This window comes from Solanum dulcamara, chromosome 9 (assembly GCF_947179165.1).
Source record: "Solanum dulcamara chromosome 9, daSolDulc1.2, whole genome shotgun sequence".
Taxonomy (NCBI): domain Eukaryota; kingdom Viridiplantae; phylum Streptophyta; class Magnoliopsida; order Solanales; family Solanaceae; genus Solanum; species Solanum dulcamara.
The window spans coordinates 36,852,849-36,924,937 of record NC_077245.1 but is presented as its reverse complement, the minus strand read 5'-3'; the positions used below and the strand labels follow the sequence as shown (position 1 = coordinate 36,924,937).

The following is a 72,089-nucleotide window of genomic DNA, read 5'->3' as shown; positions in this document are numbered from 1 at the left end:
CAAGTCCCAAAAGTGGACCATTGAAACAAAGCCATCTCAAAAAGTAAAATAGCAGCAAAATGTATATACATATGGAGATGGGTAAATCCAGGATGCAATGTTATCACCCTCCAAGCACGACCACAACTAGCTCAAATTACCACCGTTAGCTACTACTCGGACCTACTTCATAAAAACAGATGCAGAGTGTAGTATGAGTACCAAAACAACAGGTACCCTATAGGAATCATTGGCAGACTGAGCAAGATAAGCAAAACTAAATTGAAATGCAAGTAAGTAATCACATCCACAGACAGGACTAGAAGTAGATGTGGGTATATACATAAGCATACTAGCAAATAAAGAGAAAGAATCTAACTAAGTCCACTGGGCTCCCATAAACCCTACTAGTACATTCGTGCACAAATAAAGAGTAACCACCTGCACAGACTCCTATAAGCCCGACAGATGCAAGAATAACTGAAAGAAAATGAACATAACCAAAAGCATTTCAATAGTATCACCATTTCCCAGACTTGAACCAAACCATTTCAAAACACTAACACCCCAACCTACAATTGAGAGTAGACGAAGACTTAATTGAGGATTCATCAAGATATCAGGAATTTAACCACGTGCAAGCTGGACCACAGACACAACCTGGTAACTGCAGGTTATGAGTCGATATAAGTAGGATAGACCACGAACATTAATCGGGTAACAGTAGCCAAAGGTCGAGCACTAGTATGCTAGACTACAGAGTTTAACTAGGTATCAATATCTAGGAAGCCTGGACATAAGTAAAGCTGGACCATGGACTTTAACCGGATATTTGTAGATAAGGAGCCAACACAAGTAAGCTAAACCACGTACTTTGACCAATTATCTGTAGCTAAGGGATCAGACCGAATTAGAATCAACAATCAACCGTGCATCACATGGAGTACCATAAACTGAGTATCATCAATGAACTACTCCAGCTCGAACCAAATATAACCCGAAAGGTCGAGAAAACTTCCAAAAATTAAGAACTGTACGATACAGGACCTATAGGAAAATAGGGCATTATGGAGGTAAAGTCAAAAGGTGAGTTATTTCCTAGATAAGGCTTAGACTATCAGACTCAAGTCTGCTATATCAGTCTATAGGGAGCTAATTATCTGAAACGACATCAGAGAAGGTATAAGGCCCAATGGCACCAAAACCGCGCAAGTCTAAGGCAACACTAGTCTAGGCCTAGACTAAGGCCAAATATGCTTCCAAACATATAACCACAGGCATAGTATTCATCACAGGATAGGAACGACCAACAACCACAGGAGTCATGCTTACATAGTCCAACAATTACCCGAAATAAAGCCTAAGATATAGATTCTAAGAATTTAGCATGCTCGACACCCAATCCCACCGAACTCATAAAAATCAATAAACAATTGCCTTAACATGCTTAGTCTCACGAGGAAAAAAACATATCCTACCTGAAAGCCGACCACACTTGCTCTAACTCACAAAACTGAAGCTTTTCCCTTTCGAACAGACTTCATATACTGCCAAGCTATCAACAATGGAATCACAAAGTTAATAGAGTCATTATGATACTAAAATTATCGAATACATAGAGGAAACCATATTGGGGTATAAATGGAAAATATGGCACCCACATCTTGAATTCTAGAATTGACTCTAAAAATTGGTTCTAAACATCTCTCCAAGCTCATAAATTAATTTGATAAACACCAAGGGGTTGAGAAACTATGCAAAGAGAGCATGCAACAAAAATTCATAAAATTCTAACTAAAATATGAAAAATGCAGCAACTTTGATCAGCTACTTCTCAAAAAAGACACCCACAACCCAAACCAAACATACCACGATGATCCTTACGAAAACCCCCACAATCTAGCCTCAAAGATCACTAAAAATGGAGCTAAATTGGCCAAGTTACAATTCTCCCAAGTTAAAATAATGTTCACTCTGAAAATAACTAAATTAGTTGTTAAATTCAAATTCTTACCTCACTGAAGATTTCCCTCGAGTTTCCAAGCTCACCATTGGATTCCTCACAAAATTGTCTTGAGTTTGGATGCTTAAATTGCCTAATTTGATGACGGAACAAGAGAGAAATAAATTTTTAAAATAAACAAATATGGCTGAGTTTGAGTTTCTGGTGGTTTCTCTTCACGCTCGTGGGGACACAATTAGCGATCACGAAGACTAATTGGGTCAAACCCCAGTCAAATGTTCATTGCAATGGCAATGGTTCCTTCACGAATGCGATGAACAAAGCCACCTGCACCAAATATCAACTAAAAGCTGAGTTTTCACCAAGTTCAAATACTCCAACGGGGTGCTCGAAATTTATTTGAAATCTCGTGCGTGTAAATGAGATATGCTAACCTACCAAATTTGATATTCTTAACTCAATGGTTTAGTAAAAATTTCTAAACAGGGTCATTAAGACTTAAAGTGGGTCCCCCACCTAAGGCAATTTTGAGTCAAATTCTAAAACGGTCCTCGAGATTAGATCGGAAGCCTCGGAAAGTGAATGAAGGATCATTCTAGACCAAAATCAACATTCTAAAACTAAATATGCTATCAGAATTTTCATCCAAGTACATTTTTTAAGAATATTGACCAAACTCAACTATAAGCTAATTTTTAAAGGCAAAGGAGCCAAAATGGTCTTAAACTTGTATTGATTGCGTCGGTACTCGTACTGATATGCTACTAGCCTAATTTGGTCATTCCAAAGATGATGGAATCACAAGAATTCCTTTCTGAGGTTTTTTTCTAAAGTTATGACCGAAGTCAACTTCTAAAGTTATAAAAACTCCAAAATAGGAAAACAGGCCTTACAACCCAAATGAACGAATAGGCGACTCAACAGTCAGTGTCAGCAAATCGTAAATAACTTGGGGTCGCTACAGTAATGCTCTAAATAATGGAATGAATACTTAAATTCAAAAATGACCTGGGTCGTTATAGCTGAGAAATAGGCATATTCTCATTCGGCTAGATCAGCAGGCAGACTTCACAAACATAATGTCAAAAAATATTTATTTTATCATGGCAAAGGACAGATATTCATATATGATGAGGCCATTGACATATGATGTTAAGTTTAAGGTTGAGGAGGAGACAATACATGCGATGTTCTGGATATTATTCCCTGCTCTAAAACCAACTAATTTTGTGAAGGAGTCCTTGTTTTCATTAGCAACTGCTGTGGGAAAGCCATTACATTTTGATATGGGTACTATCAATAAGACTAAACCTAGTTGTGCAGGGGTAAAAGTACAAGTAGATCTTTTATTTGAATTTCCTAAGCATGTAGAGATGGACATCATGAACGAGCAGACGAATGTGTCAAAGGTGGAGAGGGTGAAGATCCAATATGAAATGCTTCATAAATACTACAAAAATGCAAGGTAGAAGGGCAATATGATGAAGTATGTAGAGTATTACATCCTAAATTAAGGAAATCAATAGAAAATAATGAGATAGAGGCAGATCGGGTATAAAAAGGAGATAACAATAATAATGAACAGGGAAAGACAACAACACCAAGAAGGAGGAGAATAGTATGAAGTTATTGGAATTCAGTCAAGAAAGTTCATAGTGAAAATAAGAGTGATCATAGTGTTGGTGACCATAGCAAAGTAGGGAATGGTATTAAAACACAAAAGGTATTCAATTCTTTAGCTAAAAGAGAGAAAGTACAATTGGAAAATTAGGGGAACAAAATAGCTAGCAATGAAAAAACAGAACAGGGAGAAGGCAATGTATAGGAAAAACACAATAATGGAAACCAATTCTCATCTAAAAAAGACTGGATCACAAATGCTTTTGTTAATCAGTTAGAAAAGGAAAGAAGGGGTAGTAACAGTCTTGAGATCAATGCAGAACCAGAGAAAATAAGTAAAGCATCAGTACAAGGTTATGGGGAATTAGAGGAGGAGCAGGAAATTAACTAAAAAAATAGGTTGGGTGATACAGAGGATATCAAGGGAGAAGAGGTATTGCAACCGATCATAGCTCTTGAGGAAAAGTGTCTACAGAATAAACAACAACAAGGTGGTGATAGAGAACTGGTGGAGATATTACATAGAGAGAATGAAGATAGAATACTTATAAAGGCTCTAGAAGATGCTGAGTATCATGTTCCTCTACAAATTGTAAAGATATCCTTCGAAGGAAATGTTGTTGATGCTCCAAGTTCATATCCTAGTATAACAATAACAAACACACACAACAACATATCAATAGTGGGGAAGCTAAGTGGTAAATCAGCTCCAATGGAGAAGTTATATATAATAGTATCCCATCAAAGTACTTAAGAGATACTTAAGAAGAGAAAAGATACCATTCAAGATAATTTTATAGAAGACAAAGATAAAGATAATAATGAGGTCAATGAAATAGATATACGCAAATGGGCTTGACTATCTCCTCTAGTTTTATCTAAATCCAAAAAAGGTAAAGCTAAAAAGGAGGTTGATGTTCAACCTACAAGAATTTAGGCTAAAAGAGTGGTGCAGTCAGCAATTAAACAATGATGAAAGCACTTTTTTGGAACATAAAATCTGTGAGAACTCAAAATGCTTCTACTAAGTTCAAATGTTACACAAACATCATAAGTTTTTCCTTATAGCTTTGATGGAACCATTTTAAGACACAAGGCAAATTTAGAAGTTCAAGAGGAGACTAAGAACGCAATATGTAAACTATAATTATAATGGCCAAATTTGGGTATTTATTAAAGAGCATATTCAAGTTGGTGTGATTTCAGCTACTGATCAACAAATTACATTGCAACTCACTTTAGAGGATGAAAGGCAAATGATAGCAACTGTGGTGTATGCTAAGTGTTTTGCTGATGAGAGATTAGAACTTTGGAATAATTTATATTCCAACAGTGGTAATTTTTTAGAACCTTGGATGGTGGGGGGAGATTTCAATGTTATTCTTGGGAAAGATGAAAAGATAGGAAGTCTACCAGTCTATGTTTAGGAGTATGAGGATTTTGCTTTTTGTTGTAACACATGTAATCTATTTGATATTAACTTCTTTGGTTGTCCATTTACTTGGTGGATTGAAACGGTTGACTCAGAATGTATTTTTAAAAGGTTAGATAGGGTAATGATTAATCAAGAGCTTTAGGATATTCTTGGCAGCATAGAGTTATAGCATCTAGCAAGTACTGAGTCAGATCATGCACTATTGTTATTAACTTGTGGAGGACAAGCTAATCAAAACTTTATAAAGCCTTTTAGGTTCTTGAAATTTTGGTCAGACAGGGATGATTTTAAAGATGTGGTGAAAGACTGCTGGAAGGGAGAGTATTCTGATGATGTGTTTGTGCAATAGAAAACTAAAATTGAAAAAGATAAAATAAGGACTGACCAAATGGAGCAGGGATACTTTTGGTGATATATTCAAGCAGCTCCACATCATAAAGGCGATTCTAAATCTGAAGGAAGGAGTGTTTGAACAGGATTCTTCAACAACCAATAGAACTATTCTGCAATAGGCATATGCTAAGTACAAACTCTATTTTCACTATAAGGAGGAGTTTTAGAGGCAAAAGCTAAGTATCTAGTAATTCTCAGAGGGAGATAGAAATACTAATTGTTTTGATGGGTTGGTAAGAGCTAGGAGGAGGAGACTAAAGTTGAACAGGATTATGAAGGAAGATGGTTAGTGGACTGAAGGTGAATATGAGATAGTAGTTGAAGTTCTAAACTTATACTAGAAATAATTCTCAAAAGATATCTCAAACATGATACTAGTTTTCTACAAATTATCCAGAACGTGGTGACTAAAGAATACAATGAGGGGTTGACTGCTAGAATTGATGTGAATGAGATCAAAAAGTTGGTATTTGAACTTAATGGGGATAGTTCTTTTTGCCCTAATGGATTCACAAGACATTTATGTTAGACTTATTGGGATATTGTGGGAGTTGATATTGTGGGGATTGTTCAAGCCTTCTTTTTTGGAAACTGTCTCCCAAAATCTATTACTCACACTAACTTGGTGTTATTGCCTAAAAAGAAGTGGTTCATACCTTTTTAGATATAGAGCCTATTAGTCTGAGCAATTTTATCAACAAAGTTATTTCAAGAACACTACATGACAGACTGAAATGCTTATTACCAAGAATTATTTCCTAGAACCAGTTTGTCTTTGTAAGGGGTAGAAGCATCTCTAAAAATGTATTGTTGACTCAAGATATCATTACAAATATTAGAAAGAGGGTAAAGCCAGCTAATGTGATCATCAAGTTGGACATAACTAAAGCCTCTTGTTATACCCTGTACTTTCATACCTTGGGACATTGTATTAAGTCTTGTAGAAAGTGCCATGTGATATATATTATCTACCATGCTATCAAATAACTCTAAGGAAGGGAGGACGTGATGCCCTATAAGAGTGAAGATTGGAAATAGAGTTAAAAGAATCTGGAAGGAGTTGGAGGCTAAGTACTGAGTCGTAGGACTCAATGTACTTACGTAAGCTACCGACTTGTGCATCTTACATAACAAAGCTACTAGAGTATATTTCAAGCTTACGTAGCAAGGATTACATAGGCTCTTAAAGTGAGATGATATTACGAACCCATAGAAGAGGCGAAAGGAAGTGTAGCACCTACTCAGAAGCAAGTAGGTGATGTACCTACTTGGAAGCAATTAGGTGATGCACCTACTTGGACCAAGTATTTGACACACCTACTTGAGGTGGGTCCCATATTGCCATGTGGTAGCCCCTAATAGGTTGCATGGATGAAGTGGCCCATTGAGATTTTGACATGTGTCACCCTTATGGGCTAACACGTGTCACTTCTAAGAAAGGATATATATGTTCCCTTTGATGACTAAGTCATCTTATATTTATTTTACACTTAGAAAAAATAGAGAGAGTTGAGAGAAAAACTAGAGAAGCCAAGAGAGGGAGCTACGGGTTAGCCAAGACAAAAAGGTAAGACCTGATTTTATTCTGTGAATTAATTATTTAAGGTATCCTATGATGATATGACGGTGTTTAAAAACATAAAATTTAGCGTTAGGTCAAAGAGGAGGGTTTTGTTCTTGTTAACAGACCCATTTTTGAAGGGTACTGCTGTTAGTAATATGAGTATAACTCCTTGTGCAAGGCTTCATTTCAAGTGATTCAAGATGTTTTGGAAAGCTATTTCATAGGGATATTATTCATTTAGCCTCTAAAACCCACTTTTGATTGTATCCATTCAAAAAAGGGTGATGAAGTATGGGGGAGGTGCTGCCCAGATTTTGTTTTAGAAATCCTACACGGATTGCTGTTGGTATTTTGGGCATATCCTTTTGTACAAAATTGCAGTAGGGGTGATTTGAAATTTTATGATACCTTAATACACATATATATAACTTTCCTTGAGGCCACAAATCTTGTTTCCCTCAATTACCCCTTTGAAATTAAGCGACAATATAAGACAGTAGGCTATCCAGAATTCACGTTTTGATAGTTTTGGCGAGTTTGATGAGTTTAATATAATGTAATGTCTTTCCTTTTAATTTGGAGTTTATTATGCTGTTATGAAGTATATTATACGTCGTCTAGGTGTCTGGAAATATGAAAATTCCATAAATATGCTTGACGTTAGGAACAATTTAAATTGGAGTCGTTATAGTTAAATTGAAGTCTGGTAAGGTGTTGCGCTTGTGGTGCTGCAGATATAGGTGGTGTGGTGATGTTTTTCAGGGCCTAAAAGTGTTCTAAAATACATGTAGGTGCTTCTGGTTGCAGCCACACAACCCTTCGATTCGTACGGTTAAAGATTTTACAAAATAGAGACTAGAAACCCTATTTTGGATATCATAATTTTGAGCGAGTCGTTTGGAGTTTGTATTGTGTACTGTTGATGTGAATTTCTTATATATATGCTGCAGGGTGTTGTTGTTTGTTGGCTGTAGTGATTAGGGACATAATTGTAAATTCAGATAGGGCATGTTATAAAGGAGATGCTGCCCGAATTCCATTAACTTCTTAAAATAACTAATAGGCTAGTCGAGACTAGTCGAGGAAGGAGAATAAGGAATTGGTTCCTATGGATAGTTGGTGACAAAATTAAAAGCTGGAAAGTCAAAGATTATTAATACTAGTATTACCTTCATGTTAAATAGGTTCAGAGGACGACGAGACAAGCCGGGTTCAAAGCAATCGATAAGAGATATGTAAAGCTTATCTTTTCTTTCTTTTGGGCATGTCTTAGATTTAAGTGACAAATGATATGTGTATGAAGCTTGGGGTAACTCTATTCATGAGCTCTGAACATGATTCATGATTTATAATTCGTGTTCACTTCTGAATGTTAAGACTCTTAAAGTAGTTAAGCTCCTATTCCTCAAGTCTTCTATATGCTGAAAAGTAGTGTATGTAAAGCTTAACTCTTCTTTTCTTGTAGCATGTCTTAGCCATAAGTGGTTGGTATGTTTAATGTGGAGGTAGTTCCATTCTTAGAACCCAGTGCATGACTCGTTAATATTAGTCACTTCTTGATGTTAGAACTCCCGCGATGGTTGAGTTATGGTCTTCTAAGCCTTTTACGTGATAAAAAGTAATACACGTAAAGCCTATCTCTTCCTTTTCTTGAAATAGCTTAATGTAAGTGAAACAATGTATGATATGAGTTAGAGACAATTCCACTTACAGTTTCGGGATGTGACTCATGACTTGGACTCACTCTTGAATGATAAGGTTCTTAAAGTAGTTGAACTACCACCCTCGAGCCTTCTATAGGCTGAATAGTGATGGAATGTGTAAGCTCCTATACCTAGGGGCTCTTGAACATACTTTATAGTGATACCTAAGGTATGTTTGACATGTTACAAAGTCTTACATGCACGTATATACATTGTTATGTAATATGTGGATCGGGCGATCGGTCCTCGGCATTATTATATGATATGCATGCATATGGATTGGGCCATCGTTCTTCGGCACTAATATATGAGATACGGATTGGGCCATCGTACCTCAGCATTATCATACAATATATATGGATCGGGCCATCATACCTCGGCATTATTATATGATATACGAATTGGGCCACCGTTCCTCGACACTAATATATGAGATACGGATTGGGCCGTCGTACCTCGACATTATCATATAATATATATGGATCAGGCCGTCGTACCTCGACATTATCATATGATATATGAATCGGGTCATCGTTCCTCGATACTAATATATAAGCTACGGATTGGGTCATCGTACCTCAACATTATCATACGATATATATGGATTGGGCCATCGTACCTCGACATTATCATATGATATACAGATTAGGCCATCATTCCTCAGCATTATTACATGATATGTGGATTGGGACGTCGTTTCTCGGCATGTGCTTGCTATATATATGGATCGGGTTGTATGTTCTACAGTGCTAATAATATGCATATGCCTATCATGATAGATGATGTATTTGTAACACCGAATTTCCGAGTAGGCCAGCTACAGTATGTGGTAAAGGTATACATGACTTTATTTTGTGAGGTACAAGTACAATACCCTATTAAATGCTATACTTGATTTCCTGCATGCCTATGTTAGTTGTTATCTCAATTACGTTATGCTTATATACTCAGTACATATATCGTACTGACCCCCTTTCTTCGAGGGGCCGCATTTCATGCCTGAAGGTATAGACACAGGTTTTGGGAGTCTGCCAGCTTAGGATTCCACTCAGCCAGTTTGGAAGAAGCTTCATTGATTCGGAGACGAGTTGTAGTACCAAATCTCCTATGTATATATTTGTTTATTCAGGGGTACGGCAGGGGCCCTGTCCCGCCATATGTTACTATTAATGTTCTTAAAGGACTATAGACATATGTGTGGGTTATATGTATAAGTTCTGTTCTATTATGTTTACATGATGTATTGTAAATATTAAGATACTATGGAAGTCTTGTTGGCTTGCACGCCCTTTCATAATAAGATACAAATGAAAGAGGCTACAGGCATGAAAATGCTATGACTCATTGGGGTTCTTATGTATAGTTCTTATATTAATCATTACATCTGCTAGATACATATACGGGGGCTCAGGTCGGACCCTAGTCGCGGCCCACAGGGTTGGGTCATGACACCTATGATAGAGTTAATTGGAGTTTCCCGATGAAGGTGATGGAAAAGATGGGTTTGACTCTCAAGTGGGGAATATAATTTGGAGGCTTGTTGCCAACAACTGGTACTCTATTCTTATTAATGGGAAGACATATGGATTTTTTTATTCTACACAAGGGGCAAAACAGGGGGATCCTTTATCCCTAGCCTATTTATTATAGTTGTTGAAGTTCTCACTAGAGCCTGAACTAATTATTTTATCATCCTAACTTTTAGAGTTTTTGGATGCCTAAGTGGAGCAAAAAGCTAAATCATCTGGCCTATGCAGATGACACTACCATTTTTTATGCTGCTGAGAAAAAGTCTATTACTCTAATCATGAATACTCTCTTGGAATATGAAAAACAATCAGGACAAAAGATCAAAAAGGAAAAGAGTTATTTCTATATGATGAAAACTGCTAGAGAAGCTTTGGTAAAGGAAATAGAGGAAGCTACTGGTTTTGAAAGAGGAAACTTCCCTATAATATACCTAGGGTGTCCTATCTGTTATACCCCGTGCTTTTGTATATCAAGACATTTGTATTTTAAGCTTCTCTAAAGTTTCCATGTGATCCATGTTATCAATGACATTACCAAATGATCCGAAGGAGGGGAGGATGTAATGCCCCATATTTTGCATAAACTAGTTCTATGTGAGTAGTGATGGTTGGAAATAGATTTGGAAGGATTTGAAAAGAGTTGGAGGACAAATAATGAGTCGTGGTAATTGACCTACTTTCTTAAGATACCGGTTTGGATATATTATATAATTAAGCTACTTGAGTACATGTCGAGCTTAAGTAGCAAGGATCACACATGTGCTTAAGTTAAGACTAGATTACAAACCTGCTAAAAAGAATAAAAAGGTGATGCACCTGCTTAGAATGTATGGGATGCATTTTTTTGAAAAGGAAAAGTAGGTAATGCAACTACTTACAAACTTGTGGCATGAATTAAGTGGGAATTAGTGATTAATTAAGTTAATTAAACCACTAAGGGGGGCCCACCAAGACATGTGGCACCAGCTGATTGGCGCATGGATTATAGAGGGACACATGTCCACAATGGACACATGTCAACCCCATGGACAACCCATGGACACATGTCCACCACATGGGAAGCATATATATATCTATATTAATGACTAAGAGCTCATTATTAGCTCATTCTTCTTCTTCCTAACATAGAGAAAAATAGAGAAAGAGAGGATGAGAGCTTCTTCCATGGCTGCAGTAAATAAGCTCATAAATTGTGGTCCCTAAATTAGTTCTCTAAGGTAATTTCAACCCATTAGGAGGTGATTAGCAATGTGGGATTCATCATTAGGGTAGCAAGGAGGTTCAACGTGAACCTACAAATTTCAGCAAGTTCAAAAAGCCCACTTGTTAAAGTAAGGTTTGATCCCTTTTAAACATATTTTAGTAAGGATTTAAATATGTTGTGGAAGTGTAAATGTGGGCTGGAAATATGAAATTATACACGTTACTGTTGAAGGGTGTTGAAGCCGTGTAAGGGATATTTTGAAGTAAAAAAGGGTAAATCAATTTAAACTAACATTGTGGTTGTTGTTGTTGTTATATGAGGATAAAGGAATTAAATGAAATTGAAAGTGAGAAAACCCCATAATTAAGTGTTGGGTGTGTAAATGGAAAGAATTCAAATTGTTCTAATCGGATTAAGGTTTGATTAGTGTTGTCGTTACTATGGTATTATTTTTTAAGGTAATTTATTTATGTCAGAGGGATGGAAATATAATTATAGATAAGTATAGGTGCTGTTGTTCACAGCAATGTTATGCTCCTTTCCGTGTGTTGTAATTTTGCAAAATAAAGATCAAAAATTATATTTTGGTATCATAGTTTTGGTGGCCGGTTCAGAACTTGTATTAAACTGATGTTGAAGTAGTTTTATTGTATGTGGATGGAGGTCGATTTTGCTGTCATGTTGTTGTTAATATGGATCATAAATTCGAAAAAAAGCAAGCTTAAAAGGTGTCGTATAAGAAGTGTATGTTGATCTGTTTGGTGTAAAATCTTAGATGTTAATGATTTGAATTGAAGAAGGGTGAGGAGAGGTTATTGGGTTGTTATCATTGTTGTTGGTGTTGTTGTGCTAATCGGAGATTAATTAAAAGTCGGGTTAGATGAGTTTATAGAGAAAATGCTGTCCGATTTCTGTTAAGTTCTTAACTAATCAAAATACTAATCGAGAAGTGTAAACGAAGCAAGCTTGGTTACGATTGATCTATAATAGGTATGTAAAGTTATCCCTCCTTTCTTTTGGCATGTCTTAGATATAAGTGATATATGATATGAGCTTTAGGGGTAATTTCATTCATAAGCTCCGAGTATGATTCATGACTCTTATTCACTTCTTGACCGTAAAACTCTTAAAGTAGTTGAGCTATTTCCCTCGAGCCTTCTATATGTTGAATACTAAATAGATGTATAAGATCCTATTCCTAAAAACTCTACGATGACAAATGTCTCTGATTCAATAAGCTATTTAGCATTATCTCTATATATGTCTATGATTCCTGAGGCTCCATTTTATATGGTTCATAGTGACATTCAAAGGGTATTTAATATGATTATCGCCATTAATACTCAAGTTCGAGTTTATTCTACTTATTCTATAGAGTCTCAAATGATGATTTAATTTGCATATGGTTACTTACTACTCTGCTCATGCATACTGTTATTACTTCTTTCACCGAATCTTGGGCCGGTATGTTATCATGAGCAATTTACTACATTATCCACCAAGTCCCTTACTAGAGGGCCGAGTACGCTGTATGGTGACATGATAATACAATGATATGGTTATGGCACTGAGTCCCATAATGGACCAGGTACGGTATATATGTACACGACTTCATTCACCGATTCCCTTACTAGAAGGCCAAGTACGGTATATATATATGATGATATGATAATATAATGACACGATTATGGCACCGAGTCCCATAATGGCTGGGTACGGTATATGATAATGATATGCATGATTTGTTTCATAAAACACAGGTACAGTCAGTTCTTGATTATCATACTTGTCTCCTAGACTCTCTACTTCAGTTATGATCTTTCCTATTATATTTCATATTTTACATACTCGGTACATATCTTGTACTGACCCCCTTCCTCTGAGACGGGGCTGCATTTCATATCTGCAGGTACAGGTACTAGCTTCGGTGATCCGCCAACCAAGGATTCCTACTCAGCTATTTTGGGGTGCTCCTTTGTGTCAGAGCCTAAACTTGTAGTATAAACCCTTTTTGATGTATACATACATTTATTCAGGGGTACGGCGGGGCCCTGTGTCGCCATATGATATTGTCGGTATTCTTAGAAGTCTGTAGACATATATATGGGTTGTATATAAATGATGTTCAGTGCTGCTAGTATGACTTATGTTTTGGGACTTTTTCTTTCGTAGTGGCAGCCTTGTCGGATCGCGTATATGTATATAATGCGATGACCCCTCACGTTATGATAGCCTCGTCGGCCTATGTATTGTGTTACCTATTGATAAGTTGTGACTCCTCAAGAGATAGGTTGTGTTAATATATGAATATGTGACAGTTTTAAGATAACATTCTATTTCCTTAAGTTTTAAATTATGCGTGGTAATTATAGCTAATAGGGGTGTACGTGAGTGTCCAGTGTGGACATCATTCACGGCCTACGGTATTGGATCATGATACTATCATTCATGAGAAGATGAAGAAGTCCTATTTTAATGAGCTGCTCAAGAAGATCTCGAATAAGCTGAATATCTGGATGGGTAGTTTGTTGTCTTTTGGTGGAAAGACAATCCTGATTAATCTATTGTCACTGTTAGTTCCTCCTAAAGGTATTATCAAATACATCCATAAAATGTTTGCTAAATTTATATGGAACTTTAAACAAGATAGTGGGCTAAGAACTAGATAGCTTAGGATGATATTTGCCTACCTAAAGAGGAAGGGGGTCTTGATTTCAGATTCCTATTTTATATATCTAAAGCTGCATGCAAAGTTGTGGTAGAAGTTTAGAACCACAAACTCATTGTGAACCCATTTCATATGGAACAAGTATTGTAAGAGGGTAAGACCACAACTAGTAGAATGGAATGGGGGATGTCAAACCTGGAAGATGATGTTAAAGGCCAGAGAATGGTTTGATCAGGAAATGTGGTGGGAACCTAGATATTGGCATGCAAGCCTATGGTATGATAATTGGTCATAATTGGGAGCTTTAAAGTACATTTTGCCTGTTAACTATGTTATTCCAGGAAACTTTGAAGAGGTTAATCAACTAAAAGTGGAAGGCAGGTGGAATAATGATCTCATAACTGAATTATTGGGCATAGATGTTTGTGAACATACGAATCAGGTCATAGGTTATATTTAAAAATCAGAGGATAGGGATAAGCATAGGTGGATGCTTAACTGTATTAGAAAGTTATCAATTAAAAGTGCATGAGAAGTTATAAAAAGCAGAAAAGACCCCATCAAGGATATAATGTATTTATGGGACCAAGGCTTATCTATCAAAATTTCTTTTCTAATATGGAGAATTTAGTTTTAAAAGATCCCTATAGCAAAAGTGCTTATTAGGAGCAGAATTACAAATGAGATGGAGTGTTGTTGTTGCTATATAACTCTCAAGAAACCTTCAATCATCTATTTGTGGAATGTCCTGATGCTAATTATTTTTGAAAATATTTGTATGAGCTATTAGTTTGCAGGTCCTTTTCATTCAGTTGAGGCAAATAATTTATAGGTGGTGGAATGAAAAGTGTGTAGCTAAGTTGAAACCTCTATATAGGGTCATGTCTTCTCTCATTATTTGGCAATTGTGGAAAAGGAGGAATGTGATCAAGCATGGTGGAAGAATGTCCAGGAATGCTATATTTCTGGAGATCAATAGAAACATATACTATATGGCAAAAATAGGTATCCTTGGATTTCAGAGATGCCTAACAAATGGCTTGGTATAGCACAACTGCTAGAAAGATATACTCCCTTAATTTATAGCACTGTGGTAAGGTGAAGATGTTCTGAGGGGGCAAGGTTCAAATGTAACTCTGATGGACCTAGTTACTTAAGCTCTAGGATTAGTTTTATGGCCTTTTATATTAGAGATATCCTCGGAAGTCTAGTCTTTGCCAGCATCAACATGTTGGATGGTTGCACTGCATTGGAAGATAAAGTATAGGGTTTTGAAAGTTGCTTGAGGCACTGCTTCAACCACAATCTTCTACCACTGACTATGGAAACATACTCTTTAACCATCAAGAAGATTCTAGATGAAATTGGGGAAATACCATGGGCTATCTCTATGGATATTAGGGAGATAAAGGAGGCTATACTCAATAAGGATGTTCTGCTGGATCACATTTATAAAGAAGGGATTAAACTGGTAGACTGTTTAGCTAACCTAGTTGTTCATTTTATAGGTACACGCATTATGAAATTTAATAATGAAGATGAACTACCATCATAGGAAAGAGTTTTACTACAATTAGACAAACAGGAAGTCCCAAATATCATAATTAAAAAGGGGGAAACAAATCAATTAGATAGAGTAAAGGGCGTAAATTTTAGGTATAAACAAGGAACGAGCAAGTAAGTCAACAAGAGATCATCGAAGCTTCATGATCAAGGAGAAAACAATACATTTGAGCTAGTTATGGGAGCAGATGCTAATCGAACTCATGGTTTGAGGTAGTGGTATCAATTTTTTGGAGCTCAATCTGTACAAGCTATGGGAAAGATCAGTATAAGCTACAAGAACATCAAGCTATGAATGATATAGTTTGAGAATGGCCATACCTACAGGAGTTTTTTTGGAGCCAATTTGGAAGCTGAAGAAGTCTTCAATGGAGCTAAATTCATGGCACCAGTGAAACTTGCTAGATACCAAAGTGAAATCACCCAAGCTTCCTAGTTCTATCTTCATCATCATCCTCTAGGACAAGGAGAGATTAGAATTTGCTTTCATTTGGAGCTGATAACATTGGGGAACCCTAGTCCTTTTCCATTCTTAGCTTATGGATGTCTGAACTCCATTTTATTTGTTTCCATTTTGGTTCTTTGTGTGCTTTGTTTTGTTTTTTGGGCTATTTGGTGTTGGGTCAAATGCATTTATTGACTTATTTTGTTTTATAATAATTGGACTTGGGTAAAAATTGAATTTTAAAAAAAAGTTATATAGAGAGACAAAAGGAGTAACCTTCACTAGTGTGTTGTTCTGAAAGCAAACTCTCACTAGTCTCTTATTCTTGTGTGGCTTCATATCAAGAAAGAAGTCATGGAGAAGAATGTTCAAGTTCATCATCTGATTCTGAACTGATAATACAATTGTTGAAGATTGTAATAATGTTTTAGGATGAAATTAATGTTAAGTTAAAATAGTCCAAGGGATAATAGAAACCTCGTGAAGTATAAGTGTGTAGTTAAAAATTCCGCAATAGGCTAATGGGTCATTTGACTATTTTTTTCAAAACATTTACAAAAGCATTTAATAGTTGTTAACTCAATAACTCAATATCGATAAATCAATAAAAAAAATTATTTAATTTATCGATTACACTGATTTTTGCACGCCCCCTATTTTCAACCCTGTTCAATTTAGTTAAGAGAATTATTTGATTATATATATAAGAAAATATCAAAAAACTAATGAATTTCTTTTATGAAAAATTGTTTCATATCATTTAACATATAAGGGTGATTTGAAAAAATATATTTTCTTAACTTGTTAAAATTAAATTAGGACTTATTACAAAACAAATTTAAATAGATAAGTTACACATATAAAAAAGAAATTCACAATTTTAATAAAAACAAAATTAATATGTAATACGCCTGCAACTGCTTTTCTGAAATTAAGCACTCATTAATCTTTTATTTTAATTTTAGTTGTGTGGCTTCATATCAAGAAGTCATGAAGAAGAATGTTCAATTTAATTTTCAATCATTTATATTTTATTTAAGAAAATTATTTAATTAAATAAAGTACGTACGTTACATGTATATGACTTATTACAAATCAAATTTAAATAGTACACATACAAAAAAAGAATATATAAATTTAATAAAAATAAAATCATTATATGATATGCGTATATAAAATTATAGAGAGAGACAGAGGGAGTGAGTATCTCTTGTTAATATTGAATTTTTGAATGAAATTTTGTTTATATCATTTAACATATAAGGGTACTTTGAAGGGAAAAAAGAAGAAGCATTTTCTTGGGTTTTACAAATTAAATTACGACTTATTACAAATTAGTTTTAAGAATTATGGGTATTTGTTGAATATTTTTAAAAATAATAATAATATACTTTTAAAAAGTGTATCCTTGTAATTTTAACGTTTTAATATTTTTATGTTTTATTTGATTTACTTCACTTTTTTGATATTCATCCGAAATTAACTTATTTTAAATGCAAGACATCAGATATCAAAAGAAAAGGTAACTTAAATAAAAAGAATAAATAAAATCAATCAAAAAGAGAAAAAAATGAGTGAAGGTAAAAAATAAAAAAAATATACGTTGTGTTTGAGAAAATTCTAAATATAAGGTAATGAAAATTTAAAAAGTTAAGCGTATTTGAGAAATTTGTAACTACAAGGCAAAAAAAAACTATGTCTATTGACATATTTTAAATACAAGACAAAGAAAATAAGAAGATTTACAATAAAATTTAAAAAATATTTATACATGTGGTCGTGCGTGTATAGCACCACAACTAACTTATGGGAGACACCCCACAACTCTCTGACAACATAGTTGTGGGTGAATATCGTTAAAGTGTGGAGACACCATCACTTTATGGGAGGTCTTATAACACCGAACTTATTGGCAGTGCATATATATCCCCTTAAGTAGTAAAATATATAGAGCGTGTGCTGCTCCTAAAATAAACACTTTCTCTTATTCTTGTTCTTGTTCTTGTGGGTTCATAGTCATGGAGAAGGAGAAGAAGAATCTTCATAATGTAGATCCAATGAAGTAGTAACACTGCTAAGTAGAGATCAATGGAACATTAGAATCAGAGGAATAGAAAAAGAAGAAGAAAGAGTACTAGCTAAGCTAAATTACAACTAAGAGATATATGACCAACAAGATAATCCCATTTCTTTTTCATCAGTATAATATATAGGACCGCAACCCTAGCTGACTCAAATAGAGTATGCCATCAAAAACAGCGTCCTCACCTATTACCTCTGACAAAGCTATGTCAGCTCATACAAAGATGACTAATGTGTAATAAAATAAAATATAATACTACTGTAACTTCAGGAACTAAAGTATTAACTTACCAATTTCATAACTAACTTGATAGTCACAGTTGAGTACCACTATCACAGCTCACATTATAATTTACTTCAGCCACCACTTTCATTCTGCATCATTCCTCCATCCTAGGACTTCTTTGTCCCCAAGGGAGAACTCTGGAAACCTAATATTCATAGCTACAAAATCTTCCCATGTAGCTAGCTCTTTGAACAACTCCTTCCATTAGATCAGAACCTGAGCCACTACCTTATTTCCCTTCTTAATCATTCTTTTTCCTTCAATGCTTTGGGGCTCCACACAAAAAGGGACTTTTTATGTCAATGATAGATAAATGATAGATAATGTTTGGTAGTTGATGACATAACTTCAACTGAGACACATGTATAGCGAGATGGATAGCCACATGAGCTTGTAGAGATAGCTTGTATTCTACTAACCTAATCTTTTCCAAGATCTGATATGGTCCATAAAATTTTGCTGATAGCTTGTTAAATGGTTGTTGAGAAACTTTCACCTGCCTATAGGGCAGAACCTTCAAATACACCCAATACCTTACCTTGAATTTTCTATCACTTCTATGCTTATTAGCCAAAAATTGCATCCTTTTCTAAGTCCTGTGTAGATAGAAATCGAAAAGTTGAGCCTTAAACTCTCTGGGAATCATACTCCTATCCACTTCTTCTTCAATAGCTTCCCCTAGTAGATATGGCAGATAGATAGGTGGAGCTTTACCATATAGTGCTTCATAAGGGGTGGTTTGTATAGCTGACTGGTAGGTGTAATTATTCCACCAGTCTGCCAGTAGAAAGTATAGATCCCCTGTCATGTTGACTATATGAGCAATAACACCTTAAGTAAGTCTCTAATATCCTGTTAAGGACTTCAGTTTGACCATCCGTTTTTGGATGGTAAGCTGAAGATGTGCTTAATGTTACTTCTTGTAATGAAAATAGTTCTTGCCAAAACCTGCTAAAAATATGGGATCGTTATTACTCACAATATTTTCTAGCATGCCATGGAGTTTGAACACTTGGTCCATGAATGTCTGAGCCATAGAAACAGTAGTGTAAGGGTGGTTGAGTGTCATAAAATGACCATACTTGATCAACCTGTCTACCACCACAAGGATCGTGGTTTTCCCATAGACTTTGGAAGCCCATCAATGAAGTTGATGTTTATGGAAGACCATGAGTGTTGACACCTAATTTTGGCCTGCCACAACGCAAATTAGTTATCGAGTTTCTTCAATTTTCAAACAATTTGAAATAATTAGTTTTTTAAAAAAAAACAAATTTTTTGCAAGTTATCTTTATGTAATTTGTCATTTTTATAATTTTTTGAATGATATATATATTTATATTTAATTATTTATATAATTATTAGGTTTTATAAATATTCAAAAATGATCTCAAAAAGATTTAATTATTTCGTAAATTAGTAGTTGATATTTTCAAATTAATTAGATTATAGTTAGGTCAATTAATTATTTTGTTAGAATTAAGAAGCTTTTTAATCGATTAGTGTTAATTCATCTTATTTAAAATTTAGCCATATTTCCTAATCAATGTCAAATTTGATTAATTGCTCAACCTATTTGGCTAAATTTACAATTCTTGGCCATCTTTTCGATGCAAATCTAGTCATTTTGTGATTCTATCCTAATTATTTTTTAGTTAAAATTGGCCCTTTCTGCTAAGCCTCATTATCACCCCAATTCAATACCATATAATGCCCCTTCAATCCAACTCATTTCCTACTAACATATACACTATCCAGTCCTTTCCTTTCGAGCAACAGACACCAATTTCCAATCCAATTCCCTTTCTCTCACAATACAATATATACCAGTACATACACACACATATCACAGACACGCACGATCCTTTTTCCTTTTTTCTCTTTCCCTCAGACTCACGCGCAACAAGCTCCAAACTAGAAGCTCTAATCATCCCCATTTTCCTGTGATGATCCCCAAAAATCTGGCAAATTTTGTGTTCATCCATCTCCCTCAAGTCAATTTGGGAGCAGGTAACTCCACCCCTTTGTCTACTTTTTCCTCCTATTTTTTTTTCCAAATAAGATCTTAAAGAAGATTTCTCTCCTCTCAAACGTCTTTTTTTGAAATTCAAATAATTTTTTTGGACTATAAATATCACACTTGATTTCATAGGGAGAGGGGAAAACTGGGAGAAAGCTTGGAGAATATTGGAGTCTTTCATTCACTAATTTCTCTATTTATTTTTCCTCTGTTTTCTCTGATTTTTGATAATCATTCTGCTGTTATAATATCCTTTTAATCACTAGCACTCGAAATCAGTGTGAGAATTGATCTGCTCAAGTCATTGTTTCAAGTTCGCTGCCCAGATAAAGGTAATTTCTTTTATTTTATTTAGATGATTTAGTGAGTATTGGGATAGAATAATTTCTTTGTTGCCTCGTATGGTTATATTCCTGTAATTTTCTTTTTCTTCATCTGTTATGGTTTCCTATTTCAAATAATTAATTCTTGCTTTGTATAGTTTCTGTTTTAAGCGATTAATTTCTGTTAAAGCTGCTCAGTTTTTTTTAATGTATTGCTGCTATAATGAGCACTTTTGCCTTAATTTACTGGAACTTATGTGTTTCTTTGTTCAAATTTTCATTACATGGGTAGCTTAAATTCATTATATGTGAGGTTCCATTCTCATTTAACTGTAGAAGTCTTATGTGTTAATTGCTTTCTGCTAAGTCATTATGCCTTAAGTGTGTAGGGAAGTTATCGTGTGTAGTTAGATATTTGTTACTGCTTTATGATCTTCCATTATCCTACGAGATGTTATGATAGTGTAAGCTCTTATCTTTTTTTAATTTATTTTTCTGCTCTTATGTTGTTAGCTTAGATGGTTTAGTAAAATCTTCAACAAGAATTTTAGCCTCACAATGATAAGAACTGATCTTGAAGCTCTATTATTTTTAATTCCACTAGAGTTAGTATGGACTAGTTATGTATCTTGATGATATAACATATGTTGATACATGGTTAATTCCACTACATGTTTTCTTCTGTTAAAATTGAAGCTAAGGTATGGCAATATTAGGTAGTATTGAAGTCCAATACTGATAGAAACTTGAATAGGTTTTATTTCAAGTTTTGTTTAATTGTTTTCCTTTAAAATATTGACCTGCAAATGTTTTGTGATTAACTTGTATAAGATAGTGACTTGTAATTTGAGCATGAAGTATGTTAATATGTTCTTTCCTCGTGTTTGAACTAGTTTAAGGATAAGTTTTCATATTTGAATTCTATTATATGAGTTCATCTCATTTTTATTTCTCAGTAACTTTTATATGATTCAGATCCTCCATTATTCAAAAAGTAGGAATGGTTTCTAAATTCGTTATTGCTTTTAACGAAAATTGAGTTTGCTTTGCATTTGAATTATAAATGTTCTATTTGAATAGCATTTTGCTGTAGTTGGTTCTCGTATAAGTCAAGACAAATTTGAGAGGCCTATCTGTTAGCTACTGGAATCTTGAAGTTACTGTAGCCACAAGCACATTTGGTCTAAGATCTTTAGTCTTAACTAGATCTTTAGTAATGGTCTAAGTTTGGTTAGCTGGATTTGCTTATTTTCTATTTATGAAATCCTTGTTAAGTTAGTCATTAAGGATCGCAACAGTGAATATAAACTGGTTTTATTTTATTTTATTTTAAACATGATAATTTTAATAGTAAGTTCCAGTTTTTCTTCACTATTATATCTGGTAGTAATGTTCAGTTTCTTATCTCTATTTTGTCTATGATTTGTTGAAGTCTTGTTGCAATTGTTTCCGTCTAATTTCTATCTTAATTGATTAGTTTCTTTAGAGATGTTTCATTTGGCTGACCTACCGCTTAATATACTAAGTTCCCATCCTCCATTTTAGTTCTATTTTAGTCAGTTTATCTTTAATGCTTGGATGATTTACTGCAGGTTTGGATAGCTGATTATTTCCTTTTTAAAAAAAAAATTGAAGTTTTTTAAGTAGCTAAAATGCTCATATGTTACCTTGCTCGTTGTTTCAAATCTACTTATTTGATAGTTAGTTACCAATTTCATTAGCATGAATGGATATTAATTATTATTATTTTTGCATGAACTCTCTCCCACTCGAGTCCAATTGGATTTCCACCACTTGCATTCTTTCTTTTGAGTCATCCTCCATAAAGTCATGAAAGGGAAGATAATATCATAGGATTAAAACTCAAACCACTAGTCAGCAGAAATAGCTAAAAGAGGCTAAAAGGAAGATTTTTTTTGGACTCTTTAAGATCTTGAGAATAGCTCTACAGGGACGAAGGCATCCTAGACTCAAAGTCTAGATTATTTCAAATTATATTTTTTCCATACCTTATGCGTTATTATTTGTTATATTATTTGTTGATTACTAACTTTTGTTAACTTAGATGAATCCTCAACGTTTTGGGTTTTAAATGGTTATTTCACTTTTTCATTTAATCATGTTGTTTAGGTAGTCATTTCTAATGTATGTTTTTTTCTAAATAACTAATTTAGTTTGTCTTTTAGCCAAACTTTGAAACTTTGTAAGAATGAATTAAGGATTTCCTATATCCTTTCATAGTTATTGAAAAAAGCTTCTTTTAATCCATGTTTATGAGTTTGAACTAATTGTTTAGTTCAAAAGCTTAACTATGGATGAAATTATTAAAGTTTGAATTATTTCGAGACTTTACAAATATCAAAATATTTTTAGTCATTTCTAGATAGATAATTATTTTTTAAGTACTTTAAATATTAGCCAAATCATTTAATTCGTCGGTCAACCGTGTGTTAGAGAATCCTTTAAGGTGTATAAAATCTTCCTTAGAGGATTGCTTGAACCCTTACCCGACTTTGGTTTCTTTTCAAAGTTCCTTTTTAAATGGTTTTCTTAATTTTCCCAAAATTAAGTGGTGACTCTAATTCCTATTTTGTCTAAAACATATTACTTAAATGAGAATTTTTCGCCAAGTTAGAAAAAGGTTTTGAAACTTAGTTTTCAAAATAGCATCGTAACAGAATGGCGACTCTGCTGGGGATTCATCTAAGTTCTAACCAAAAGGATTTTATTATTTGGCTAATTATTTACTTGTGCTAATTTTTACTTTCTCCAATTATGTGTTTCAATTTTAAATATATTGTTATTATTATTGCATTTCATGGCATATTACAACTGAGTATATAATATATTAAAGAACGGTTTTGCGGAACTGCAGTCGAGATTTTTTTATATTTAACTTTTTTTCGGAACGTCATGCGTCCAATAGTTGTCGTGTGTTCTAGCCTAATTTGATCACTTGGGTTACCGGTCTTTCAAAAGCCACTCTAGTCTACCTAGGTTAGAGCTAAGCCAAATCCATTATTTAGGTACATTTGCCTAAGTTGGTCCAATACCCAAGGCGTATTGGGTCCATTAGAAGACCACCTTGAGTCTAAATAGCCCACAGCCGAAAAAGACGATCATCCAACTATTTGATGAATTTGAAGGATATATATGTCGATTTGTATGTACCATTGTCCCTTGGGTTGGATTTTTATATTTATATATAGTTTCTTTTGTTGTAGCAAAGGAAGACCTCCATTCAAAGATGCTCGGAGGTGTAGTAGAAGTTCAAGAATGAAGATTTCATATGGAAACTTAGTTTATAATTTTCTATTGTACTTAGTTTACAATTTTCTATTGTACCCCAACGTGGGACCGATGTTATTTTTTTCTTTCCCTTATCATGTACTCCCATTTGGTTTATTCACAAAGTTTGTATAAGAAGCAATGGTACATATTACAAATGATATACACATCCTTCAAATGTTATGCTCACCTTTGGCTTAAAAGGTCACATATATATTAGGACACGTTATATATTGTTTATGTGCTAAATGCTACCTAATTTGTTTCATCCGTGTTATTTGTCTTGGGTGTTTAAATACATCTATTTTGCTTTAAATATGATTGGTCCATTATTCCATTTCAAAGTCTTAGAACGTTACTAGCCATAGAAATTTAAATTTTGAGTTTTTCTAAAAATACTCTTTGAGTCTATTATCAAAATATGTTTAAAATTATTTAAGTTCTATGTTCAAATAAATTCTCAAAATTATTAGGTCATCGCTCAAGTTCACGTTGACCTCATTATTCTTAATTTTTAGCGAACGATGCCAAAATAAACCATCAAATCAAATTGTACAAATCCTTTCTTCTCAATTTACCCTTTCAAAAAATCAAATGGTGACCATTTGAACCTTTAAAATTCGCTTGGTTTAATTTCCTTATTTTTAAAATTTTAGTCCACAAAATGGTCAAATATCAATCCATTTGGTCCCTCTTTTAAAATTTCAAATTATGGATCAATCGTTTTTAAAGCAAAATAAATGTTATTTATTTTATATGTTACTTTGATTAATTATTATAATTAATGGACTGACTCATTTACCTTTTGCATTTTTCTTTTATTTTTTAGAGAAAGAGAGACTGATTTGTGTTGGTAATCAAGTTTGCTCACTTCACATAAGATTAAAGAAAAACAATTTCAAGTATCCGTTGGCAGAACATTCATATTTTACATAGTCTAAAGTAAAAAAAGTTGCTAAGAAAACATATTTTACTTGGACTACTAAGAGGACTCATTCAAAAATGGACTGTAGTTTGATCAACATAGTGGTTTCATCCGAACCAATTCTTAGTCTATCTGTCATGATCAATCCTAGTTCATCTACCAGAACAGAATCACACTTGGAAGTCATTGCTCATTTAGAGAAACAGATCACTGAAATGAGTCTCATGGTAACACAATACCAAGATTCTTTTCAAAGCCTACCCCCTAATGTTCACCAAAAGGGACCCGTACCATATTCATTTTCAACTTCAAGTGAGTTTGATCAAGGAGATCATTTCACTACTTCCCAGCAAACTCAAAGTGCTTCACTCATTGGACAACCCAGGATGCTTCCCTTGTATACACTTTGCTCCTCCAAAAGCTCCAAAGATGTCACACCATGCTCCTCCAGTGTACACTTATTTTACTGCTGCTCTTGTTACCAAGACTTAGGGGTTATACTATCAAGATGTTGATCTCTACCTTGACATTAAAAATGATGCAAAATTAGTTGAAGTTGAAATGATGAATAGGAAGATGAAAAGCTTAGAAGATGCTATGAGAGGTATTCACGGATTTGATAGTAACCACAGTGTGAAATATGAGGAGTTTTGCACATTTCCTGAGGTTGAGCTACCACCTGGTTATAAGATTTTGAAATTTGAAAAGTTCAGTGGATCATGAAATCCTTTCGTCCACTTGAAAATTTACTATGAAAAATTGGTTGGTATTGGAAATAATGAAGGAATAAGAATCAAATTATTCAATCAAGGTTTGATTGGAAAAGCTTTGGAATGGTACTCCAAGCAGGATGTGACTAAATGGCATACTTGGGATGATTTAGAGAATGCTTTTGTAGATCACTACAAGTTTCATGTTAAGATCTCTCTTGACAGAAACTCTATTATAAAGCTAAAATCAAGAATATATCGTACGTTGGAGGGAGGAAGCATCTAGGGTGCACCCACCTATAGAGGAATCAGAGATGATTACCTACTTTATTCAAGCCTAAGACTCATAATACTACGAACGAATGGTGACAATGGGTGGAAAGACATTTGCTAAAGTTATCAAAGCTGGAGAAATGATTGAAGATGGTCTCAAGACTGGGAGGATAACAAGTCTGACCACATCTCAATTCACTAACAGAACCTTCCAAACTAGTCCTTTTGGATGTGGAAAGAAAAAAAATAAAGAAGTTGTGATGACAACAACTCGGGGATCTACCTCATATAATCGTCAACCACCTCCAGGTTATCCCACTTCACAATATCATGTCTACAATACACAAGAAACTTTTCATTCTCCACGACCGATGCAAAATCTTCACAACAATTCACCTCGTCCAAACTTCGAGAGAAACCCCCCTCGAGTTTTCACTCTATTGGCAGAATCACTAACTAACCCTTTTTAGCGATTGAAAGAGGCAATAATACTCTATCCAATAGAAGAAAAAATATGAATACTTCAGTTGATTGGTATGACCCGAGTAAACGTTGTGCCTATAACTCAAGAGTCGTTTGAGATGATACGAAGAAGTGTATGACACTCAAGCGCAAAATTCAAGACTTAATTGACAATAAGGTGGTTGATCTTGCAGAAGCTCCACCAAATGTGAACAATAACCCATCGCCCAAGCACAATGAATAGTCATTGGTATAACCAATCACAAAGAAGAATGAAGTTTTCTAGGAGTCTCACTTTTGGCATCTTCAAATTATATATTTAGAGTTTGTTGCTTTCTTTCCTTGTAATCGTACTTTATCGATCCATTTTATTTGTAATCGCACTTCTTTGTTTGTATTTGAACTATGACCTGAATTCTCAAAAATAAGATATGTAGGCGGCCATGTCAACCTTGGTCTCAAAGGGAACTATGTTTGACCTGGTTCTTGCCTCAACGGGATACGTAGGCGCCACACTGGCTCGGTTATATTCCTCATAAGATTTTCATTCCCCTTTATAATGAAAACTAGGGAAGAATTTTGAGAGGATCCCAAAATTATTGAAAAGATGGATTTCTCCAACATGTCAAAATCAAAGATCTCATCGAAATTGCAACTCGGGTAGAATTTTTGATATAATCTCAAAAATTCTATCAGAAACTATGAGAAAGTTCAAGAGTTCTCATATAGAAACTAGGGAAGAATTTTTTAGGAGGCTCTTCAAAAATTCTATCAAGGCCCTACACTTTGAGACTAGATAAGCTTGCAAGAAAGACGCCAGAGCAGCATCAGGATGGAAAGGCAAAGCCAACATGAATCAGTCTTACAAAAACTAAGAAATTTTCATTGGATATAGGAACTATAAAGTCACAAGGCATCGTCATACCCACAGTGGCCTTATCATAATTCATAAGATTTCTACTCATCAAATTGTACTACATAGTGACTAAAATGATGAGATGTTTGTTATACCCCATACTTTTGTATCTTGAGAGACTTTTGTACCTTGAGAGGGTTTTGAGTTTCTTGAAAGATTTTAAAGCTTTTTAAGTTTCTTGAAAGGCTCTTAAGCTTCTTAGAAGTCACCATGTGAGACGGATAATCTATAAGACTAACAAACAACTCTAAGGAAGGGAGAATGTGACACCCCATAGTAGGGAAGATTGGAAATATGGTTTTAAGAATCCGGAAGAAGTTGGAGACCAAGTAATGAGTCGTAGGACTCGACTTACGTATGTAAGCTACCAACTTGAAAATCTTACATTCTTAAGCTACTTGAGTTCATACCAAGCTTAGGTAGTAATGATTACATAAGTTCATAAAGTAAGATGAGATTACGAACCCACGAGCAGAAGAAGAGAGCGACACATGGCAGCAAGAGGGAGTGCCATGTGGAAGCAGCTGGAGGTGCCATGTGGGAGCAGCTGAAACAAGGGGGTGGGCCTCCACCTGCCATGTGGCAGCCCATGAGGGGTGGTGCGATGTGTTGGCCCAACAAGGGCTTGACACGTGTCACCACTTAGGGGTTGACATGAGTCACCCCTTAGAGTAGCCTATATATGTATGTTTATGACTTTTTATTTCCATACTTATCTCATAAGTCATCTTTATCAAAAGAAAATTCTAGAAAGAAGAAAAGAAGAGAGAACTTAAGCTAGAGAGAAGAAAGAGCTACAGTTTTAGGAGGAGAAAAAGGTAAGTTCTCTGATTATGCTCCGTGAATTAATCATATGGGGTATAGCAAGAAGGTATGAAGGTTTTATTAATATATATTCATTGTTTGGATCATCCCCAAATGGACAACAAACAGCCATGAAGTTTCAGTCGCGCTAGAAGAGCTTCCGAGGTGAGTTTTGGCGAGTTTTGGCGAGGTAAGGCTTTATCTTTTAAATTGAAGTTTATGATATTGTTATGGGGTATATTAAATGTCTTAAGTGAGGCTGGAAGTGGAAAAAGTGTATAATAATGTTGACGTTAGAAACAAACTAAATTGAAGTCGTAGTAGGTAAATCGAAGTCGAGTAGTATGTTGTTGTTGTGGTGCTGCAGGTTGGGGGTGGTTTAATTGCATGTTGCAGGGCTGGAATGTACTCAAAAAGGGGTGTGGGTTATGCTTGTTTCATCCACATGACCCTCCATTTCATATGGTAAACTTGCGGTGCACTTATTCCCATTACGAGAATGAAATGATGCTCCAGCTTGACTCAAGACCAAGACTCCTTACAACTAACACCAATAGTGTCACTGAACGACAAAAGGCAATTCTTGAGCAAGTGAGATTGGTTGAAGTTCAGTATGCATCATCAACTGGAGAGGTCTCGATCTCGCTTGGTGGTACCCCTCTCGATGATTGTTGACTCAACATTGATTTTGTGCTTGAGTTGGAGGGCTCTCCCTCCATCCATCGAGTCAAGTCTTTCCTTCTAGGAGTAGGAAAATCATGATTATTTTATGAAATAAAGGCTAAGAACTCCATTTTGGAATCATAGTTCGAAGCTAGTTGTTTGGAGTTGTATCGGGTAATGTTGAAGTGATTAATTTATATATATGCTGCTGGTTTTTTTTATTGGTATGGTTGTTGATATTTTGGCCGAGTTGAAATCTTGGTGATGTTGAAGTTATAGGGGAGATGCTGCCCAATCTTTGATAACTTAGGAACTAGTAATGAACTAGTCAAGGGAAATGGATAAGGAAATGACCTCTATGGAGACTTGGTTGTAGAGTTGGAATTGGAAAGTGAAAGGTCATTAACCATAGTATTACTTTCATGTTAAATAGGTTCAAGAGATGATGAGGCGAACGTATTAGGAGTAATCCGTAAGAGGTATGTAAAGCTAACCATTCCTTCTTTTGGCATGTCTTTGGCTTAAGTATGTAAAGCTAACCGTTCTTTCTCTTGGCATGTTTTGACATAAGTATATAAAGCTAATCTTCCTTTTTGGCATGGTTTTTACGAAACAAGTATATGACTTTTATATGATTCCAAGGAAATTCCTATTCGTAGAGCCACTAGGATGGCCAACTTCTTGATTTTCCAAAGAATATTTTATCATGCCTAGATACATGTATATGATTCCAAAAGTTCTATTTGGATATAACTTATAGTGATATTCAAAAGGTACTTGATACGACTCTTTTCTTGATTTTTGAATAATAGTTCATTTTGTTAACCCCATCGAGTCTTAAAAATGATTTAAAGTGTATTTAATTTCTCACTACTCCACTCATGGATGCCTCAATGCTTCCTTCATCAAGCCTAGGTCAGGTTTTGTTATCGTGCATACTTCTCTACATCATTCGCCGTGCCCCGACATGAGAGGGAAGGTATGCCCTGTACATGGGTTTGATTTGTGGAGTTATGATATGCCATGTACACATATGATATGATATGACATGATATGACCATATAATATGATATGATTTGTTACGAAGATATTCCCTACTCTGGAGTTATAATTTGATATGGCGCTAGTGATGGAGAGGCAACCACGATTTATTCACCGAGTCCCATAATAGGGCCGGATATGGCATATGTTTTTCTGCATACATTATATGTGGTTATGAAAAGAATTTTGATATTTTGGATATTTTGCTCATTTTTGCACCTTCTGTTCTAGTAATGGCTTTACCTATTACAGTCCATGCTTTAAAACTCGGTACATTATCTGTACTGACCCCCTTTCTTCGGGGGCTGCGTTACATGCCCACAAGTACAAACGCTCAGTTTGCTGATCCGCTAGCTTAGGACATCCACCCTGTTGGCTGGCAGTGCTCCTTTGTTTGGAGCCTTATTTTGGTACTAACTTTTCTGTTGTACATTTGTACAAGTCTGTTAAGGGTATGATGGGACCCTGTCCCATCATATGACTATGCTATCATTTTGTAGAGGTATGTAGACTTGTGATGTGGGTTATGTATATATGTTTTGGGCTTTGTGTTCCGTGATGGCCTTAACGGCCCTTTTGTGCTATATTTGTTCTCATGCGCTCTCTAGCGACCCCTTTTTGATTTCTACTTTTATTTATTCTGCTAAAATGCTAAGTGGGGTTAAGGGTACGTATGGCTGCCTAACTCGGGCACCAATCACGGCCTACAGATTTGGGTCGTGACAAAAGTTATATAAAAGTTGTCCTTTCTTTGAGTATCTACAGACTGTGTCTAGTAGAGTCTTGTTTATCGGTGTTTTACGTGCCATATCTATAAACACGAGGCTACAGGATATTTAGGATATTACCTTTCTTTCATATCTAAGATCGTGCAATAAATCTGAGTCATAGAAAAACTCCTTATATTAACCTTGGATGTTAACAGAAGGATGATAGAAACGGAAGGAAGTGACTAACAATATTAGAAGTCACAAGGCACGCAGGTAAGCAAAGGAACGAAAGATATTTATTAGGTAAGGTATTGAAGTAGAACTGAATTGTAAAGTGTTAAAGTGAAAGGAAGAGTAGACAGGAAAGTGTAACAGGGGATGCTCCAGTGTACGTACGAGGTAAGTCCATTTTTATACTATTGATTGTGGGCGCCCTGTGTGGCTGTAATATGATGTGATATGATACATATATATGTAACTTTATACATGTTGGCCCTGTGAGGCACTATTGGTATTTTCTGCGTGCAGATTTGAGATAGTAAGAAATAAAGAGAAAACTCTGCCCAAATTTTTCTAGAAATAAAAAGAGAATAAGATACAGGGCTATAGTATGTCTTGAAAGGTCTGCCCACAATAATGATTAGATTTGTCTAAACCACAAGTATGGCTGACCTTGAGAAATAAGTGGACATGGATGTTGATATTGATATGGTAAACTGAAGTTGGAAAAGACTTGTGACCTTAGGGAGATTTATTTAGAGAAGATTGGTAGTTCTGGATAGAATGATATATTAAGGCACCGATGGAATTGATACACAGGGATAAACTGTGACGAGCTATAATTAAAAGGGAGTAACAGTATGATTAAGACAAAAGTGCAGGGAAACAGAATTGTGATGGATATGAAGTATTAATAGGACAACTTGGGAGATATTAAGGATAAGACTAACTAAGAAGGGTAAGTAACCCATAGTAAGAATTGTTAAAAAGGTTAAGAAGTGTTATATTATGGGGTAGAATACGAACATGATATGAGGTGAATATAACGAGGATCATTATAAAAATAAGTAAAGCCTAGTGAGAAAGTGGCTAGTGATAGGACGTGATCCGTGTAATCAGAATATAAGGGTAAGTGTGAAATGGAAAAGTGGGCTAGGGAACAAATAAGAAAGACTTATTAAGTTCCATAGGGAAAGTTGCGAATAAAGATTATGCAATAACGGAAATGATAGAGCGCACAAGGAAAGAAAGAGTAACTAAAAGGAGTAAGCAAGAAAAAAGCAAGATGACAGTGTAACAATGGGTCATGACATGTGTAGACGAAGATACCAATGCTAAAAGTGACAAAACTACAAAAGACCAAGTTGTAGAAGGATGAGCAATGAGATAGAATGGGTGTTAGGGAATGATTGGTATGATACAAATAAAGATGGATGGACAGAATACATTTTGGAAATGAGAAAAAAGATTATGTGGAAGTAATGCGTTCTGAATAATACAGAGGTAGTATAATATCCCTCTTGTGCAGAATAAAAGATAGACATAGAAAGGATAAATAATAAGAGAAATCTACGGAAGCACCCAAGATAGATATGATTAAATGAATGTAGATACAGAACGAAAGAGGAACGTGAAATATGAACTTAAAAGTGCAATACAACTACATGGTTCTAAGGTAAGGCCCTGATTGAGGCGAACTTAGTATGTTGTTGAGAAACTTAGAAGCCGGTGTTAGGTACACAGTAAGGGCAAGGGGTATAAGGTATAAAGGGGTGGTGAATGCACACAACATCGCCCCGATAATAGTGGAATCCTTAAGAAACAAAGACGGTAAACTTAAGGAATAAATGGTGCAATACACATTCATTCCAAGAAACAAAGGATATAGGTTGGGATAAAGCTATTCTTGCAAGAGAACCTTGGACAATTATCATCAGAATACAAGTATTACCTAATTGAAATTGGAATGACTAAAAGTACTAATTAACTTTTGATAAAGATAAGTGGAGTATGGCTTTGGATGTGTTGTTCCATGGGTCACATTACATAAGTACAGATTAATAGATGAGCTATAGCACTATGTATTGAAAGGTTCTCATCGCTTCGTGACTTAGTCAAGGTTTCATACATACAGAATCAAGTTATAAAGGATGAAGAAAGAGATGGACATGATACGGTACCAAGCGGATTAGGAAAAGAGAATTGGATGAGTTTTGAGATTGGACAAAGGTATAAGTACCCCCCTTCTTCAGGGGGGAAGCGGGTGAGAAGAATGCAAGGGCAAGATAGAAATAATGGATACTAAAATATAGTGGACATGGATGTTTAAAATTCAAGAAGATCTCATGCTGAAGCAGGTTAGAAGGGCTGAAAGCCAACAATAATGGGATAGAAGTCAGAATGGTATTTAAGGTGGTGTCGAGAAGTTTTTGGCAAAAACCTGCATGACATAACATTAGAAAATGGGTGTGTATAAAAAAAGAAAGAGTAAGACTAGGGAAGGGTATCGAATAACTCAAGAGATCGCGTGAAGGATAACAATACCATGCGGGGTCAAAATCCAAGATGTTAGCTATAGCATTGGTCGCAAATAATGTTGCGATAGATAAATAACCAAGAAAAAGGGACAGGAAGCCTCTTATGATTGGAAATGAGAAGAGCAAGGAGTGAATAAAAGAAAAGAAAGAAGTATGATAAGATGGGACAAACGAGTTTCAATGTGAATGAGATAGGTGAAGCAGAATAAACCTAGAGATGAAAAGACTATGTCTACCTCATAAAGTTGTACCGGCAGGGTTATGCAACCTATGAATATGTATGTATTAGGTATAGGGCCAAGTGAGTAAGTACGTGGTAAAAAGAATAAGGGTTCAATAAGGACAATATCGTTATAATATTTTGGATACGTTACAGAAAGGTAGAGAAGAGATATCCGTACTTGTTCCCTATATCCAAAGGTAGTCTAAACTCCTAAAAGGATTAGCCTATTCTTTTCTTTGTGTTTTTCTTTCTTTTTTATACCTTTCATAGATTCATAGAGGTTATAGAGAACTCCCAAAAATCCTCGTAAAAACCTATAAGATGAGTTAACATTCGAGGACGAATATTCTAAAGGAGGGAAGAATGTTATACCCCGTACTTTTGTATCTTGAAAGACTTTTGTACCTTGAGGGACTTTTGAGTTTCTGGAAAGATTTTTAAGCTTCTTAGGCTTCTTAAACTTCTTAAGTTTCTTGAAAGGTTCTTAAGCTTCTTAGAAGTCACCATGTGAGCCGGATAATCTATAACGCTACCAAACAACTCTAAGGAAGGGAGAATGTGACACCCCATAGTAGGGAAGATTAGAAATATGGTTATAAGAATCTGAAAGAAGATGGAGGCCAAGTAATGAGTCGTAGGACTCGACTTATGTACTTAAGCTACCAACTTGAAAATCTTACATTCTTAAGCTACTTGAGTTCATACCAAGCTTACGTATCAAGAATTACATAAGTTCGTAAAGTAAGATGAGATTATGAACCCACAAGGAAAAGAAAAGAGTGACACATGGCAGTAGCTAGAGGTGTGACATGGAAGCAGCTGCAGCAAGGGGGTGGGCCCCCACTTGCCACATGGAAGCTCATGCGGGGTGGTGCGATGTGTTGGCCCAACAAGGGCTTGACACATGTCACCACTTAGGGGTTGACATATGTCACCCCTTAGAGTAGACTATGTATGTATGTTTATGACTTTTTATTTCCATCCTTATCTCATAAGTAATCTTTATCAAAAGAAAATTCTAGGAAGAAGAAGAGAAGAGAGAACTTAAGCTAAAGAGAAGAAAGAGCTACGGTTTTGGGAGGAGAAAAAGGTAAGTTCTCCGATTCCGCTCCATGAATTAATTATATGGAGTATACAAAGAAGGTATGAAGGTGTTATTAATATTAATTTATGGTTTGGATCATCCCCAAATGGACAACAAACAGCCACGAAGTCTCAGGCGCCAGAAGAGCTTACGAGGTGAGTTTTGGCGAGTTTCAGGCAAGGTAAGACTTTCCCTATCAAATTGAAGTTTATGATGTTTTATGGGGTATATTTAATGTCTTAAGTTAGGCTGGAAGTGGAAAAAGTGTATAAGGATGCTTGACGTTAGAAACAAACTAAATTGAAGTCATAATAGTTAAATCGAGGTCGAGTAGTGTGTTGTTGTTGTGGTGCTGCAGGTTGGGGGTGGTTTAATTGCGTGTTGCAGGGATGGAAAGTACTCAAAAAGGGGTGTGTATGCTTCTGGTTGCAGCCACACGACCCTTCATTTTATATGGTAAAAGATTTTACGAAATAAAGGCTAAGAACTCTATTTTGGTATCGTAGTTCGAAGCTAGTTGTTTGGAGTAGTATTGGGTAATGTTGAAGTGATTTATTTATATATATGCTGCTGGTTGTTTTTGTTGGTATGGTTGTTGATATTTTGGCCGAATTGAAATCTCGGGGATGTTGAAGTTATACGGGAGATGCTGCTCAATTTTCGATAACTTAGGAACTAGTAATGAACTAGTCGAGGGAAATGAATAAGGAAATGACCTCTATGGAGACTTGGTTGTAGAGTTGGAATTGGAAAGTGAAAGGTCATTAACCATAGTATTACTTTAATGTTAAATAGGTTAAAGAGATGATGAGGCGAACATATTAGGAGTAATCCATAAGAGGTATGTAAAGCTAACCGTTCCTTCTTTTGGCATGTCTTTGGTTTAAGTATGTAAAGCTAACCGTTCTTTCTCTTGGCATGTTTTGACATAAGTATATAAAGCTAATCTTCCTTTTTGGTATAGTTTTTACGAAACAAGTATATGACTTTTATATGATTCCAAGGAAGTTCCTATTCGTACAGCCTTTAGGATGACCAACTTCTTGATTTTCCAAAGGATATTTTGTCGTGCCTAGATACGTGTATATGATTCTAAAAGTTCTATTTGGATATAACTCATAGTGATATTTAAAAGGTACTTGATACGACTCTTGTCTTGATTTTTGAATAATAGCTCATTTTGTTAACTCCATCAAGTCTCAAAAATGATTTAAAGTGCATTTAGTTTCTCACTACTCCACTTTTGGATGCCTCAATGCTTCCTTCACTGAGCCCGGGTCAGGTTTTGTTATCGTGCATACTTCTCTGCATCGTTCGTTGTGCCCCGATGTGAGGGGGCAGGTACGCCCAGTATATGGATTTGATTTGTGGAGTTATGATGTGCCATATACACATATGATATGATATGATCTGATATGACCATCTAATATGATATGATTTGTTACGGATTTGTTCCCTACTCTGGAGTTATGATGTGCTGTGGCGCCAGTGATGGGGCGGCAACCACGATTTATTCACCAAGTCCCATAATGGGGCTGGATATGGCATATGTTTTTCTGCATACATTATCTATGGTTATGAAAAGCATTTTGATATTCTGGATATTTTGCTCATTTTTGCACCTTCTGTTCTAGTAATGGCTTTACTTATTACAGTCCATACTTTACATACTCATACATTGTCTGTACTTATAGCCTTTCTTTGGGGGCTGCATTACATACTCGCAGATACAGATGATCGGTTTGCTGATCCACTCGCTTAGGACATCCACCCTGTTGGTTGGCAGTGCTCCTTTGTTCGGAGCCCTATTTTGGTACTAACTTTTCTGTTATATATTTGTACATATTTGTTAAGGGTACGATGGGGCCCTATCCCATCATATAACTAGGCTATCATTCTGTAGAGGTCTGTAGACTTTTGATGTGGGTTATGTATATATGTTTTGGGCTTTGTGTTCCGTGATGGCCTTAACGGCCCTCTAATGCTATATCTGTTCTTATGCGCTCTCTAGCAACCCCTTTTTGATTTCTACTTTTGTTTATTCTACTAACACGCTAAGTGGGGCTAAGGGTACATATTCACGGCCTACGGAGTTGGGTCATGACAATGTTATCCAGACCAATAGGTGTCGCTATTATAATTGGAGGCAAAATTTCAAAGATCCTCCCAAAATTTTGAAGAATTAGGCTAGATGTTCTTCCAGAATCTTACATTCTTCTCGGCTACCAGATCATCATGACATATTTTGACATATGTTAAACCCTTTGTTTTCAAACATAACAAATTCTCTGTGAGCGAAGGGATGACAAACTACGAGAAAAACTATTGTGTTTGGATTTTGTGCCATTCATAAAGACATATTAAGCCTTCACCTTGGCATGTTAAATTATTACCAGAGCATCACTTCCTTCAATGTGACACGTTATATTATTGGACCGTTACTTCCTTCAACGTGACACATCATATTATATTGGATGTTCACTTTCTTCAACGTGACACATCATATTATATGGATCATCACTTCCTTCAACGTGACACATCATATTATATTGAATCATCACTTCTTTCAACATGACCCATTATTATTATATTGGGCCATCACCGCCCTCAAAGTGACAACTTATTATAACGTTGGGACGTCACCTCCCTAAAAAGTGACACATTGGGACGTCACATCCCTAAAACGTGATACATTAGGACGTTACCTCCCTAAAAAGTGATTTATTGGGGTGTCATCTCCCAAAAAAGTGATATATTAGGACGTCACCTCCCTAAAAAATAAGATATTGAGACGTCACCTCCCTAAAAAATGACATGTTGGGACGTCACATTCCTAAAAAGTGATATATTGAGACGTCACCTCCTTTAAGAGGTAACATATTGGGACGTCACCTTCCTAAAAAGTGAAGTATTAGGAAGTCACTTCCCTAAAAGAGTGAAACAATACGTTATGTACAATTGATGCATCACTTTAGATCACCATTTCCTTCAAGAGCAATATTCTTGAAATCGTAATTTCCTTTAGTATAACATGTTAAACCAGGTTTACACAAATTATATTTGTATTTATGTTTCATTTTCTACTAACAAGTTTTTTCCAGATTTTGCACTACAAGAATGTGAACTACGTCAAAAGGGACGCAACAAAACATGAAACATTTTCTTAGCAGAGAACTGAAATATAGTTCGAAGAGGAATATCAAACTCTTTGGACGCGAGTTGAGGATCGACTTCCACCACAATCAAACCACGTACCTATCATAAGGAGTATGGGTATTTCTTGGGGCTTAAAAGTTTTTGCTTCGCATCCGATGAAATTTTCAAATTCTCACTGGAGTTAACTTTCAAATCGAGTGACAATACACCGAGAACTTTGGAAGTTATGTCCATGTAAGCTCTTAGCTATGAGTGTGAAAGGCCCCATATTCATGGTTGTGATGTTTTCAAGCCTCTTTTCCATGTTCAACTTAGTTATCATTCATCCTTAAGCTAAAGGTTATTTCCGCATAAGAGATTTTATTTTCAATCGATTGAGTCAAACTACAAGCAATCTGATTCTCATGTCTATGGATATGTAGGCATGCTCTATATTAAAAACTTGAATGTACTCCAATAATCAATCTCCATCTTGTTCCCGAGCATTGTTGTCTCTTCATAATTTGACACTGGATAGCTTTTGTATTTTTCAAATTCGTTCTTAAAACTAAGAGTTTTGAACTACAATGGCCTGATTTCTCATGTAACCTGAGATATATAGGAAACCAATACCAGGGTCCGGCCATAAGTCCTTAGAATCCTTGTCATTCTCTATTCTAAAGAGATGATTTAGTGGATGGACAAAATTGGATTTTTCAAGTTCATTTGCCTCGGATCTCTTTCATCGATCCAAGCCAAATGAGGAAAAATTGTTGACACCCACTTTTATCTTGCCACAACGCAAATTAGTTATCGATTTTCTTCAATTATCAAACAATTTGAAATATTTATTTTTTTTTAAAAAATCAATTTTTTTTGCAAGTTATCTTTATGTAATTTGTCATTTTTATAATTTTTTGAATATATATATATTTCTATTTAATTATTTATATAATTATTAGGTTTTATAAATATTCAAAAATGATCTCAAAAAGATTTAATTATTTAGTAAATTAGTAGTTGATATGTTCAAATTAATTAGATTATAGTTAGGTTAATTAATTATTTGGTTAGAATTAAGAAACTTGTTAATCGATTAGTGTTAATTCATCTTATTTAAAATTTAGCCATATTTCCTAATTAATTTCAAATTTGATTAATTGCTTAACCTATTTGGCTAAATTTACAATCTTTAGCCATATTTTCGATGCAAATCTAGTCATTTTGTGATTCTATCCTAATTAATTTTTAGTTAAAATTGGCCCTTTCTTCTAAGCCTCACTATCACCCCAATTCAATACCATATAATACCGCTTTAGCCTAACCCATTTCCTACTAACATATAAACTATCCAGTCCTTTCCTTTCAAGCAGCAGACCCCAATTTCCAATCTTATTCCCTTTCTCCCACAATACAATATATACCCAATACATACGCACACATATCACCGACACGCGCTCTCCTTTTCCCCTTTCTCTCTTTCCCTCAGACTTAGTTGCAACAAGCTCCAAACTAGAAGCTCCAATCATCCCCCTTTTCCTGCGATGACCCCCCAAAATCTTGCGAAATTTGTGTTCATCTATCTCCCTCAAGTCAATGTGGGAGCAGGTAACTCCACTCCTTTGTCAACTTTTTCTTCCTATTTTTTTTTCAAATTAGATCTTAGAGAAGATTTCTCTCCTCTCAAACGTCTCTTTTTGAAATTCAAATAATTTTTTTGGGCTATAAATATCACACTTGTTTTCATAGGGAGGGGGGAAACTGGGAGATAGCTTTGAGAATATTGGAGTCTTCTGTTATAATATTCTTTTAATCACTAGCACTCGAAATTGGTGTGGAAATCGTTCTGCTCAACTCATCATTTCAAGCTCGTTACCCAGATAAAGGTAATTTCTTTTATTTTATTCGAATGATTTAGTGAGTATTGGGATAGCATAATTTATTTGTTGCCTCATATGGTTTTAGTCCTGTAATTTTCTTTTTCTTCATGTTTTATGTTTTCCTGTTTCAAATAATTAATTCTTGCTTTGTATAGTTTCTGTTCTGAGCGATTAATTTCTGTTAAAGTTGCTCAGTTTTTTTTAATGTATTGCTGCTATAATGAGCACTTTTGCCTTAATTTACTGGAACTTATGTATTTCTTTGTTCAAATTTTTATTACGTGGGTAGCTTAAATTCATTATATATGAGGTTCCATTCTCATTTAACTGTAGAACTCTTATATGTTAATTGTTTTCTGCTAAGTTATTATGCCTTAAGTGTGTAGGGAAGTTATCGTGCGTAGTTAGATATTTGTTACTGATTTATGATCTTCCATTATCCTTCGAGATGTTATGATAGTGTATTTACTCTTTTCTTTTTTTTATTTCTTTTTATGCTCTTATGTTGTTAGCTTAGATGGTTTAGTAAAATCTTCAACAAGAATTTTAGCCTCACAATGATAATTACTGGTGGGGGAGTTTGACCACAGCTAGTGCCTTGGAGATAGGAGAGAAATTGAAGGATATGGAGGTCTAGGATAATAGTGGGGATGCAAACAGTATGTGGGATAGGACGTCTAGTTATATTAGGGTGTAGCAAGGGAAATGTTGGGAGTCTTGATAGGTAGTCGTACTCGGCATCGAGGGGACTGGTGGTGGAATGGAGAAGTGCAAGAGAAGGTGGAAGCAAAGAAGATGGCGTATGCGAAGTTGATAGAAAGCAAGGATGAGGTGGAGAAGTGGACGAATAGGAAACTTTATAAGATAGCGAGGAAGGAGGCGAAGTCAGCAGTTTTAACAAGAAAAATGATAACTTTTGAATGCCTTTATGCTGAACTAGAAGAGAAAGGTGGGGATAGGAAATTGTTCAGGATAGCTAGGGCATGGGAGAGAAGGGCACGCGATGTGGGTCAAGTGAAGTGCGTTAAGGATGAGCATGGAAAAGTATTGGTAGAGGAGAGCCTTATTAAACAGCGATGGCAGTCATAATTCCATAAACTCTTGAATGAAAAAAGGGGACTGAAAGATTATGTTGGGAGATTTGGAACATACAGGGAGGCGTCACAATTTTGGGTGTTGTATGAGTATTACGGTCGAGGAGGTTAAGGGTGTTGTTCGTAGGTTGCGTTAGGGAAGAGCGACCGAACCTGACGAGATTTTTGTGGAATTTTGGAAGAACGCGAGCTCTGTAGGTTTAGAGTGACTGACTAGGTTATTTAATATCATCTTTGAGATCGCAACGATGCCTGAAGAATGGAGGTTGAGCGTAATGATACCTCTATAAAGAAACAAGGGGGATATCTAGAGCTGCAATAACTATAGAGGTATCAATCTTCTAAGCCATACTATAAAAGTATGGGAAAAAGTGGTGGAGATGAGGGTCAGGAGAGGCGTATCTATTTTAGAGAACCAGTTCAAATTTGTGCTGGGACGATCAACTACATAAGCCATCCATCTTATGAGGAGATTGGTGGAGCAGTATAGGGAGAGGAAGAGGAACTTGTATATGGTATTCATTAACCTAGAAAAGGCTTAGGATAAAGTCCCACGAGAGATACTATGGAGATGTCTAGAGGCTAAAGGTGTACCTGTGGCGTACAATAGGGTGATCAGGGACATATATGAGGATGCCAAAACTAGGGTAAGGACAGTATGAAGGGACTCAAAGCACTTCCCTGTCGGGATGGGGTTGCATCAAGGATCAACTCTCAGACCATTTTTATTTGCCTTGGTGATGGATGGATTGACGTGACAAATTCAAGGTGAGGTGCCATGGTGTATTCTTTTAGTGGATGATATAGTCCTAATCGATGAGACTCATAGTAGAGTTAACGCTAAACTAGAGGATTGGAGACATATCTTGGAGTCTAAAGGGTTTAAGTTGAGTAGTATCAAGATAGAGTACTTTGAGTTCAAATTCAGTGAGACACCTCTGGGGGTTGGCGCAGAAGTTAGGCTTGGTGACCAGGCCATCCAAAAGAAAAGTAGTTTCAAGTACCTTGGGTCTATCATACAAGGCAGCGGGGAGATTGATGATGATGTCACACACCATATTAGAGCAGGGTGTATGAAATAGAGGCTCGCTTCTGGTGAGCTATGTGACAAAAATGTGCCACCACAACTTAAGGGCAAGTTCTACAAAGTGGTGGTTAGATTGGCTATGTTATATGGGGCAAAGTGTTGGTCGGTTAAGGTCTCTCATATTCAAAAGATGAAAGTTGCCGAGATGAGAATGTTGAGATGGATGTGTGGTCATATCAGGATTGATAGGATTAGAAATGAGGCTATTTGAGACAAAGTAGGAGTGGCCTCGGTGGAAGACAAGATGCGGGAAATGCGACTGAGATAGTTTGGGCATATGAAGAGGAGAGACACAGATGCCCCAGTGCGGAGGTGTGAGAAGTTGTCCATAGATAGTTTCAAGAGAGGTAGGGGTAGGCCAAAGAAATATTGGGGAGAGGTGATTAGACAAGACATAGCGCAATTATAGCTTACCGAGGACATGACCCTAGATAGGAGGATGTGGAGGACCCACATTAGGGTAGAAGGCTAGTACATAGTCTCATTAATCCTCCTTATTAGTAGGCGCATTAGCTCACTATAATTTCTTGTGCTCTGATTTCTGTTATTATCTGTTACTTTCTGTACTTTGATTACTCTATTTTATCCCTGTCGTTTTCGTTATTTGCTTTCTCATATATGTCGTATCTAACCTCTTTTATACTTTTATGCTTTTATTGAGCCGAGGGACTTTCGGAAACAGCCATCCTACCTTGGTAGGAGTCAGGTATGCATACACTTTACCCTTCCCAGATCCCACGTTGTGGAATTTTACTGGATTGTGTTGTTGCTGTTGTTCTAATGATAAGTATCGATATTGAAGCTCTATTATTTTTAATACAACTTGATTTAGTATAGATTAGTTATGTATCGTGATGATATAACATATATTGATACATGGGTAATTCTACTACATGTTTTCTTATGTTAAAACTGAAGCTTAGGTATGGTAATATTAGGAAGTATTGAATTCCAATACTGATAGAAACTTGAATAGGTTTTATTTCAAGTTTTCTTTAATTGAATTCCTTTAAAATCTTGACCTGCAAATGTGTTGTGATTAACTTGTATAAGATAGTAACTCGTAATTTGAGCATGAAGTATGTTAATATGTTCTTGCCTCATGTTTGAACTAGTTTAAGGATAAGTTTGCATATTTGAATTCTATTATATGAGTTCATCTCATTTTTATTTCTTGGTAACTTTTAATGATTCAAATCCTCCATTATTTAAAAATTAGGAGTGATTTCTAAATCCGTTATTGCTTTTAACAAAAATTGAGTTTGCTTTGCATTTGAATTATAAATGTTCTATTTGAAAAGTAATTTGCTGCAGTTGGTTCTTTTATAACTCAAGACAAATTGAGAGGCCTGTCTGTTAGCTACTGGAATTTTGAAGTTAGAGTAGCCAGAGGAACATTTGGTCTAAGAACTTGAGTCTTAACTAGATCTTTTAATGTTCTATTTTTGTTAGATGGATTTGCTTATTTTCTATTTTTGAAATCCTTATCAAGTTAGTCATTAAGGATCGCAACAGTGAATATAAACTGGTTTTATTTTATTTTATTTTAAACTTGATAATTCTAACAGTAAGTTCCCATTTTTCTTCACTGTTATATCCGGTAGTAATGTTCAGTTTCTTATCTCTATTTTGTCCCTGATTTGTTGAAGTCTTGTTGCAATTATTTTCATGTGATTTCTATCTTAACAAATTAGTTTATTTAGAGATGTTTCATTTGGGTGATGTACCTCTTAATATGCTAAGTTTCCTTCCTCCATTTTGGTTCCTATTTAGTCTGTTTATCTTTAATGCTTGGGTGATTTAATAAAGGTTTGGATAGTTGATTATTTCTTTTAAAAAAAATTAAAGTTTTTTAATTAGCTAAAATGCTCATATGTTAACTTGCTCGTTGTTTTAAATCTACTTATTTGATAGTTAGTTAGAATTTCATTTGCATGAATGAATAGTAATTCTTTATTTTTCTTTCTTTTGCATGAACTCTCTCCCAGTCAAGTCCAATTAGATTTTCACCACTTACATTCTTTCTTTCGATTCATCCTCCATAAAGTCATGAAAGGGGAGATAATATCATCGGATTAAAACTCAAAACAGTAGTTAGCAGAAATAGCCAAAAGAGGCATAAAGGAAGATTTTTTTTGGACTCTTTAAGAGTTTGAGAATAGCTCTACAGGGACGAAGGCATCCTAGACTCAAAGTCTAGATTCTTTCGAATTATATTTTTTCCATATCTTATGTGTTATTATTTTCTATATTATTTGTTGATTACTAACTTTTGTTAACTTTGATGAATCCTCAACGTTTTGGGTTTTAAATGGTTATTTCACTTTTTCATTTACTCATGTTGTTTGGGTAGTCATTTCTAATGTAAGGTTTTTCTAAAAAAACTAATTTAGTTTGTCTTTTAGCCAAACTTTGGAACTTTGTAAGAATGACTTAAGGATTTCCTATATCCTTTCATAGTTGTTGAACAAAGCTTCTTTTAATCCACATTTACGAGTTTGAACTAATTGTTTAGTTCAAAAGCTTAACTATGGATGAAATTATTAAAGTTTGAATTATTTTGAGACTTTACAAATATCAAAATATTTTTAGTCATTTCTAGATAGATAATTATTTTTTCAAGTACTTTAAATTTTAGCCAAATCATTTAATTCATCGGTCAACCGTGTGTTAGAGAATCCTTTAAGGTGTGTAAAAACTTCCTTAGAGGATTGCTTGAACCCTTACCTGATTTTGGTTTCTTTTCAAAGTTCCTTTTTAAGTGGTTTTCTTAATTTTCCTAAAATTATGTGGCGACTCTAACTCCTATTTTTTTAAAAAAAAATTACTTAAATGAGAATTTTTTGCCAATTTATGAAAAGGTTTTGAAACTTAGTTTTCAAAATCACTTCGTAACAATTAGGTCTTGGAAAAGCCAAGGGTCGTAAGAGACCAGGAGTTTCTGAGGCATTGTAGTTACTTTTTTGACAAACTGAGCACTTTCTAGAAAAGATTAGCCAGCCTTCTATAAGTATTCTCCATTCCTTATTCCCCCCATTAGTGTTATTATTCCATGGTTGCATGATTTCCTTCCTTAGTTGTGCATCTGCTCCTATAACTATCTTACCATACTTCCTCAGTTTTTGGTTGATGAAAGTGTATCCCTTCACTTTTTCACCTTGTTCTTCCATCTTCTTAATAAGAGATCTCAACTCCTGGTCTTTGTTCCAAAGTTCCATGATCCTAATATGATGATAACCAGACATTAGATCTAGTTTAGAGTAGATTTGTGAACCACCAAGTTCATTAACAACTCTTCAATAATGGGAATGGGAAATTTATCTTTAATAGTCATCTTGTTGAGTGCCCTATCATCTACAAACAATCTTCAGGACCCATCCTTCTTCCCTACCAATACCACTAGTGAAGCATAAGGACTAGAGCTTGGCTGCACAATGTCTTGATCCAACATTTCCTGCACTAGCTAATCAATGACATCCTTTTGTCCTGATGAGTACCTATATCATCTAGCATTGACTAGATTACTACCTTGGTACAAAGGAATCTTGTGGTCAAACACTTCTCTATGAGGCGGCAAGTCCTTAGGATCTTGAAAGAGTATCTGAAACTTTTGAATCAATGCCAAGGTAGGAGTGGCACTAGCACTGGTCTGTAGTTCCTCTTATTGTACATAATCAGTTTGTAATACCCTGATCATTAAAAGTTAATAGTCATTTTGAGATATCTTGTCCAACTTCTTGGCCTCCATAATTCTAGTTCTCTCTCTAGTACCTTGCAATACCACTTCCTTGCCTTGATACTAGAACCCTAATGTCAACTTCTGGAAGTTGAGTTTGATATATCCTAGGGGAAGCAACCATTAGACCCCAAAATTATGTCACAAGACCCCAATGACAGCAACAAAACATCATCATGGAATGTGAGGCCCGACATCATCCATAGAAAGTTTCTACAAACCTCATTAGGCTGTCTATTTCCACCATCAACTACATTCACAGACTGTGGCTTGATCAATTGTATATCTCCCTGCAACTTCTTAATCAACCTATCATCAATAAAATTATGTGAGCTTCTAGGATCAACCAATATGTTTGGAGGACCATCCTCAATGTAGCCTATGATTCTAAGTATATTGAACCCAGGGATACCATTAAGAGCATGTATAGATATTTTACAATTCTGTTCATGTCCCTCCTCCTCTTCACAGTTATCTAGACCCCCCTACACTTCTAACATTTGGTCTTCCTCTACATCATCAGCTACTTCTAACAAATATAGATATTTGTTAGAGCTGCACCTATGACCAGGCACAAACTTCTCATCATAGAAGAAACACAATACCTTCTGCCTTTTCTCACTCATCTCAGCAGGTGTAAGCCTTTTTGAAGTCTTCCTGTTCAAGCTTACAAAGGAATCCCTCTTAAATGGTTGCCCATATCTTCTATTTCAAGCTCCCTTAGAGAATGATCTGTAATTTCCTGATTTTGACTGAGAACCCCCTCTACTATATAAGGATGATCTAGTCAACTTCAATTGAGAATTCACTTGAGCCTCAATGTTCCTTGCTAACTAGTAAGCCTATGATAGAGAATATGGTCTGTGATTCTTAATTGTAAACCCAATCATAGGCTTCAGACCAGTGATAAAAGCACTAATAGCATACTCAGGCAGAATGACCAATCTTGTCATAATCCTATCAAACACCTTTTGATACTCATCCACCATACCAACCTGTTTTACTAGCATTAGTTTAGACATAGGATTTGTATACTCAGCCCTAAACCTATCCATTAAAGCATAACATACTCCTCCCAAGCATGATAAGGTAAATTATCTCTACTTTTCAAATAAGCTAGATGTCATTCTATAGCAATATCATCAATGTGAATGGAGGTTATTTTAACTTTCTGATTGTAAGCTACTTCATCCATGGAAAAATATTGTTCCAGCTTATACAACCATGCTCTAAGATTAGTTCCATTGAGCCTGAGAATTTCCATTTTTGTAAACCTTATTACTGATTGGTTTCCTGAGTTGCTTCTAGATGATGCTCCAAATGGTATTCCTCCTTGTAGTCCTGCAACATTTGGTCCTTGATTCATGTTACCAGATGATGCTCCAAATCTTATTCCTGTTTGTGGTCCTACAACAGTTGGCCTTTGATTCAACCCTTGTGAAGTGAGTCAATGAGGTGTGGTTTCTTCCATATTATCTTGAAAATAAAGGATAGATCCCCACCCTAAAGGATTCATTCTTGGAGATTGTTGTATCTGATAGTTCTGATTCATCCAATCTACAGGTTCCAGATGGAGTATAGATATCTCCACCACTCTCTGGTCCTTATGCTCCCTTTCCCTTATATGTCACCTTTACTGCCTCCAGAGATTCCTTCAAGATTGCAAAGGATTTTTCATGATGTTCTTCAATCTGAGTTTTCCTCACGACGAAATTAGCTATTTCTAGAGTCATCCTCTCTAACATAGATTTGATATCAGTCATATCAGTAGCCATGATAACACCCACAGAGCTCAATACTATGCTCTGATATGAAATAATACATATCTAATGAAGTAGTAACATTGCTGAACAGAGATCAATGGAATAGTAGGATCAGAGGAATAGAAAAAAAAGAAGAAAGAGTACTAGGACCACAACTCTAGCAGACTCATATAGAGTATGCTACCTAAACAATGTCCTCACCTATTGCCTCTTCCAGAGCTATGTCAGCTTATACAAAGATAACTAATGTGTAATTAAACAAAATATAATACTATTGTAACTTCAGGGACTAAAGTATTAACTTAAAAACTTCATAACTAACTTGACAGTGACAGTTGAGTACCACTGTCACATCTCACAATACAATTTACTTCATCCATTTTCATTTTGCATTAGTTTAATCTCATTCTACTCCTTCTGATTGTAAATTGATAATGCAATTATTGAAGTTTGTGGATGGAAAATGATGTGAAGAATTTATTGGATTTTTGGGTGTTTATAATAAAGAGCCATGGGAATTGATTGGAGAAAGTTCCAAGAAAAATCACTACTACTTTACACAATTAAAGAAGGAGAATACAAGTGAACCAGATTCAATAGAGCTACAAGAGACGGCAGGAGTTGGGCCTAGTAAGCTAAAGGAAAAGCCATTCTTGGTAAGGATGAAAAGTTGGTTATTGGGTATAAAAAATAGCTGAGTCAACAACCTAGGCGTGACCAGCCCTCAAAAACCATAGTTGGTTCCCAAGAGAACCCTTGACCTGGCTAACTACTTAGTTTTCATGATCTAGATCGGGCCGTGAGTGAAACCACACTAAACCTCTGGTTGGAGAACCAATACTATACCCCAACTAACATCGTAACACATAATAGACATTTAAAAATATGGAAAATAATTTTTAATATATGTTTTAAGTTGATTTCCCATAAACTCAAGAAATTAAACAGACAATCATAATATAGTAGAATATGCTGAAGTCAACCCCCTAGAACCTAAAAGTCATTTTACCAAAACTACTAAGTAACAAGTCTAAGAGTAAGGGGATGCAACCCCAAAGACAATATTATAACTAAAGTCTAAAAGGTCTAAGTCCGAAAAGATTTAGACTAAGATCCTAAAGGAATCCACGACAGCCTAAAAGAACTAGCTCACCTTTGAATTCGAACGGTCAATGGTCTCCTAACTGAGGTTTGTCAACAGCCGCCTAAAGATGCCTTGTACTAAACAAAGAAAGAGCAAGTGTAATATCAATACACATAATAATGGTGTACTAGCAGGATCATGCGACCAGTCCAGTAAGTGAAATATACACAGTAACCACAACATAGTAAAGAAGGGCATATACAGGAATATATTACCAATTATCATTTCATGAGCAATAACCATTTCACAGTGTGAATCTCAAATAAAATAGTCAACAATAGTCTCTCATGGAACTCATACCTAAATTGTTAGTTTATACTGGCGTGGTATCTTGTCATGACCCAACCTCATAGGCCGCGACTGGGTTCTGACCTAGACCTACGTATACGTATCTATCAGCTATAGTCAAGTTAAGCTATGTAGAATGTGATACTTCTCACAAAACCCCAATGGGTCAATACTTTTTCATGTATATACAGCCTCTTTCATTCACACCTTATCATGAAAGGGCACGCAAGCCAAAAAGGCTGCCATAAAATAAATATATTTACAATGCGACGTATAGGCATAATTGAAACGACTCCTAAGCAACCCACATACACATGTCTACAGACCTCTAAGAATAGTAATGGTAACATATGGTGGGATAGGGCCCCCGCCGTACCCCTGAACAAACAAATATATACATAGGAGGACTAGTACCTAAAAAGCTAGGCTCCGAAAAAGTGGCGCACTTCCAACATGGCTGAGCAAAAATCCTAAGCTGGCGGATCCCCAAAATGAACATTTGTACCTGCGGGTATGAAATGCAGCCCTCCAGAGAACGGGGGTAAGTACGATATATGTACTGAGTATATAAACTATAACATAACATAATTGAGATAATAACTGAAATAGGGATGCAGGAAACAGGTATAACATTTAACGATTCACTGTACCTGCATTTTATAAAATGAGGGCATATATATCATCCTCACATACCACTCCCGGCCCACTATGGGACTCGGTGTTACCATACCATCGTATATGGCATCATACCATCATATATGGCATCATCTCATACATGAAAAATACATCATTATGTTTTCATATGCATGCCTATCTATTCGTCTCTTTAGTGAGTGACTTGGTGCAAGAGTAGTGTACATATCATACCATACTTGGCCCTCTAGTGAGGGACCCAGTATCATTATTTTATCATATCATCATATATCATGCCTGCCCGACCCTTCATAGGATGCGGTGAAAGATATGTTAACAACATGCACGAGCAGAGTAGTGAGTAACCATATGCAAGTAAAATCATCATCTAAGACTCAATGAAATAGTCAAGCGACCCGTCACTTGAAGATTAGGGTAGTAATCATCTCAGGTACCCTCTAAATGTCACTAGGAATCATATCAGCTAGATTCTCAAGAATCGTAGACGTGTGTTGAGACAAATCTACATAGCTTATGGAATTAGAGATTTCTTCATCATAGAGTCTTTAGTAATAGGAGCCTATACGTTCAAATACTATTCATCATATAGGAGACTCGAGGGTAGTAGTTTAATTACTTCAAGAACTTTAATATTCAAAAGTGAACACGATTCATGAGTTATACTTGGAGACTATAATTGAGACTACCTCCAACCCATATCATATACCATTTCATTTACATTTAAGACATTCCAAAAGGAAGGAGAGACAGGCTTTACATATACTACTGTTCATCATATAGGATCCTTAAAAGGCAATAACTCAACTATTATAGGAGTTTTAACATCACAAAGTGAATAAAGTCTATGAAACATACTTGGAGTTTCATGAGTGAAATTATCCCCACATTTAATATACAACCCATTCACAGCTTATACCTAAGACATGCAAAAAGAAAAGAAGGATAACTCTACATACCTCTTAACGATTGCTTTTAACCCGGCTTATCTCGTCATCCTCTGAACCTATTCAACACGAAGATAATACTAATATGAATAAGCTTTAACTTTCCAGATTCTAAATTCACAACCAAGCACCCATAGGAATCAATTCCTTATTCGCCTTTCTCGACTAGTCTATTAGTTAGTTAAGAAGTTAACGGAATTCAGGTAACATCTCCTCTATAACTTGCCTTATCCTAACTTCAAATTACAAATTCAATTAGTAAATCCAATAAAAAACAACAATCATAAGCCAATACACAATTATACCACTTCAACATTACACAAAATAAGTCCCGAATAACCCGCTCAAAACTACGACTCCAAAATACGATTTTCAATCTTTATTTCATAAAATCTTAACCACATGAAATAGGGTGTTATGTGGATAAAACCAGAAGAAATTATACCCATATTTATACATGTTTACATCCCTGAAACACTACAAAGCAACTCCCAATACAACACCACAATAACAACGACACTAGCCAAACTTTACCCGTTAGAATATCGTCAAAATAGCCCCTATATGGCCTGCCACCCCTTTCAGCAGTAACGTACATATTTTCATGTTCCCTGTCTATATTTACACCCCCATAACATATCTAAACCCTTACTCAAACATTTACAAATGGAATCAAACCATACCTTAACACACGGCTTCCCAAACTTGCTGAAAATTGTGAATTGGAGACTTAATTCTTGGCTGAAACGTATGGCGCACATGTTGGGACTTCTTGCTGCCCCAAAACTTAATCTACATTGTTAAACACCTTTATTTAACTGAAGAATACCTTAGATAATTAATTGACTGATCAAAATTGGAGGGCTTACCTTGTTCTTGCCCAACCCACAGCTCTTCACTTCTTTCACTCTAGTTTTTCTCCAATTTTCCAAGGTAAAAGATGAGGAAAGAAACCCACGTAGATAATAACCTTCCAAGGGGTCGAGATTACCTTAGAGAATTAATTTACAGAGGGAAATTCATGGCCCTAGCTTGTAGCAGCCATGGTTGTGCCTCTCTTCTCCTTCTTTCTCTCTATTTTTTTCTCTACGTTGAAGATAAGGGAAAGAATGAACTAAGACTATGTATTAGTCATTACTTAGCCTTATATACACCTTATTTGGAGAGTGACATGTGGAATCCCCTAGGGGTGACACATGTCCATCCCCTAGCGTAACACATCACCTCATGCATCTACTCCAATGCTGCCACATAGCAGTATGGGCCCCACTCTAAGTAGGTGGATCACCTACTTGGTCCAAGTAGGTGCATCACCTACTTGTCACCTACTTGCTTCTTTTTTGTGGGTTTGTAATCTTTTCTCACTTTAAGAACCTATGTATTCCTTGCTACTTAAGCTCGATATGTGCTCCAGGAGCTTAATTATGAAAGACATCCAAGTCGGTAGCTTACGCAAGCACGTCGAGTTCCATAACTTGTTATTTGGCCTCCAACTCCTTTCCAATTCTTATAATCTATTTCCAACCTTCCCTATTATGGGGCATCACATCTTTCCTTCCTTAGAGTTATTTGATAACTTTATAGATAATATGGATCAGGTGGAAACTTTTAAGAAGCTTAAGAAAATGTTTCGAAGTAAAAAAGTACAGGGTATAACATCCTTCCCCCCTTTAGAACATTCATCCTCGAATGTTACCTAGTCTCATAAGGTCTTACGAGGACTTCAGGATTTCTCTATAGTAGTTGTCATCCATAGGCCTCTTATTAACCCATATAATCAATTTAAGAGGGTAGATCACCTGTAGGCATAGGGAACAGGTACAAATATTTCTTTTCCATTTCTTCTTCGGCTTCCTAGGTCCTCTCTTCTCTATTCTTATTTCATCACAAGACCTTGACAGAAGTCACGTCCTTAGTTCGCAACCTTCCAATTTGCCAACCCAAGATGGCAATAGGTTTCTCCTTGTAGTATAACTCCTCTATTACATGGACCTCATCCACGAGGAAGATTCTGGAAGGGTCGCTTATACATTTGCAAAGCATTGACACATGAATAACTCGATGTTTCGCTTCCAAATCAGATGGTAGGTCCACCTCATAGGTAATCTTGCCTACCTTACAAATAATTTGATTAGGGATAATGTATCTTGGGGTAAGTTTCCCTTTCTTACCGCATCTCATTACTCTTTTCATTAGTGAGGCTTTTAAGAACTCCCAATTTCTAACTTCCAACTCTACGTGTTGACATTGGTTATCTGCGTATGACTGTTGTCGACTCTGGACTGTTAATAGTTTTTCCTGAATAAGCTTCACTTTATCAATAACTTTCTGGATCACATCTAGGCCTGTCCATTAATCAAAGGGTAAAATATCGTATTAAGATTCACCTGTGTTCCCAATCCCTTTTGGATTGATCTCCAGTGGTTAGCTGTAAATTGAACTCTCCCGTCTAAGATAATAAATGTGGGAACTTCATGAAGGCTTACTATTTCCTTATTATATAACCTCGCATAATCCTCAGATGAATATATCTTCCTAACTGGAAGAGAGTGGGCTGATCCTGGTAGCCTATCTACCATAACCCATATGAACTCGTACTTCCATAGAATGCGAGGTAAGCCTATACTATAATCCATATTAACTGCTTTTTATTTCCAAGTTAGGGTTTCCATCTCCTGTAATAGGCTATTAGGCTCCTGATTCTCAATTTTGTTTAATCTATTGTACTATTTCTCCTAATCCAGCTTGTAACGCTCTAGCATATTCTACTACACTTTTACTCAGATCTTTTTTAGTTTTTTTACCCTACATCACATTGCAATTACTGAGTTCTTATTATTTTTATCAAGTAATCACTTGATCTCACCCTTAGCATACTAATATTCGTAGTTTTCATAACTCTTCTAGCACACTTTGTACAAAGTGTGTTCAATTCTATTCATAACCTTTCCTTCTCTCGACTTATTTTGCTCCACATATTTCATTGTAATGACATGCAGTTGCAGTTTATTTTATCATACTTGTTTCACTTCCTTTACTTACTCTTAAGTTCTCTTCTATTCCACCTTAGGAGAGATTTCTTATCCTTCCCCTGGTGCCACTTGTATGTCATAATATCAGTAGCCGATAACTCTATTGCCAACATCTTAACCTTTAGTCAAGCATTGCCTGGCTATCTCTTACAATATCTTTAAGTTACTCATTATTATTCTCTTGTCCTATTCATCCCTTTTTGTATGCACCCATCCTTTGATGTCATACTGCTCAAGGTTCTTCCTAATAATCCTCCGCACTGTTTCAGATATTATCTTGGCTTCTATCTGTCTATTGTTGGCTTTTAGATCTTGCTAGCTCATTCCAGCATAGGATCTCACTTAAAGTTTAAGTGTTCACATTAACATATTGTAATGTCGGTTGGTTTCATCCCACTCTTGTATGTCTCATATCTACTTCCCACCTTTAGGGTGTATCCATGTCATTGTCTATTTATTTTCAACTTTCGAAATGCATATGAGTCTTTTCCAACATATTTGGTATACTGCACCATATCCATATCTTCCTTTATATCACCTATAATTTAGGTTACCCATGTATGAAACCTTAATACAATCATGAGGTGTTTCAAATTCTTGATATATTGTATACAATCTTATCTGATGGTTGGTACTCAAGTAATGTAATTGATGTAGCAATTTATCCAAAGCCACATTCTATGTATTTTGGTCAATAGTTAGTTAATACTTGTAGTCGCTTCAATCCTACTTAGGCAGCACTTATATTCCAATAATCAGTGTCCAAAATTCTCTTGAAGTAATATTTTTGTCCCAACCTATATCATCTTTTTTGTTGAGGGATTCATGTTGCACCACTTGTTCCTCAAGTCTACTGTCTTTGTCCCTTAAGTATTTCCCTATTTTCGAGGTGAGATTATGTGTATGCATTACCCTTTTATGCCTCATGCCTTTATACCCTTATTGTGTATCCAACCCAGGCTCCTAACTTGCTCAACAACATGCCAAGTTTGCCTCAGTAATGGTTTTACCTTGTCACCATGTCATCGTACTATGCCTTTAAGTCCATAACTATACATTCTCCTTCCGTTTTATACTCGTATTCAATTAATTACATCTATCTTGGGTTAAGTTGATCGCTTGGGTTACCGGTCTTTCAAAAGCCACTCTAGTCTACCTAGGTTAGAGCTAAGACAAATCCATTATTTAGGTACATTTGCCTAAGTTGGTCCAATTCCCAAGGCGTATTGGGTCCCATTAGAAGACCACCTTGAGTCTAAATAGCCCACGGCCAAAAAAGATGATCATCCAACTATTTGATGAATTTGAAGGATATATATGTCGATTTGTATGTACCATTGTCCCTTGGGTTGGATTTTTATATTTATATATAGTTTCTTTTGTTGTAGTAAAGGAAGACCTCCATTCAAAGATGCTCGGAGGTGTAGTAGAAGTTCAAGAATGAAGATTTCATATGGAAACTTAGTTTATAATTTTCTATTGTACTTAGTTTACAATTTTCTATTGTACCCCAGTGTGGGACCGATGTTATTTTTTCCTTTCCCTTATCACGTACTCCCATTTGGTTTATTCACAAAGTTTGTATAAGAAGCATTGGTACATATTACAAATGATATACATATCCTTCAAATGTTATGCTCACCTTTGGCTTAAAAGGTCACATATATATTAGGACACGTTATATATTGTTTATGTGCTAAATGCTACCTAATTTGTTTCGTCCGTTTTATTTGTCTTGGGTGTTTAAATACATCTATTTTGCTTTAAATATGACTGGTCCATTATTCCATTTCAAAGTCTTAGAACGTTACTAGCCATACAAATTTAAATTTTGAGCTTTTCTAAAAATACTCTTTGAGTCTATTATCAAAATATGTTTAAACTTATTTAAGTTCTATGTTCAAATAAATTCTCAAAATTATTAGGTCATCGCTCAAGTTCACGTTGACCTCATTATTCTTAATTTTTAGCGAATGATGCCAAAATAAACCATCAAATCAAATTGTACAAATCCTTTCTTCCCAATTTACCCTTTCAAAAAATCAAATGGTGACCATTTGAACCTTTAAAATTCTCTTGGATTAATTTCCTTATTTTTAAAATTTTAGTCCACAAAATGATCAAATATCAATCCATTTGGTCCATCTTTTAAAATTTCAAATTATGGATCAATATTTTTTTAAGCAAAATAAATGTTATTTATTTTATATGTTACTTTGATTAATTATTATAATTAATGGACTGACTCATTTACCTTTTGCATTTTTCTTTTATTTTTCAAAGAAAGAGAGACTAATTTGTGTTGGTAATCAAGTTTGCTCACTTCACATAAGATTAAAGAAAAACAATTTCAAGTATCCGCTGACAGAACATTCATATTTTACACAGTCTAAAGTAAAAAAAAGTTGCTAAGAAATCATATTTTACTTGGACTACTAAGAGGACTCATTAAAAAATGGACTGTAGTTTGATCAACATAGTGGTTTCATCTGAACCAATTCTTAGTCTATCTGTCATGATCAATCCTAGTTCATCTACCGGAACAGAATCACACTTGGAAGTCATTGCTCATTTAGAGAAACAGATTGCTGAAATGAGTCTCATGGTAATACAATACCAAGATGCTTTTCAAAGCCTACCCCTAATGTTCACCAAAAGGGACCCGTACCATATTCATTTTCAACTTCAAGTGAGCTTGATCAAGGAGATCATTTCACTACTTCCCAGCAAACTCAAAGTGCTTTGCTCATTGGACAACCCAGGATGCTTCCCTTGTGTACACTTTGCTCCTCCAAAAGCTCCAAATATGTCACACCATGCTCCTCCAGTGTACACTTATGTTACTGTTGCTCTTGTTGCCAAGACTAAGGGGTTATACTGTCAAGATGTTGATCTCTACGTTGAAATTAAAAATGATACAAAATCAGTTGATGTTGAAATGATGAATAGGAAGATGAAAATCTTAGAAGATGCTATGAGAGGTCTTCGCGGATTTGATAGTAACCACAGTGTGAAATATGAGGAGTTTTACACATTTCCTGAGGTTGAGCTACCACCTGGTTATAAGATTTTGAAATTTGAAAAGTTTAGTGGATCAAGAAATCCTTTCATTCACTTGAAAATTTACTATGAAAAATTGGTTGGTATTGGAAATAATGAAGGAATAAGAATCAAATTATTCAATCAAGGTTTGATCGGAAAAGCTTTGGAATGGTACTCCAAGCAGGATGTGACTAAATGGCGTACTTGGGATGATTTAGAGAATGCTTTTGTGGATCACTACAAGTTTCAGGTTAAGATCTCTCTTGACAGAAACTCTATTACAAAGCTAAAATCGAGAATATGTTGTAGTTTGGAGGGAGGAAGCATCTAGGGTGCACCCACCTATTGAGGAATCAGAGATGATTACCTACTTTATTCAAGCCCAAGACTCATAATACTATGAACGAATGGTGACAATGGGTGGAAAGACATTTGCTAAAGTTATCAAAGCTGGAGAAATGATCGAAGATGGTCTCAAGACTGGGAGGATAACGAGTCTGACCACATCTCAATTCACTAACAGAACCTTCCAAACTAGTCCTTTTGGATGTGAAAAGAAAAAAAATAAAGAAGTTGTGATGACAACGACTCGGGTATCTACCTCATATAATCGTCAACCACCTCCAGGTTATCCTACTTCACAATATCATGTCTACAATACATAAGAAACTTTTCATTCGCCACAACCGATGCAAAATCTTTACAACAATTCACCTCATCCAAACTTCGAGAGAAACCCCCCTCGAGTCTTCACTCCATTGGTAGAATCACTAACTAACCCCTTTTAGTGATTGAAAGACACAATAATACTCTATCCAATAGAAGCAAAAATGTGAATACTTCAGGTGATTGGTATGACCCGAGTAAATATTGTGCCTATCACTCAAGATTCATTGGACATGATACCGAGAAGTGTATGACAATAAGGTGGTTAATCTTGCAGAAGCTCCACCAAATATGAACAATAACCCGTCGCCCAAGCACAATGAGTAGTCGTTGGTATAACCAGTCACAAAAAAGAATGAAGTTTTCTAGGAGTCTCACTTTTGGCATCTTCAAATTATGTATTTAGAGTTTGTTGCTTTCTTTCCCTGTAATCGTACTTTATTGATCCATTTCATTTGTAATCGCACTTCTTTGTTTGTATTTGAACTATGACCTAAATTCTCAAAAATGAGATACGTAGGTGGCCATGTCAACCTTGGTCTCAAAGGGAACTATGTTTGACCTAATTCTTGCCTCAACGGGATACGTAGATGCCACACTGGCTCGGTCATATTCCTCATAAGATTTTCATTTCCCTTTATAATGAAAACTAGGGAAGAATTTTGAGAGGATCCCAAAATTCTTGAAAAGATGGATTTCTCCAATATGTCAAAATCAGAGATCTCATCGAAATTGCAACCCGGGTAGAATTTTTGATATAATCTCAAAAATTCTATCAGAAACTACGAGAAAGTTCAAGAGTTCTCATATAGAAACTAGGGAAGAATTTTTTAGGAGGCTCCTCAAAAATTCTATCAAGGCCCTACACTTTGAGACTAGATAAGCTTGGAAGAAAGACGCCAAAGCAGCATCAGGATGGAAAGGAAAAGCCAACATGAATCAGTCTTTCAAAAACTAAGAAATTTTCATTGGATACACGAACTATAAAGTCACAAGGCATCATCAGACCCACAGTGGCCTTATCATAATTCATAAGATTTCTACTCATCAAATTGTCCTACACAGTGACTAAAATGATGAGATGTTTGTTATACCCCGTACTTTTGTATCTTGAGAGACTTTTGTACCTTGAGAGGGATTTGAGTTTCTTGAAAGATTTTTAAGCTTCTTAAGTTTCTTGAAAGGTTCTTAAGCTTATTAGAAGTCACCATGTGAGACGGATAATATATAACACTAACAAACAACTCTAAGGAAGGGAGAATGTGACACCCCATAGTAGGGAAGATTGGAAATATGGTTATAAGAATTCGGAAGAAGTTGGAGACCAAGTAATGAGTCGTAGGACTCGACTTACGTACGTAAGCTACCAACTTGAAAATCTTACATTCTTAAGATACTTGAGTTCATACCAAGCTTAGGTAGTAATGATTACATAAGTTCATAAAGTAAGATGAGGTTACGAACCCACGAGGAGAATAATAGAGTGACACATGGCAGCAAGAGGGAGTGCCATGTGGCAGCAGCTGGAGGTGTGATGTGGGAGCCGCTGCAACAAGGGGGTAGGCCTCCACCTGCCATGTGGCAGCCCATGAGGGGTGGTGCGATGTGTTGGCCCAACAAAGGCTTGACACATGTCACCACTTAGGGGTTGACATGTGTCACCCCTTAGAGTAACCTATATATGTATGTTTATGACTTTTTATTTCCATCCTTATCTCATAAGTCATCTTTATCAAAAGAAAATTCTAGAAAGAAGAAAAGAAGAGAGAACTTAAGCTAGAGAGAAGAAAGACCTACAGTTTTAGGAGGACAAAAAGGTAAGTTCTTTGATTATGCTCCATGAATTAATCATATGGGGTATACCAAGAAGGTATGAAGGTTTTATTAATATATATTTATGGTTTGGAGCATCCCCAAATGGACAACAAACAGCCACGAAGTTTCAGTCGCGCTAGAAGAGCTTCGAGGTGAGTTTTGGTGAGTTTCGGGCAAGGTAAGGCTTTATCTTTTAAATTGAAGTTTATGATGTTGTTATGGGGTATATTATATGTCTTAAGTGAGGTTGGAAGTGGAAAAAGTTTATAATAATGCTTGACGTTAGAAACAAACTAAATTGAAGTCGTAGTAGGTAAATTGAAGTCGAGTAGTATATTGTTGTTGTGGTGCTGCAAGTTGGGGGTGGTTATAATTACATGTTGCAGGGCTGGAAAGTACTCAAAAAGGGGTGTGGGTTCTGCCTTTTTCATCCACATGACCCTCCAAATAGGAGGCTACAGGACATTTAGGATATTACCTTTCTTTCATATCTAAGATCGTGCAATAAATACGAGTCACAGAAACACTCCTTATATTAACCTTGGATGTTAACAAAAGGATGATAGCAATGGAAGGAAGTGACTGACGATATTAGAAGTCACAAGGCACGTAGGTAAGCAAAGGAACGAAAGATATTTGTTAGGTAAGGTATGGAAGTAGAACTGAAATGTAAAGTGTTAAAGTGAAAGGAAGAGTAGACAGGAAAGTGTAACAGGGGAAGTTCTAGTGGACGTACGAGGTAAGTCCATTTTTATACTATTGATTGTGGGCGCCCTGTGTGACTGTGATATGATGTGATATGATACATATATATGTAACTTTATACATGTTGGCCCTATGAGGCACTGTTGGTATTTTCTGCGTGTAGATTTGAGATAGCAAGAAATACAGAGGAAACTCTGCCCAAATTTTCCTAGAAATAAAAAGAGAATAAGATACAGGGCTGTAGTATGTCTTGAAAGGTCTGCCCACAATAATGATGAGATTTGTCTAAACCACAAGAATGGCTGACCTTGAGAAATAAGTTAATTGCTGAATTGATGGCAATAGAAACTAGGAGGTCGATATTGATATGGTAAACTGAAGTTGGAAAAGACTTGTGACCCTAGGGAGATGATTTAGAGAAGATTGGTAGTTATGGATAGAATGATATATTAAGGCACCGATGGAATTGATACACAGGGATAAACTGTGACGAGCTATGATTAAAGGGGAGTAACAGTATGATTAAGAAAAAAGTGCAGGGAAACAGAATTGTGACGGATATGAAGTATTAATAGGATAACTTGGGAGATATTAAGGATAAGACTAACTAAGAAGGGTAAGTAACCCATAGTAAGGATCGTTAAAAAGGTTAAGAAGTGTTATATTATGGGGTAGAATACGAACATGATATGATGTGAATATAACGAGGATCATTATAAAAATAAGTAAAGCCTAGTGAGAAAGTGGCTAGTGATAGGACGTGATCCGTGTAATCAGAATATAAGGGTAAGTGTGAAACGGAAAAGCAGGCTAGGGAACAAATAAGAAAGACTTATCAAGTTCCATAGGGAAAGTTGTGAATAAAGATTATGCAATAACGGAAATGATAGCGAGCACAAGGAAAGAAAGAGTAACTGAAAGGAGTAAGCAAGAAAAAAGCGAGATGACAGTGTAACAATGGGTCATGATATGTGTAGACAAAGATACCAATGCTAAAATTGATGAAACTACAAAAGACCAAGCTGTAGAAGGATGAGCAACGAGATAGAATGGGTGTTAGGGAATGATTGGTATGATACGAATAAAGATGGATGGACAGAATACATTTTGGAAATGAGATAAAAGGTAATGCATTCCGAATAATACAGAGGTAGTATAATATCCCTCTTATATGGAATAAAAGATAGACATAGACAGGATAAATGATAAGATAAATCTATGGAAGCACCCAAGATAGATATGATTAAATGAATGTAGATACGGAACGAAAGGGGAACGTGAAATATGAACTTAAAAGTGCAATACAACTACATGGTTATAAGGTAAGGCCCTGATTGAGGCGAACTTAGTATGTTGTTGAGAAACTTAGAAGCTAGTGTTAGGTACACAGTAAGGGCAAGGGGTATAAGGTATAAAGGGGTGGTGCATGCACACAACATCACCCCGACAATAGTGGAATCCTTAAGAAACAAATATGGTAAACTTAAGGAATAAATGGTGCAATACACATTCATTCCAAGAAACAAAGGATATAGGTTGGGATAAAGGTTCTCATCACTTCATGACTTAGTCAAGGTTTTGTACGTACAGAATTAATTTATAAAGGATGAAGAAAAATATGGACATGATATAGTACCAAGCGGATTGGGAAAAGAGAATTGGATGAGTTTTGAGATTGGACAAAGGTATAAGTACCCCTCCTCCTTCAGGGAGGAAGCGGGTGAGAAGAATGCAAGGGCAAGATGGAAATAATAGATACTACAATATAGTGGACATGGATGTTTAAAATTCAAGAAGATCTCATGCTGAAGTAGGTTAGAAGGGCTGAAAGCCAACAATAATGGGATAGAAGTCAGAATGGTATTTAAGGTGGTGTCGAGAAGTTTTTGGCAAAAACCTGCATGACATAACATTAGAAGATGGGTATGTATAAAAAAAGAAAGAGTAAGACTAGGGAATGGTATCGAATAACTCAAGAGATCGCGTGAAGGATAACAATACCATGCGGGGTCAAAATCCAAGATGTTAGCTATAGCATTGGTCGCAAATGATGTTGCGATAGATAAATAACCAAGAAAAAGGGACAGGAAGCCTCTTATGATTGGAAGTGAGAAAAGCAAGGAGTGAATAAAAGAAAAGAAAGAAGTGTGATAAGATGGGACAAATGAGTTTCAATGTGAATGAGATAGGTGAAGCAGAATGAACCCGGAGATGAAAAGACTATGTCTACCTCATAAAGTTGTATCGGCAGGGTTATGCAACCTATAAATATGTATGTGTTAGGTATAGGTCTAAGTGAATAAGTACATGGTAAAAGGAATAAGGGTTCAATAAGGACAATATCATTATAATATTTTGGATACGTTATAGAAAGGTAGAGAAGAGATATCTGTACTTGTTCCCTATATCCAAAGGTAGTCTAAACTCCTAAAAGGATTGGAAGACAGCCTATTTTTTTCTTTGTGTTTTTCTTTCTTTTTTATACCTTTCATAGATTCATAGAGGTTATAGAGAACTCCCAAAAATCCTCGTAAAAACCTATAAGATGAGTTAACATTCGAGGACGAATATTCTAAAGGAGGGAAGAATGTTATACCCCATACTTTTGTATCTTGAAAGACTTTTGTACCTTGAGGGACTTTTGAGTTTCTGGAAAGATTTTTAAGCTTCTTAGGCTTCTTAAACTTCTTAAGTTTCTTTAAAGGTTCTTAAGCTTCTTAGAAGTCACCATGTGAGCCGGATAATCTATAACGCTACCAAACAACTCTAAGGAAGGGAGAATGTGACACCCCATAGTAGGGAAGATTAGAAATATGGTTATAAGAATCCGAAAGAAGATGGAGGCCAAGTAATGAGTCGTAGGACTCAACTTATGTACGTAAGCTACCAACTTGAAAATCTTACATTCTTAAGCTACTTGAGTTCATACCAAGCTTATGTATCAAGAATTACATAAGTTCGTAAAGTAAGACGAGATTATAAACCCACAAGGAGAAGAAAAGAGCAACACATGGAAGCAAGAGGGAGTGCCACATGGCAGCATCTAGAGGTGCGACATAGAAAAAGCTGCAGCAAGGGGGTGGGGCCCCACTTTCCATATGGCAGCTCATGAGGGGTGGTGCGATGTGTTGGCCCAACAAGGGCTTTACACATGTCACCACTTAGGGGTTGACATGTGTCACCCTTTAGAGTAGACTATGTATGTATGTTTATGACTTTTTATTTCCATCCTTATCTCATAAGTAATCTTTATCAAAACAAAATTCTAGAAAGAAGAAGAGAAGAGAGAACTTAAGCTAAAGAGAAGAAAGAGCTACGGTTTTGGGAGGAGAAAAAGGTAAGTTATCCGATTCCTTTCCATGAGTTAATTATATGGGGTATACCAAGAAGGTATGAAGGTGTTATTAATATTAATTTATGGTTTGGAGCAGCCCCAAATGGACAACAAACAGCCACGATGTCTCAGGCGCGCTAGAAGAGCTTCTGAGGCGAGTTTTGGCGAGTTTCAGGCAAGGTAAGGCTTTCCCTATCAAATTGAAGTTTATGATGTTTGTATGGGGTATATTGAATGTCTTAAGTGAGGATGGAAGTGGAAAAAGTTTATAAGGATGCTTGACGTTAGAAACAAACTAAATTGAAGTCATAATAGTTAAATCGAAGTCGAGTAGTGTGTTGTTGTAATTGTGCTGCAGGTTGGGGTGGTTTAATTGCGTGTTGAAGGGATGGAAAGTAATCAAAAAGGGGTGTGGGTGCTTCTGGTTGCAGCCACACGACCCTCCATTTTGTATGGTAAAAGATTTTACGAAATAAAGGCTAAGAACTCCATTTTGGTATCGTAGTTCGGAGCTAGTTGTTTGGAGTTGTATTGGGTAATGTTGAAGTGATTTATTTATATATATGCTTCTGGTTGTTTTTGTTGGTATGGTTGTTGATATTTTGTCCAAGTTGAAATCTCGGGGATGTTGAAGTTATACGGGAGATGCTGCTCAATTTTCGGTAACTTAGGAACTAGTAATGAACTAGTCGAGGGAAATGAATAAGGAAATGACCTCTATGGAGACTTGGTTATAGAGTTGGAATTGGAAAGTGAAAGTTCATTAACCATAGTATTACTTTAATGTTAAATAGGTTAAAGAGACGACGAGGCGAACATATTAGGAGTAATCCGTAAGAGGTATGTAAAGCTAACCGTTCCTTCTTTTGGCATGTCTTTGGTTTAAGTATGTAAAGCTAACCGTTCTTTCTCTTGGCATGTTTTGACATAAGTATATAAAGCTAATCTTCCTTTTTGGTATGGTTTTTACGAAACAAGTATATGACTTTTATATGATTCCAAGGAAGTTCCTATTCGTACAGCCTCTAGGATGGCTAACTTCTTGATTTTCCAAAGGATATTTTGTCGTGCCTAGATACATGTATATGATTCCAAAAGTTCTATTTGGATATAACTCATAGTGATATTTAAAAGGTACTTGATACGACTCTTGTCTTGATTTTTGAATAATAGCTCATTTTGTTAACTCCATCAAGTCTCAAAAATGATTTAAAGTGCATTTAGTTTCTCACTACTCCACTCTTGGATGCCTCAATGCTTCCTTCACCGAGCCCGGGTCAGGTTTTGTTATCGTGCATACTTCTCTGCATCATTCGTTGTGCCCCGATGTGAGGAGGCAGGTACGCCCAGTATATGGATTTGATTTGTGGAGTTATGATGTGCCATGTACACATATGATATGATATGATCTGATATGACCATCTAATATGATATGATTTGTTACGGATATATTCCCTACTCTGGAGTTATGATGTGCTGTGGCGCCAGTGATGGGGCGACAACCACGATTTATTCACCGAGTCCTATAATGGGGCTGGATATGGCATATGTTTTTCTGCATACATTATCTATGGTTATGTAAAGAATTTTGATATTCTGGATATTTTACTCATTTTTGCACCTTCTGTTCTAGTAATGGCTTTACTTATTATAGTCCATACTTTACATACTCGGTACATTATCTGTACTGACAGCATTTCTTTGGGGGCTGCGTTACATGCTCGCAGGTATAGATGCTCGGTTTGCTGATCCACTCGCTTAGGACATCCACCCTGTTGGTTGGCAGTGCTTCTTTGTTCGGAGCCCTATTTTGGTACTAACTTTTCTGTTGTACATTTGTATATGTTAGTTAAGGGTACGACGGGGCCCTATCCCATCATATAACTAGGCTATCATTTTGTAGAGGTCTGTAGACTTGTGATGTGGGTTATGTATATATGTTTTGGGCTTTGTGTTCCGTGATGGCCTTAATGGCCCTCTTGTGCTATATCTGTTCTTATGCGCTCTCTAGCAACCCCTTTTTGATTTCTACTTTTGTTTATTCTACTAACACGCTAAGTGGGGCTAAGGGTACATATTCACGGCCTACGGAGTTGGGTCATGACAATGTTATCTAGACCAATAGGTGTCGCTATTATAATTGGAGGAAAAATTTCAAAGATCCTCCCAAAATTTTGAAAAATTAAGCTAGATGTTCTTCCAGAATCTTACGTTCTTCTCGGATACCAGATCATCATGAAATACTTTGACATATGTTAAACTCTTTGTTTTCAAACATAACAAATTCTCTGTGAGCAAAGGGATGACAAATTCCTTAATGACAATCAGGTATGTTACCGACTTCTCAAACTACGAGAAAAACTTTTGTGTTCGGATTTTGTGCCATTCATAAAGACACACTAAGCCGTCACCTCGGCATGTTAAATTATTACCAGAGCATCACTTCCTTCAATGTGACACATTATATTATTGGACCGTTACATCCTTCAACGTGACACATCATATTATATTGGATTTTCACTTTCTTCAACGTGACACATCATATTATAATGGATCATCACTTCCTTCAACGTGACACATCATATTATATTGAATCGTCACTTCTTTCAACATGACACATTATTATTATATTGGGCCATCATCGCCCTCAAAATGACAACTTATTATAATGTTGGGACGTCACCTCCCGAAAAAGTGACACATTGGGACGTCACATCCCTAAAAAGTGATACATTAGGACGTTACCTCCCTAAAAAGTGATTTATTAGGGTGTCATCTCCCGAAAAAGTAATACATTAGGACGTCACCTCCCTAAAAAGTGAGATATTGAGACGTCACCTCCCTAAACAGTGACATGTTGGAACGTCACATTCCTAAAAGGTGATATATTGAGATGTCACCTCCTTTAAGAGGTAACATATTGGGACGTCACCTTCCTAAAAAGTGACATATTAGGAAGTCACCTCCCTAAAAGAGTGAAACAATACGTTATGTACAATTGATGCATCACTTTAGATCACCATTTCCTTCAAGAGCAATATTCTTGAAATTATCATCTCCTTTAGTATAACATGTTAAACCAGGTTTACACAAATTATATTTGTATTTGTGTTTCATTTTCTACTAACAAGTTTTTTGCAGATTTTGCACTACAAGAATGTGAACTACGTCAAAAGGGACGCAACAAAATGTGAAACATTTTCTTAGCAGAGAACTGAGATATAGTTCGAAGAGGAATATCAAACTCTTTGGACTCGAGTTGAGGATCGACTTCCACCACAATCAAACCACGTACCTATCATAAGGCGTATGGGTATTTCTTGGTGCTTAAAAGTTTTTGCTTCGCATCCTATGAAATTTTCAAATTCTCACTGGAGGCAACTTTCAAATCGAGTGACAATACACCGAGAACTTTGGAAGTTATGTCCATGTAAGCTCTTAGCTATGAGTGTGAAAGGCCCCATATTCATGGTTATGATGTTTTCAATCCTCTTTTCCATGTTCAACTTAGTTCTCATTCATCCTTAAGCTAAAGGTTATTTCCGCATAAGAGATTTTATTTTCAATCGATTGAGTCAAACTACAAGCAATCTGATTCTCATGTGTAGGGATATGTAGGCATGCTCTATATTAAAAACTTGACTGTACTCCAATAATCAATCTCGATCTTGTTCCCGAGCATTTTTGTCTCTTCATAATTTGACACTGGGATAGCTTTTGTATTTTTCAAATTCGTGCTTTAAACTAAGAGTTTTGAACTACAATGGCCTGATTTCTCATGTAACCAGAGATATATAGGAAACCAATACCAGGGTCCGGTCATAAGTCCTTAGAATCCTTGTCATTCTATATTCTAAAGAGATGATTTAGTGGATGGACAAAATTGGATTTATCAAGTTCATTTGCCTCGGATCTCTTTCATCGATCCAAGCCAAACGAGGAAAAGTTGTTGACACCCAATTTTGTCTTGCCATAACACAAATTAGTTATCGAGTTTCTTCAATTATCAAACAATTTGAAATATTTAGTTTTTTTAAAAAAAAATCAATTTTTTTTAATTATTTAGTAAATTAGTAGTTGATATTTTCAAATTAATTAGATTATAGTTAGGTTAATTAATTATTTGGTTAGAATTAAGAAACTTGTTAATCGATTAGTGTTAATTCATCTTATTTAAAATTTAGCCATATTTCCTAATTAATTTCAAATTTGATTAATTGCTTAACCTATTTGGCTAAATTTACAATCTTTAGCCATATTTTCGATGCAAATCTAGTCATTTTGTGATTCTATCCTAATTAATTTTTAGTTAAAATTGGCCCTTTCTTCTAAGCCTCACTATCACCCCAATTCAATACCATATAATACCGCTTTAGCCTAACCCATTTCCTACTAACATATAAACTATCCAGTCCTTTCCTTTCGAGCAACAGACCCCAATTTCCAATCATGTTCCCTTTCTCCCACAATACAATATATACCCAATACATACGCACACATATCACCGACACGCGATCTCCTTTTATCCTTTCTCTCTTCCCCTCAGACTCAGTTGCAACAAGCTCCAAACTAGAAGCTCTAATCATCCCCCTTTTCCTGCGATGACCCCCCAAAATCCTGCGAAATTTGTGTTCATCTATCTCCCTCAAGTCAATGTGGGAGCAGGTAACTCCACTCCTTTGTCAACTTTTTCCTCCTATTTTTTTCAAATTAGATCTTAGAGAAGATTTCTCTCCTCTCAAACGTCTCTTTTTGAAATTCAAATAATTTTTTAGGCTATAAATATCACACTTGTTTTCATGCGGAGAGGGGGAAACTGGGAGATAGCTTTGAGAATATTGGAGTCTTCTGTTATAATATCCTTTTAATCACTAGCACTCGAAATTGGTGTGGAAATCGTTCTGCTCAACTCATCATTTCAAGCTCGCTACCCAGATAAAGGTAATTTCTTTTATTTTATTCAGATGATTTAGCGAGTATTGGGATAACATAATTTCTTTGTTGCCTCATATGGTTTTAGTCCTGTAATTTTTTTTTCTTCATGTGTTATGTTTTCCTGTTTCAAATAATTAATTCTTGCTTTGTATAGTTTCTGTTCTGAGCGATTAATTTCTGTTAAAGTTGCTCAGTTTTTTTTAATGTATTGTTGCTATAATGAGCACTTTGTCTTAATTTACTGGAACTTATGTGTTTCTTTGTTCAAATTTTCATTACATGAGTAGCTTAAATTCATTATATTTGAGGTTCCATTCTCATTTAACTGTAGAACTCTTATGTGTTAATTGCTTTCTGCTAAGTCATTATGCCTTAAGTGTGTAGGAAAGTTATCGTGTGTAGTTAGATATTTGTTACTGATTTATGATCTTCCATTATCCTTCGAGATGTTATGATAGTGTATTTACTCTTATCTTTTTTTTATTTATTTTTATGCTCTTATGTTGTTAGCTTAGATGGTTTAGTAAAATCTTCAACAAGAATTTTAGCCTCACAATGATAAGTACTGATGGGGGAGTTTGACCACAGCTAGTGCCCTGGATATGGGAGAGAAATTGAAGGATATGGGGGTCTGGGATAGTAGTGGGGATGCGAACAGTATGTGGGATAGGACGTCTAGTTATATTAGGGTTGTAGCAAGGGAAATGTTGGGAGTCTCGACAGGTAGTCGTAGTCGGCATCGAGAGGACTGGTAGTGGAATAGAGAAGTGCATGAGAAGGTGGAAGCAAAGAAGATGGTGTATGCGAAGTTGATAGCAAGCAAGGATGTGGTGGAGAAGTGGAAGAATAGGAAACTTTATAAGATAGCGAAGAAGGAGGCGAAGTCAGCAGTTTTAACAGCAAAAATGATAACTTTTGAATGCCTTTATGTTGAACTAGAAGAGAAAGGTGGGGCTAGGAAATTGTTCAGGATAGCCAGGGCGCGGTAGAGAAGGGCACGCAATGTGGGTCAAGTGAAGTGCATTAACGACGAGCATGAAAAAGTATTGGTAGAGGAGACCCTTATTAAACAGAGATGGAAGTCATAATTCCATAAACTCTTGAATGAAAAAGGGGACTGAAAGATTGTGTTAGGAGATTTGGAACATACAGGGAGGCATCACGATTTTGGGTGTTGTATGAGTATTACGGTCGAGGAGGTTAAGGGTGTTGTTTGTAGGTTGCGTTAGGGAAGAGCGACCTAACCTAATGAGATTCTTGTGGAATTTTGGAAGAGCGCGAGCTCGGTAGGTTTGGAGTGACATACTAGGTTATTTAATATCATCTTTGAGATGGCAACGATGCCTAAAGAATGGAGGTCGAGCGTAATGATACCTCTATAAAGAAACAAGGGGGATATCTAGAGCTGCAATAACTATAGAGGTATCAATCTTCTAAGCCATACTATGAAAGTATAGGGAAAAGTGGTAGAGATGAGGGTCAAGAGAGGCGTGTCTATTTTAGAGAACCAGTTCAAATTTGTGCCGGGACGAGCAACTACATAATCCATCCATCTTATGAGAAGATTGGTAGAGCAGTATAGGGAGAGAAAGAGGGACTTGCATATGTTATTCATTAACCTAGAAAAGGCTTCTGATAAAGTCCTATGAGAGATACTATGGAGATGTTTGGAGGCTAAAGGTGTACCTGTGGCGTACAATAGGGTGATCAGGGACATGTATGAGGATGCCAAAAAACCAGGGTAAGGACAGTATGAGAGGACTCAGAGCACTTCTCTGTCGGGATGGGGTTGCATCAAGGATCAACTCTCAGACCATTTTTATTTGCCTTGGTGATGGATGGATTGACGCAATAATTTCAAGGTGAGGTGCCATGGTGTATTCTTTTAGTGGACGATATAGACCTAATCGATAAGACTCGTAGTAGAGTTAATGCTAAGCTGGAGGATTGGAGACATATCTTGGAGTCTAAAGGGTTTAAGTTGAGTAGAATCAAGATAGAGTACTTAGAGAGCAAATTCAGTGAGACACCTCAAGGGGTTGGCGCAGAAGTTGGGCTTGGTGACCAAGCCGTCCAAAAGAAAAGTAGTTTCAAGTACCTTGGGTATATCATGCAAGGCAGCGGGGAGATTGATGATGATGTCACACACCGTATTGGAGCAGTTTGGATGAAATGGAGGCTCGCTTCTGGTGAGCTATGTGACAAAAATGTGCCACCACAACTTAAGGGCAAGTTCTACAAAGTGGTGGTTAGACCGGCTATGTTATATGGGGCAAAGTGTTGGCCGGTTAAGGTCTCTCATATTCAAAAGATGAAAGTTGCCGAGATGAGAATGTTGAGATGGATGTGTGGTCATATCAGGATCGATAGGATTAGAAATAAGGCTATTTGGGACATAGTAGGAGTGGCCTCGGTGGAAGACAAGATGCGGGAAATGCGACTGAGATAGTTTGGGCATATGAAGAGGAGGGGCACAGATACCCTAGTGGGAGGTGTAAGAAGTTGTCCATGGATAGTTTCAAGAGAGGTAGGGGTAGGCCAAAGAAATATTAGGGAGAGGTGATTAGACAAGACATAGCGCAATTATAGCTTACCGAGGACATGACCCTAGATAGGAGGATGTGGAGGACCCACATTAGGGTAGAAGGCTAGTACATAGTCTCATTAATCCTCCTTATTAGTAGGCGCATTAGCTCACTATAATTTCTTGTGCTCTGATTTCTGTTATTATCTGTTACTTTCTGTACTTTGATTACTCTATTTTATCCCTATCGTTTTCGTTATTTGCTTTCTCATATATGTCGTATCTAACCTCTTTTATACTTTTATGCTTTTATTGAGCCGAGGGACTTTCAGAAACAGCCATCCTATCTTGGTAGGAGTCAGGTATGCATACACTTTACCCTTCCCAGATCCCACGTTGTGGAATTTTACTGGATTGTGTTGTTGCTGTTGTTCTAATGATAAGTATCGATATTGAAGCTCTATTATTTTTAATACAACTTGATTTAGTATAGACTAGTTATGTATCGTGATGATATAACATATATTGATACATGGGTAATTCCACTACATGTTTTCTTATGTTAAAACTGAAGCTTAGGTATGGTAATATTAGGAAGTATTGAATTCCAATACTGATAGAAACTTGAATAGGTTTTATTTCAAGTTTTCTTTAATTGAATTCCTTTAAAATCTTGACCTGCAAATGTGTTGTGATTAACTTGTATAAGATAGTAACTCGTAATTTGAGCATGAAGTATGTTAATATGTTCTTGCCTCATGTTTGAACTAGTTTAAGGATAAGTTTGCATATTTGAATTCTATTATATGAGTTCATCTCATTTTTATTTCTTGGTAACTTTTAATGATTCAAATCCTCCATTATTTAAAAATTAGGAGTGATTTCTAAATCCGTTATTGCTTTTAACAAAAAATTGAGTTTGCTTTGCATTTGAATTATAAATGTTCTATTTGAAAAGTAATTTGCTGCAGTTGGTTCTCTTATAACTCAAGACAAATTGAGAGGCCTGTCTGTTAGCTACTGGAATCTTGAAGTTAGAGTAGCCAGAGGAACATTTGGTCTAAGAACTTGAGTCTTAACTAGATCTTTTAATGTTCTATTTTTGTTAGATGGATTTGCTTATTTTCTATTTTTGAAATCCTTATCAAGTTAGTCATTAAGGATCGCAACAGTGAATATAAACTGGTTTAATTTTATTTTATTTTAAACTTGATAATTCTAACAGTAAGTTCCCATTTTTCTTCACTGTTATATCTGGTAGTAATGTTCAGTTTCTTATCTCTATTTTGTCCCTGATTTGTTGAAGTCTTGTTGCAATTATTTCCATGTGATTTCTATCTTAACAAATTAGTTTATTTAGAGATGTTTCATTTGGGTGATGTACCTCTTAATATGCTAAGTTCCCTTCCTTCATTTTGGTTCCTATTTAGTCTGTTTATCTTTAATGCTTGGGTGATTTAATGCAGGTTTGGATAATTGATTATTTCTTTTTTAAAAAAATTGAAGTTTTTTAATTAGCTAAAATGCCCATATGTTAACTTTCTCGTTGTTTTAAATCTACTTATCTGATAGTTAGTTAGCAATTTCAATGGCATGAATGAATATTAATTATTTATTTTTCTTTCTTTTGCATGAACTCTCTCCCAGTCGAGTCCAATTGGATTTCCACCACTTACATTCTTTCTTTCGATTCATCCTCCATAAAGTCATGAAAGGGGAGATAATATCATCGGATTAAAACTCAAAGCAGTAGTCAGCTGAAATAGCCAAAAGAGGCATAAAGGAAGATTTTTTTTTGGACTCTTTAAGAGTTTGAGAATAGCTCTACAGGGACGAAGGCATCCTAGACTCAAAGTCTAGATTCTTTCGAATTATATTTTTTCCATATCTTATGTGTT

General features: G+C 35.8%; 1 long non-coding RNA gene across 1 annotated transcript; it reads left to right on the top strand.

Annotated features, from left to right (window-relative positions):
- Window positions 1-20,142: 20,142 nt before the first annotated feature.
- LOC129903344 (uncharacterized) lies at window positions 20,143-24,305 on the top strand. Its single transcript, XR_008770252.1, has 3 exons — window positions 20,143-20,444; window positions 20,721-20,786; window positions 24,002-24,305. It is a non-coding gene; the product is annotated as an uncharacterized LOC129903344 (long non-coding RNA).
- The last annotated feature ends 47,784 nt before the right edge of the window (window positions 24,306-72,089 follow it).